General features: G+C 32.2%; 14 protein-coding genes and 1 pseudogene across 14 annotated transcripts; 7 read left to right on the forward strand and 8 right to left on the reverse strand.

The window, feature by feature from the left end:
- Positions 1–6,678: 6,678 nt before the first annotated feature.
- LOC126672884 (zinc finger BED domain-containing protein RICESLEEPER 2-like) lies at positions 6,679–8,871 on the reverse strand. The gene is made up of 2 exons (XM_056105088.1): positions 8,609–8,871; positions 6,679–8,511 (listed from the first exon to the last, which is right to left on the reverse strand). Exons 1-2 carry the CDS (start codon positions 8,672–8,674, stop codon positions 6,679–6,681), a joined length of 1,899 nt encoding a protein of 632 aa, XP_055961063.1. The 5' UTR covers positions 8,675–8,871.
- A 6,546-nt stretch (positions 8,872–15,417) lies between these two features.
- Positions 15,418–16,323, forward strand: LOC130015291 (RNA polymerase II C-terminal domain phosphatase-like 4). The gene has a single exon (XM_056105089.1). It carries the CDS (start codon positions 15,418–15,420, stop codon positions 16,321–16,323), a length of 906 nt encoding a protein of 301 aa, XP_055961064.1.
- Positions 16,324–24,153: 7,830 nt separating this feature from the next.
- On the forward strand, positions 24,154–25,053 carry LOC126672885 (RNA polymerase II C-terminal domain phosphatase-like 4). Its single transcript, XM_050366833.2, has one exon. The coding sequence runs from the start codon at positions 24,154–24,156 to the stop codon at positions 25,051–25,053; it is 900 nt and encodes a 299-aa protein (XP_050222790.2).
- Positions 25,054–26,868: 1,815 nt separating this feature from the next.
- Positions 26,869–27,904, forward strand: LOC126675095 (uncharacterized). Its single transcript, XM_050369674.2, has 3 exons — positions 26,869–26,951; positions 27,029–27,128; positions 27,203–27,904. The coding sequence occupies exon 3, from the start codon at positions 27,344–27,346 to the stop codon at positions 27,887–27,889; it is 546 nt and encodes a 181-aa protein (XP_050225631.1). The 5' UTR covers positions 26,869–26,951; positions 27,029–27,128; positions 27,203–27,343; the 3' UTR covers positions 27,890–27,904.
- Positions 27,905–28,116: 212 nt separating this feature from the next.
- Positions 28,117–29,923, forward strand: LOC126672886 (uncharacterized). The gene is made up of 5 exons (XM_050366834.2): positions 28,117–28,340; positions 28,416–28,548; positions 28,633–28,932; positions 29,019–29,123; positions 29,400–29,923. The coding sequence occupies exons 1-5, from the start codon at positions 28,117–28,119 to the stop codon at positions 29,811–29,813; spliced, it is 1,176 nt and encodes a 391-aa protein (XP_050222791.1). The 3' UTR covers positions 29,814–29,923.
- A 2,241-nt stretch (positions 29,924–32,164) lies between these two features.
- On the forward strand, positions 32,165–32,998 carry LOC126672887 (RNA polymerase II C-terminal domain phosphatase-like 4). Its single transcript, XM_050366835.1, has one exon. The coding sequence runs from the start codon at positions 32,165–32,167 to the stop codon at positions 32,996–32,998; it is 834 nt and encodes a 277-aa protein (XP_050222792.1).
- A 7,567-nt stretch (positions 32,999–40,565) lies between these two features.
- LOC126675092 (RNA polymerase II C-terminal domain phosphatase-like 4) lies at positions 40,566–41,761 on the reverse strand. Its single transcript, XM_050369671.2, has one exon. The coding sequence runs from the start codon at positions 41,730–41,732 to the stop codon at positions 40,605–40,607; it is 1,128 nt and encodes a 375-aa protein (XP_050225628.1). The 5' UTR covers positions 41,733–41,761; the 3' UTR covers positions 40,566–40,604.
- A 1,045-nt stretch (positions 41,762–42,806) lies between these two features.
- Positions 42,807–44,819, forward strand: LOC126672888 (RNA polymerase II C-terminal domain phosphatase-like 4). Its single transcript, XM_050366836.1, has one exon. It carries the CDS (start codon positions 42,807–42,809, stop codon positions 44,817–44,819), a length of 2,013 nt encoding a protein of 670 aa, XP_050222793.1.
- Positions 44,820–46,915: 2,096 nt separating this feature from the next.
- Positions 46,916–48,727, forward strand: LOC126672889 (RNA polymerase II C-terminal domain phosphatase-like 4). The gene has a single exon (XM_050366837.2). It carries the CDS (start codon positions 46,935–46,937, stop codon positions 48,480–48,482), a length of 1,548 nt encoding a protein of 515 aa, XP_050222794.1. The 5' UTR covers positions 46,916–46,934; the 3' UTR covers positions 48,483–48,727.
- Positions 48,728–48,959: 232 nt separating this feature from the next.
- LOC126675094 ((-)-isopiperitenol/(-)-carveol dehydrogenase, mitochondrial-like) lies at positions 48,960–49,950 on the reverse strand. The gene has a single exon (XM_050369673.2). The coding sequence runs from the start codon at positions 49,915–49,917 to the stop codon at positions 49,123–49,125; it is 795 nt and encodes a 264-aa protein (XP_050225630.1). The 5' UTR covers positions 49,918–49,950; the 3' UTR covers positions 48,960–49,122.
- A 1,778-nt stretch (positions 49,951–51,728) lies between these two features.
- LOC126675093 ((-)-isopiperitenol/(-)-carveol dehydrogenase, mitochondrial-like) lies at positions 51,729–52,662 on the reverse strand. Its single transcript, XM_050369672.2, has one exon. It carries the CDS (start codon positions 52,628–52,630, stop codon positions 51,836–51,838), a length of 795 nt encoding a protein of 264 aa, XP_050225629.1. The 5' UTR covers positions 52,631–52,662; the 3' UTR covers positions 51,729–51,835.
- A 1,142-nt stretch (positions 52,663–53,804) lies between these two features.
- LOC126671692 ((-)-isopiperitenol/(-)-carveol dehydrogenase, mitochondrial-like) lies at positions 53,805–54,866 on the reverse strand. Its single transcript, XM_050365486.2, has one exon. It carries the CDS (start codon positions 54,726–54,728, stop codon positions 53,934–53,936), a length of 795 nt encoding a protein of 264 aa, XP_050221443.1. The 5' UTR covers positions 54,729–54,866; the 3' UTR covers positions 53,805–53,933.
- Positions 54,867–58,112: 3,246 nt separating this feature from the next.
- Positions 58,113–59,659, reverse strand: LOC126674295 ((-)-isopiperitenol/(-)-carveol dehydrogenase, mitochondrial-like). The gene has a single exon (XM_050368726.2). The coding sequence runs from the start codon at positions 59,142–59,144 to the stop codon at positions 58,347–58,349; it is 798 nt and encodes a 265-aa protein (XP_050224683.1). The 5' UTR covers positions 59,145–59,659; the 3' UTR covers positions 58,113–58,346.
- Positions 59,660–59,748: 89 nt separating this feature from the next.
- On the reverse strand, positions 59,749–63,487 carry LOC126674293 (LRR receptor-like serine/threonine-protein kinase FEI 1). The gene is made up of 13 exons (XM_050368725.2): positions 63,134–63,487; positions 62,865–62,994; positions 62,707–62,778; positions 62,547–62,618; positions 62,401–62,472; positions 62,223–62,294; positions 62,069–62,140; positions 61,665–61,771; positions 61,425–61,598; positions 61,016–61,348; positions 60,415–60,666; positions 60,179–60,312; positions 59,749–60,071 (listed from the first exon to the last, which is right to left on the reverse strand). The coding sequence occupies exons 1-13, from the start codon at positions 63,213–63,215 to the stop codon at positions 59,847–59,849; spliced, it is 1,797 nt and encodes a 598-aa protein (XP_050224682.1). The 5' UTR covers positions 63,216–63,487; the 3' UTR covers positions 59,749–59,846.
- A 4,879-nt stretch (positions 63,488–68,366) lies between these two features.
- Positions 68,367–70,778, reverse strand: part of LOC126674574 (phospholipase D alpha 1-like) — a 4,195-nt pseudogene continuing 1,783 nt past the window's right edge.

Raw genomic sequence — 70,778 nt, forward strand, 5'->3', positions numbered from 1 at the left:
TTGCGATAGTACCGCGGCTATTGCAAAAATTGAGAACCGTTATTATAATGGTAAGAAACGACAGATACGTCGTAAGCACAGCACTGTTAGAGAATTTATCTCAACAGGGGCTGTTAGAGTGGATCATGTACGCACTGATGATAACTTAGCAGATCCTTTGACGAAAGGATTAGCTAGAGAGAAAGTCCATAAAACTTCAAAAGAAATGGGACTATTGCTTATTGAATGAATCATCCATAATGGTAACCCGACCTAACTGACTGGAGATCCCAAGAAATAGGTTCAATGGGTAATAACAAGTTATGAATGATATGAGTCAGAACATGCAAAATTAATGCATGATTCCTAAAGCGAGAAGAGGATGAGTTAATAGAATCTCTTAATGAAGTCTATACTCCATATGGAGTGGAGTACCTAGCTATAGGAGTACTCTTGATAGCTTCACCTTTGTGAATGTGGAAGTGGGGCCGCTTCCTATGAAATTTGAGGCAAAATTTCTAGAGCGTTCACTAAACTGGGATAGACGTGCAGGGCCATAAATGCACGGGCTTTAGAAAAACACTTATAAAAAGAACGTGCGTGGTTTGATGTCCGAGATAGAGTTCAAGACTACGAGTCACTCTTGTTGAATCAGAATCTTACTCACTACGCAAAGGTTCAAATCGAAAGATACCTTTGTTTATGCACAATCTTAACAGAAATTGCTCGAGAAACTATTTTTAAAATTCAAAGTGGGGGATTGTTGGAAAGATATTGAATTTAAAAATTAAAAAAAAAAAAGAAAAAGTGCCTTGTAACTTGAAATGAGAAGATAGAGAGTTTTGTGGTTTTCCCACATTGCTTAGGAGAACTCAATACATTGGGTTTATAAACTTGGTTTTTCTCATATGGGTTTGGGCCCCAAGGGGTACCCAATTTTGTGAACGGGCTAGGAGTTACATCCTACCCGATTTACCACACACGCGCGCGCGCCGTCCGTCCGGCCGGCCTGGTCTGGGTGGTTCGGTTCGGCTAATAATTTTTATTCAATTCTTTTGTAACTGTTATGACTCTCTGATTACCTCTCCACGTTTTTTTTTGACTGTTGCTGTTTTCCTTCATTAATCAGAAATCATTTTCTGTATTAATTATTTACACAGCAGCTATATTTTCTTAGCCTATAAATACTGGCTTCACTTTTCATTTGAGAAGACACAGAAACACAGAGCAATACAAAGAAAGTGTTTTAGAGCTGATTTCACAGTGCAGTGTGATCAGTATTTCCGGCTGTTTTATCCTAGGGACGCCGCGGCTGATAGTCACCTTTGCACCACCGAGCTGTGCCGCGCAACGTCTAAAAGAGAGCGATCTAGTCCGCGACTCAGCCTCATCATATTCAGTTTTACAGCAATTGTTTCAACAGATTATTATGTATAATTTTCAAACAAAAAATATGACACTGTAATTATAATATATGTGGGGAGTCTCAGAATAATTAGCTCGATCAAATGTTATTATGAATTAAAGTTTTAAATTTATAGTGGGATATATGATTGTTGATTACTGTAAATTTCATTAAATTAGTAAGACATCACAAAATACAATTTGTTACATTAAGTTTCGTGTAAGTGCGAGTGATGTATTGGTAAAAGCCAGCAACATCCTTGCAAGAGGTTTTTTGTTTGAACTTCACTTTTTCTTTTCTAATTATATTTTCGTAAGTATTTCTAAGAAAGAAAGAACCTGCAATTTGTATCAAAGTACAACAATTTCTTCTTTTTAATTATGAATAGTAATCTGTAAAAAGTCGTTTAAATTGTCTGTTATTAAACTTTTTAAATTTAAGAGCTGAATAAAACAAGTTAAAATTCTTTGAAAATAATATGTGATAGAATAAAGAGTTATTGGTAAAATAAATTTCAACGTTTCATTTTTATTTAATCCTAACATTTAAAACATTACAAAATAAATCTCAACCTCTTTTATTTTTGCACTTTATAGCCCCAATCACTATTCTGATAGTTTTATCTCTTTTTTTTAAACTACAAAGTGCAAAATTACGAAAAGTTAGAATTTTATTTGACTTTTTTTTGAAACGTTATAATTTAATATGTCAATACATATATCTAATATGACTACCACGTATTATAACCATTATTCTTAAGATTGAGAATGCCGAGTGATTTTAGGCTTAGTTTTTGCTGTAATGTGCTTTATAAATGCGTTACCAAGAATATTTCTGCTAGATTGAAGAAGTGCCTGGGCTACTTGGTTGATAAGGCTCAATCTGCCTTTATTCCAGGAAGGAAGATTGGGGATACTATTCTCCTTGCTCATGAGTTAGTCTACAACTATCATAAGAGAAAAGGGAAGAAAGACTATGCTATGAAGATTGACTTGAGGAAAGCTTATGGCTCAATTCATTAGGACTGCATTGAAGAGATTTTGATAGGGCTCAATTTTCATGAAAAATTCATTAAGGAGATTATGATATGTGTGAGAACTCCAGTCTACTCTGTGATGATTAATGGGAGTCCTAAAGATTTCTTCAAGGGAGCTTGTGGTATTAGATAAGGAGACCCTATGTCTCCTCTATTATTTGTATTGGTTATGGAGTACCTCTTTAGGACTTTGTATAATATTCAGGATAATGAGTATGAGTATCATTCTGGCTGCAAAGCTTTTAAAGATTGCATATGAATTTTGCAGATGATCTGTTCATTTTCTAAAGTGAGTTGAGAGGTATCGAGCAGATTGCTAGTGTTAAACAATTTCCATGAGGCCTCTGGGCTGCAAGTTAACAATCAAAAGAGATGTATTTATTCTAGCAATGTGGATATGGGTATTAGAAGAGACATTCTTAGAGAGATTAAGTTTCAAAAGGGGACCCTGCCTATCGGATACTTAAGTGTGCCTTTAATTAGCAAAAAGTTAACTGCAATGCTCTTGTTGAGAAGATTACTAAAAGAATCTCACACTAGACTGTGAGACATATGTCCTATGCTGGCAGGGTGCAGCTAATCAATGCTGTTTTATTCAGGTTTTCTGGAATACTATGTTTGTTCTTCTTGTGGCAGTGATTAGAGGGGGTTGAGAGAATTTGCAAGAACTTCTTGTGAAAAGGTTCAACTGAGTATAAATATGGAAACCTTGTGGCTTGGAATGATGTTTGTAATCTCAAAAAAAAGAGAGGATTGGGAGTCAAAGATCTCAGGATATGGAATAAAATGGTTGTTATAAGGCAGATATGGGACTTGGTGATTGTAAAGGACTCTTTTTGGGTTATGTGGATCATAAAGAATAAGCTTAAGTTGATTAGCTTTTGGGGTATCACTAAACCCCTGTGTGCAAGCTGGAGCTGAAAGAACTTGATTAAGCTCAGAGCTAAGAGATGCTTTACTTACAAGCTTGGAGAAGGTGACATATATTTCTAGTTTGACCCTTGGTTTGATGGTAGATCCTTAGTTGAAGTTTATCCAGAGATTTCAATTGAGGATTAAGATATTCCTATAAGTGCTTGTGTTAAAGACATGTTTATCAGAGGTAATTGACATCTTCCTAATCCTATAGATGTTCACACTACTAATGCTTGGAGTGAGGTTAAGGAGAAGTTTGTTGTAACCAGTTCTATTAAAGACAATATTTTTTGGAATGCTAACAAGGCAGGTAACTTCTCTATTAACTCTATTTGGTTTCAGTTCAGAGATGAAAAGCCTATAATTTCCTGGTGGATCATTCAGTGGGGGAAAAGGTATGTGCCTAGACATAGAATTGTTGCTTGGCTGGTGATTAAAAAGAAAATCAGGACTAAAGATAGACTTAAAGCTTGGGGTCATATTCACGATGATGTCCGTGTTTTTATAAGGAAAGTGTGGAGTATGTGGAGCATTTGTTCTTCAACTGTGCTATTACAACTAATATATATGAATGTGTGTTAAAGGCTTGTTTGATCAATAGGCAGCCTGGTATTTGGAGTAGGGAATGGACTTGGTCTGGCAGGAAAGCAGTGGAGAAGAATGTGCTGGCTAGTATTAAAAAAATGGCTTTCGTGTGCGCAATTTATCACATATGGAGAGGTAGGAATAGAATTGTGCTTGAGAAGGAAGAGATTGATGCCAAAGTGATTAAGCATTGGATTAGGCAAGATGTGCTTATGAAGATGTATGGTAAAAGAAGTTCGAATCATAGTTCTGCTAATTTGTACAGAAACTGGATTAATTTTGTTCAGCCCTTTGGTCCATAGCGTTTTATAAGCTATTGAATTTATAATTTTGCTTAGTTTTGAGCTTTAATGCAATAATATTGTTATAAAAAAAATGGCTGCCACGTATATAAAATTGTCGAAAAACGGTTTGAGTTATAAATTGCAAAATACAATTAAAAAGCTTGAGATTTGTTTCGTAATATTTTTAATCGATATAAAAGTGAAACGTTAAGATTTATTTTGCTAATACACATACAATAAACTCTTAGAATTTGTCTTAGGGAAGAAATAATAATATTATCAATTTTTAATATTCTTAATAAATGCATTAGTTGATAAAAAAAAGTGACGATATATTATTTATTTGAGTATAAAATAATTACACTAAAACACAAAACTTTGACAATTTTTAAGCTAATGATTATTAGAGGCTAATCATTAAATAATACTAGTAAATTATTTATACTATTAGCAAAATCAACCCTTCAACAGAGGTGAGAGTCTAGCCTAATGGCTAGGCCTCTCCATATGTATGGGTTTAATTGTAGGTGTCTACGGTTCACTTGATTTAGATATGTATTGGGGACGGTGAATAGAAAATCAGATCGAAGTCGACCCATTAAATTGGAAACTGGCCAGTTTAATTTACTCTAAAAATTTAGTCCCAAATTAAACTATTTTAAACCAGTAAACCGGACGGAATTGGTCATTAAACCGGCGAACCTGTTGAATTCGCATAAATAGGTCAAACCAACAAACCAGTTAAAAAGATAATTGGACCATAGATTATATTTAATATTGAACCAGTCAAACCGCTTAAACTAGAGACCAAATAATCTTACCAGTTTGACCACCAATTGGATTAGGGGTGTGCTCGGTTCGGTTCGGTTCGGTTCGGTTTGCACACCCCTAAAACCAAATTAAACCACTCTTAAAACCCCTAAACCAAATTTCCCTATTTTGGAGTATGGTTATTTCGGTTCGGTGAACCGAAATTTCGGTTTTTATCGGTCTGGTTCGGTCTGTGAACCGAATTAAAAACTTAGTGAAATTAACCATTTTTTCATTAACCAAGTAAAACTTTAAAAAATATTACCCTTTCAATATTTTGAAACAGTTTCATAAAATTACAAACTGTTTACCTAAAAATAGCCTAACTTGCAAATTTACATATCAAATTAGTAATAATTACAATTACTAAACTTTACAAATCATATAGGCAATAGGCTATACAAAAAAACTGATTCAGGCATTCAAAAAAACTGCAGTGAATCAAAATAGCAAAAAAATAGTTCAAAAACTGCAAAATAGTGCAGTATGCATTTCAAATGCAATGAATACTGCAATCAATCTTGATTGCTTCCAAAATATGCCTCCACCAATCAGTTTGCAAAAGAACACATTTTCTGCAAGTACAAACAAAAAACCAGAACAAGTAAAGGGCAATAACAACATACAGCAATTGAACATACAAAGAAAAAACAGAAAATAAGGCTCAGACTTCAATTTTTAAGCCATATATAACTCAACTCTTTTAAAAGGCAACATTTTATGTCGCACAGTTAATGGTTAAGTATATTTACAACTTTTAATGGTGGAAGCTTCATCATAGCCTTAAAAGACATAGTACTGACTAATGATAGACTAACATAAGAAAGTTTCAGAATCATAACATAATAATGATCCAAAACAAAAAGACAAAGATAGATCTCATCAATGTTAATTGCTTAAGAGGGCTCAGATTGAAAAGTATATCAAACAAAACACTAAAGGTCATAAAAGGTGGCAATAACAAAAAATAAGTGCCTCAACAGTTACAACCTATAGTATTCAAAGTCATTGACAGTGGAAGCATCATCATAGCCCATAAACAAAATACAGAGAAATCTAACAAGGTCAGCCTAATCACATGCCAATCTATCATTTCAAGCAGCACTATTCTAACATGGAAACACATAAACTTAGCAAGAAAGTTCATCACAGAAGCAGCAAAAGCTTCCACCAAAAGAATAGATCAGAGAATAAACAGAGAATAAACAGAAGGACAAACAGAGAGTAAACAGAAGGACTTCAAGACAAACTATTGATCATTGAGAGCATTAGCTGGATCTTGAAGACCTGAGAAAAAAAATGGAACCAGTTAGTGAAAATTACAACTACAAAAACTTAAAAAACTCATGAGAAAATTAATTAAATTTTACCTTCTTCATGTTTCTCCAACTCTTCTAGTGTCTCCTCTACAGAGACTGGTTTTGATGGATCTCTTAACCAATCCTGAGTACAGACCAATGCCTCCACTATTTTTGGAGTCAAGCAACTCCTGAAGTCATCAAGGACTCTTCCTCCAGTGCTGAAGGCTGACTCTGAAGCAACTGTTGAGACTGGTACTGCAAGAATATCTCGGGCCATTCTAAAGAGGACTGGGAACCTCTCAGCATTCAGCTTCCACCATCGCAGTATATCAAATTGGGCATCATTAGCAACAACAGCCTCACTTAGGTAAATATCCAAATCAGTTTTTTGCTACCACTCACACCACCAGTCTCTAACATTTGCTGCAGATATCTTTCCTTCAGAACAGAATTAGCTTGGGAGGATTGGCCAACAAGTTCTGCTGATTGGCCATTTCCCCTAGTAGTGGCTAATTCTTTCTTGTAAACCTCCTCATAATCATTGAAGAGTTCAACCAGATCCTCCATCAAACAAGTAAACAAAAACTTGCCCTCACTACAACCATACATTTGAGTCAAAGTGTACTCCATGTATACAATTCTATCTCGAGGGTCTAAAACATTTGCAAAAAAGATCAACTTGTTCATTACTAAAGGATCCCCCCAATACTTATCAAATTTTGCTTTCATTTTAATGGCCATTGAACTTAAACTGGAATCAGGAGACAGAATCCAGTCTTGCAAAATAGTTGACAAGTCAGAAATTTCATTCAAGTGGTTATTAGAGGTCACATAAAGAGAACCAGAAATTCTCAATGTCATTTTGTAAAAACACTCTAAAAACACACATAACTGCCTGACATTATCCCAATCAACCTTGTTAGGCACATCATCACCTAAATCTTTTCTAAATGAAGCTTCCACATCATCATATTCCTCAAATACATGCTGATACATACAAGCAGTGTGCAACATGAAGTATGTTGAATTCCATCTAGTTGGGACATCTAGACATAAAGAACGCTTACATTGAAAATCAAGTGATTTTTTGCATTCTTTAAATTTGCTAAGTCTAAGGGGTGAGTTTTTAATATACCTAACTGCCCCTCTAACCCTTTCAAAAGATGTACCAGACTCTTTTAACCCATCAGACACAACAAGATTGAGAATATGAGCAATGCATCTCATGTGAGCATACTTACATCTAACAGTTGTAGTGCCCCAACTCAACATTTTTCTCATAAAAAAACCCATAGCAGTACTATTATTCTCAGCATTGTCTAAGGTAACAGTAAAAATGTTTTTTAACCCCCACTCAAGCAAACAAGTCTCCATGGTCTTAGACAGATATTCACCCTTATGCCTAGAGCATGTAACAAAGGATATAATCTTCTTATGCAACTTCCAATCATTATCAATAAAATGTGCAGTTATACACATGTAATTTAATCTTTGGTTAGATGTCCAAGAATCACTGGTAAGACTAACTCTTTGACTCTGAGTTTTAAAAAATTGTTTCAGTTTTAACTTTTCCTCAAGAAACATGGCATAACAATCCCTATTGACAGTCCACCTAGAGGGCATTTTAAACATAGGACAAGCAAGACTCATGACTCTCCTAAACCCCTGCTTTTCAACAAATTTGAAAGGTAATTCATCAACTATAATCATGTATGCAATAGCCTGCCTAACTACTTCTTGGTCAAATTTCCAAGTAGCCACAGAAAACAAATTATCAGTAGGAGCTTCCACATTAACAACAGGTTGAAAAGAGAGTAATGCCTGCCTAGTTTCTACACTATGTGGGTGCTTAGTGCATCTGATCAAGTGGCTTCTCAAAGTAGAAGTACCATTTTTTTTGGCATGACAATTATACAAACGAGCACAATAACGACACTTAGCTTGCATAATGGTACCTTTAGCATCTTTGATAGTGTCAAAATGCTCCCAAACAACTGATCTCTGATGACTCTCCTTCCTTTTTTTAGGATTTGCTTCCACAGCATTTGGTACAGGATCACCAGCAGGGTCAATATTGGCTTCCACATTGCCAGATTCAGATAGTCCAGGTGAAGCAGCAGCTTCTTGACCAACAGAGGATTGGCCATCAACCGCTGCTTCTGCTAGGACTTCTAAATCACTCAGTTCAGGATCCATCTACACAAATCAAGGTAGACATGAATCAATAATATTTATAACACAATGCAAGTAAATCATAGCTTTCACCAAAGAAAATAGCATAGAAACAAATTACCTTAGTTATAACTGTAACAGCTTCCACCAAAGCCTTTTTTCCTAATATAATCCAGCATATGTTCATGCAAAACAGAACATAAACCACAATTTAGCACACAATTCCAGAACAAATACACAACCAGCTAACAAATTGCAAGTAAATCACAGAAAATCAAAGGTACAAGTGATAGAAAAAACAAATACCTCTCAATCGATATGAACTAGCTTCCACCAAGAGAATCCAGCAATTGGTTCATGAAAAAAAGAACAAAAAACACAATAAAGAAGACAAGTAAATAACATTTCCAGAAAGCTATCAAATTGCATAAGAGAACAGACACAAAATATCAAAGGTCTATAGAAACAAAATACCTTAAAACTCACTCGAAGGTAAGAGCTTCCACCAAAGCCTTGTATTTTTATCAATAATCCACCATTGGTTCATAAAAAACAGAGAACAACAATCAATAAGCAAAACCCAGAAAAGTAAACATACAATAAAATATAAACCGCCACTATTTTACCTTAAATCAAGACTTTACCATACAAATATCCAGATCCCTCTGAGAAAAAAACAAGAAATGGAAGAGAAGTGTTAGAAAATAAACTTTAAAATATTTTTTATAATCAAAACTAAAAAACTGGAAAAAAACCTTGATTATACCTTAAACTACTGTCGATTAAACCTCTGAGCACCAAAATCCTCATATGCAACCATGGCTTCCACAGATTCAAATATTTTCACAACCAAAGCACTGCAAACCAGAGGTTCACAGAGAGTCGACACAAACCAGAACCAGAACCTTCGAGAGGAAGATGAGAACTTCGAGAATCAAAAGAGCAGATGAGAGGTTGAATCGACAGAGAATCGAGAGGAAGATGACAGGTTTAATCGACAGAGAATCGAGAGGAACATGATGATTAATAGATGATGAGAGGTTTAATCGATAGAGAGGAAAAGAATTACAGGTTTAATCGCCATTGAGAGGAAAAGGAAGGAGAGATTATCAGAGTTTCAGAGAGATTAGGGTTAGAAAATTAGGTTTTTTGAGAGGGAATTAATTATCAGAGAGAAGAGAGAGGCGGCTGAGGAGAGAAATGAGGGTTAGGGTTAGAAAATTAGGCTTTTATATCAGGGGGTAGATGTTAGGGTTACAAATGCTGGGGGGTTTTTGGAGACTTTTACCCATACTCAAAACGACGTCGTTTTGAGTATCGGTTTTCGGTTCGGTTCGGTTAACCGAGACCTGAAACCAAATCACCTCCACAAACCGTTATTTTTCAAACCCTTGCACCAAATCACTCCAATTTAACCACTTTAACCACTCCACAATTTTTTTCGGTCCAATTCGGTTCGGTTTTTCGATTTGGTTCGGTTTTTGCTCACCCCTAAATTGGATGGTTGCCTCCCCTTATAGTACAACTATTTTCGTCATGTTACCTAATTATTTAGACAATATGATTCATCTATTTAATTTATGTAAACAAAATTTTAATGATAAATATTCAAAAAAAGTTTAATAATAAAAAAATCATTTGCATTTAGAAACAATCAGTATTTAGTCAGAACATAATACTACAGTACGCAGTGACTCAGATTTTTTGTTTGGATGTGCAACTGGAGTTTTTTTTATATGAATATGTGCAACTGGAGTTGAGAAAACATTTTTAAAACTATTCCATATAAGAATACAAATGCTGTTTTTTTTTATTGTTGGATAGCTAAAAATTTAGCATTTTTGAAAAAAATAGAACTAACTGTTTTAGTTTAATCCTTTCCAGCATATGTATTAAATAGCTCATTGATTAAATGTTGGTTTAATTCGAATACTTAGCATTCCATTTCACTGAAATCTTATAGCACTTGCATAGAGTAGTAACAAATTAGAAAAATTCTTATTTAAATTTTATTTATCATATCATTTCCCATATAGAATAAATAAAATAAAATTTATCATTCAATAATTGAAAAAATAATTATTATATTAAATTATTAAATAATGTTATAATTTCATTAGTTATATATACGTGAATATCTCAATAAAATGAGGTAGTGTTGAACTCAATATTTTGTTAATAAAATTGCAACTTGAGGCAGAAAAATATTGTTGAACCCAAATAATATGATGTGCAACCATTTGCAAACTAATATATCACATTTTCATTTTTGCAATACCCTTTCAGTTCAGCTTAGAGTTTTATCTAATATTTGTTAACTATAATGGCTTTAGCCTTTAGTTGCTACTTGAAATATATATCAAAGGTGTTTGGAAATGCCAAGAAAAAAAAAGTTTTTTCAATAAAGTTTATTTTATTTTATTTTTAAATGATAATGTAGTTTCTTATGAGATGTCTATGTGATTGTAATTTAAGTATAGTATTAAAATAATAAAACTAAGGATTGTTAGCTATACATTTCATTATACAATATATAATAATCTAACAGTAGAATAAAAATACGAATAAGTAACATGTTTTGTAAAGAAAGTATAAATTGTTTTAAGAATATGCTCTGCATATCCTGCCGATCCAACCCCTTCATGGAATCCATGTCAACTGAAGTTTATGCCTTGACTTTTGCGTTTTTTTTTTTTTATAATTGGAGGGGGAGGAGGGGTTTGAACCCACGACCTTGACATTTGCTGTCCAGCGCTTATATCATTTGAGTTACAGCTCGTTTGGTAGACTTTCGCGTTTTTCTCAGTAATTTATAAAAAAAATGTTCGGATCGGTCAGTTCAACCGGTTGAACTTATTGAAATCCATCAGTTATCTAGATCAACTAATTTTAAGCATTAAAAATTTAATCCAATTGAATTGGATCAACGGAGTCAGGTTATTTTTAAAACTGCCAGTATTAATTATACACAACAAATTATTTTGGGCTTTTTATATAGAAATAATAAATGGGCTCTTAATTACTTTTATACGGTCCAAATAAAATATTTACATTTTATACGATTATTAATTAGAAATCTAACCTAATTATTTGAATTTTTCACTTTTTTACCATTTTCTCTTTCTTTTCAAGAATTTGGTAATTTTTTCTCCATTTTCACCATTTCAACATCTCTTATTCATGATCTTCTTCCTTCGCCTTCATTACTGCACTATTTTTTTTTCTTCTCCATTGCTGCATCTTTTCGTTCTCTCATCGTTTTATACCAACAATTTTTGTGTATTTTTCTTAATTTTTTTTGTTCTCTGCTTATAGTCGGAACATGCATTTGTTTTTAATCAATTAAATAATACTACTTGATACAAAATTAATCGAATATTAGTTAGGATCATAAACGAGTAAAATATGCCTAATTTGTATAAACACAATTTTCTATTATATATATTACTTAAAAAATTGATTTAAATGTATCATGTTAACAGACTGCCTCAATAATAGATTTAACTAAACGTGTTTATACGTTACGTGTCGTGAAACATGTGTTATAAATGGATCATGTTTGGATTTTATGTATCAAATATGATTATTAATCGTATCGTGTTCATGTTTATTGCAATGGTATTTCATATATTAACTTACATAATCCATATATGATCACAATATAAATTGACAAGTGTAGTTACGTACGTGAAAATAAGTAATCAATAATGTTTTATAAAAATATTATGTATTAATTGATTATAATAACAATGCTATCTCAACTTAAATAAAAAAATAACTAAACTCTTTAAAGATAAAATCAAGCCATTTTAAAAAAAAATATATTAGTAATTAGTTATTTTATTTAATCAAAATCTCAGTATTGAAACTATCAATTATTTAATATATATCTATACTATATATAAAAGCACGGATTGTAGAGTTTTAAAATATATTATTCTATTTAAGACTAATTTTCAAGTATAAAGAGAGCATTGTTATTATTATTTTTAAGGAATTTTTTTGAACATATGCAACTAAACTTTTATCATTATTTATGATATATATAATATTCATAAAGGTTTTTTAAAAATACTATTTATCTATAGTATAAAAATTTAAATAGTCAATAATTTATATTTTATTTTTAAAATAATTAATGCTCAAAATTTAATATATAACTTTAATATATAAATTTAATAATTTTCAGTAGTTACAGTTATCAAACATATTTATTAATACAACACTTTCTTTAATCAGCATTTAAATTTTTAGTTTTATTAAAAGCCATTTAAATAAATAATTTTTTATTGAATTAAACACATTGGAATCTCACAATAATATAACTTACACACGATTTGGTCATAAGTCGATCGTTTCGATATTAGACAATTTTCAGTAAAATTTGTTTCCTTAAGAAAATAGTTAATTTTATTTACTTATCAGTGTGTTGAACTGAAAAGACAATAATTTTCATTAAAATAAACAATTTATGAACTTTTTTTTTGATAACAAGGACTCATTCTACTGAGCTGAAATTCAATATCATTGTCAAATTCAGGGGCGTGGACCGCCCGCAAGCCCACATATTTGGTAATCCCGGGATATAATAGCCTGCAATCCAACTTCAACCACTCCATATTAAGAAAGGGCGTAGCCAGAGTTTGAACTCGCGACCTTTGGCGCCCAGATGACTGAGACTTATACCACTAGATCAAAGCCGTGCGGACACAATTTATAAACTTGACTTAATAAAAAGTTAAAAATTAAAGGTTTAGTAATTGCTTTCTGAATTAAGTTTTTTTAAAATTTATTAAAAATTAAGTCAAACTAAAAGTAAAACATATAGTAACTGCCAAAATATCAGAATTATTAATGCTTAATTTGTACTTCTGAGCTTTTATAATTGTCTACTTTTTAAGTTTTTTTTTTAAATATTTGTCAGTTACAAATTTTATTGATAAATTATAAAAATATTTACATTGTTTCTATTTAATTTAATTAGTGGAGTAGAGAGAGCATTATTAATATGTGGATTTTTAATAAATCAATGCATTAATTATTTTGTCATTTATATAAAATGGCTTAAATGCACCAAAAATTAACAACTTTCACGTGTTTTTGGTATTTAACATAATCTTTTAATTTTGGCATATTAAACATATACTTTTCAATTTTTGGCAATTAAGATCAAGTGTGTTTTCTTTTGAAAAATAATGTTGTTTTCTATCCAAAATGGTGTCGTTTTAATATAAAACGGTGCCGTTTTACATTCAAAACGGTATTAGTGTCTTTAATTGCAAAATTTTGAAAGTTCATGTACTTTTTTGCCAAAATTAAAAGATTATGTTAAATACTAAAAAACACGAAATTTGGTAATTTTTGGTGCATTTAAGCCTATAAAATTTTAATAACTTTCTTAATATGCGTGTTATGTAAAAAAAATAGACAATTAAAAGAAAACAGAGGAAGTAATAAATAAAACAAACAAAAATTAAGTTAGAATTTTAAATAATTTATATAGAGTTTATATTTATTAATTGATATTAAATAAAATAAAATTGTAATAAGACTATTGATCAATTAATAAATATCATGTGTTAACGGAATACTAATAAAACATTATTTAATTGAAGATTAATTGAAATAAATAATGAAAATTATATATTTAATTGACTAATAAGCTCGTTTATTTAATTGAATTATAACCAATAAACGTTTGAATATTTAGTGATACTACTATAAATTTAAGGTGTAAGTTTAGCTTTTTGCTTTGTTCTAGGCTGATTTTGAAATATTCATAAAGGATCTATCTTGTAGGTCCAATTTGCGGATATTAGATTTCTGTATTACTGAGTTACTCTAAAATTATATAAAGAGTAATAAAATTTAAATCGTTGAAAAATACTCACTAATTTATGAAACTATTTCTCAGAGAAGTCACCATCTTAAAAGAAAGTCAATAATTTTATTGCAAATTACAAAATGGTTACTAAATTATACCCATTTATTAAAGAAGAATATCAAAATTATACATGATTTTTTAATTATGGCATTGCACACAGGATAAAACGCAAAAAGTTTAGTGCGTTTTGTCTCGAGTGACACCCCATGAAATATTAAATCGATAAGTTTATGACTGTTTTTAACGATATAAATCTTAATACCCTTTTTGTAATGTTCGAATAACTAAGTGATTCAATGAGTTTAATATCCTTCAATTTGCCGGATGGGAGTATAAAAAGTTGGATGTTTTTTTTGGATAGTTGTTTTCAGTTTAAATTATTGCTCTTTTATTAAAAAGTGGATGTTTTTTTGGGTAGTTTTTCCATGTTATTCTAAAGATTTATTAATTATTTTTGGCTGGTGATTTCGAGTCTAAGTATAAAATCGGATGATTGATTCTAGGAGTATCTAAACTTTTGAATTATTTTAATTTAATGAATAATTTTTTTTACCAATGAGTTATAACTAAAATATTATAAGCGTTAACAACAAACTGTCAAGTCGTGTATTGAAGCGCTTCCCCTCTTCAATTATAAAAAAAAGAATGACTAAATTTTAATTTGTTTCTTTTTTATGAATAAATTTTTGATGATAAAGAGTTTAGATACCAAACTTTAATTTTGTTTTTTTCATTTTAGTAACTAAAAATTATTTTTGGTGAAATAAAATTTATGATAATTAAAAAAACAACTTTAAATTTGTAACTAAAATGAAATAAAATAAAATTAAAGTTTGGGTATAGCAGAATCAAGAAATAAAATCTTTTTTAAAGTTTCAAAAAAATAAAATCCTTTTCCTAAGTCGAAATAGATTTTCCCATAACTTTAGGAAAACCTAATTCCTTCCTTCCTTAATTCCTCATTCAAACATAGATATAGGTTTTGCCTATATAACATCTGTAGCGGTACTACTAGCATAGACATTAGATAAATGGAGAGATTAACGATGGAAACAAATTCCTCAGATAAGCCTTTTTTTGCTACATGTTCACATCCAGCGGTCTTGAGATCAATCTGCATCAACTGCCGACAAAAAATTTCCGATCATCACGGCCTGCGATTTGATTACATAAATCGTGGTTTAAGGTTAACCAAAACTGAAGTTAATCGGATGCGTAATTTCGAGACAAATATTCTTTTGAAGAAGAAGAAGCTAATCTTGGTTCTTGATTTAGATGAGACATTGATTCATACTACTCTAGAATCAGTTTCCAAAGAAATAGAATCTCTGCAAGATGTTTTTAAGGTAAAATTGACAGGTTTTTCTTGCACTGTCAAGTTAAGGCCGTTTGTTCTTGAATTCCTCGAACAAGCTAGTACCATGTTCGAGTTGTACGTCTACACTAACTCTTATCAAGCTTACGCCAAGGAGATTGTGAAGCTGCTCGACCCTGATAATAAATACTTCAATTCAAGATTAATTTCGCGAGATGACAGTACCTTATGTGGTCGAAAGGATCTTGACATAGTGATGGGGCAAGAAAGGACGGTTGTTATTCTTGACGACAGAACCGACGTGTGGCCAAATCACAATGGTAATGTGATTCAAGTTCAGAAATACGAGTACTTCTCTCCGACAGTCGCCAAGTCGAAGAGTAAATCTTTTGGAGAGAGAAAAACGGATGAAGATATCAAAATAATGAAAACATATTGGAAAATTTTGAAAAAGGTACACAGTCAATTTTTTGATGATAAACATGATCATGATCTTGGTAGCAGAGATGTAAGGGGTATTTTGAGGGAAGTTCAAGGTGAAACTGTAGTAGGAAATAAGTCGACCGCCAAGAATAAAGTTGCCCATGTTTGGATGATGGCTAAAAAAATGGGTGCATGTATTTCTCTTCAACTCTAAACGAACTATAAATATATTTAGCAAATATTAAAAATAATGATTGATTAAATGGAATAACTGTTGATGGAATGGATCCTTGCAGATTTCAACAAACGGATAAAGAATAATTTCCAATAATGTAGCAGCCATCATTTTTCTTTAATTTTGAACCTTTAATTAATGTTATGGTAATATATAATGAGTTAGTATACTCTTAACTCTTTTGCGGGTTATTAGCCAAAATGGTACCCAACCTTTGCACCTTGTATCAAAATGGTACCCAACCTTTAATTTGTATCAAAATGGTACCCAACCTTCTAACGTTTGTATCAAAATAGTTTTTTAAACAATTTGCGGTCACTTTTGATGACATGGCAACCGGAAAACTAAATTTTTATATTTTTGCCACATCCCATGACAAATAAGATTTTATATAATTTAAAAAATTAAAACGAACTCTTATTTTACATCAATAAAAAAATTATTTTTCCGGTTGCCACGTCATCAAAAGTGGCTGGAAAATGCTAAAAAAAACCATTTTGAAACAAATGTTAGAAGGTTGGGTACCATTTTGATACAAATTAAAGGTTGGGTACCATTTTGATACAAGGTACGAAGGTTGGGTACCATTTTGGCTAATGACCCCTCTTTTGCACATGAGATGTTCGATAAAATGACATTTAGAAGAAATTTATAAACGACTCTTCTGATTTCAACCTTTTTGGCAGTAATTTATGGTAGCTATGAGACAGAGATGACAATTATGATTAGTAATGTATTTGGTTCCGCAAAATTCTCATATTATGATGATTCTTTGTTGGCCGATAGTTTTTGCAATTCACGATTAAATGTTTAATTCATTAAGGCACCGTTTGGATTGATGGATTTTAAACGATGGATTTTAAACAATCAATGGATTTGGACAAAATCCATCGTTTGCCTCAAAAAAATTTAATAGAATCCATGGATTTATAGATTCCCTCATTTTCTACAATCCATCATTTTTTAGGGTTTTGATTTCCCACCTACTAGGTGGGAAAGTCCAAATCCACCATTTTTTATGAATGATGGATTGTTATACTATTTATTTTTTTCATAAATAATGTTAAAAACCATTGATTTTATTTTCAATCCAAACGATGGAATTTTAAAATCTATGGATTTAAATTCCATTGATTTAAAATCCATCGATTTTGTTAAAATCCATGGATTTTAAAAACCCTCAATCCAAACGGTAAGGGTTTTTTTACACAAATCCCCTAAAAATGCTATGGTGTTTCACTTTTCTCTCACCATTTTGATTTTGGCAAAAATCTCTCAAAAAAAATAAAAAGTTTACAAAAATCCCTCATAACCCAAAATAAAAGAAAATGAGACAATATTGTCCTTGGTATTTGTCAACATTTCATTGGCCTATGTTTGAGTTAATCAAATGATGACACGTGGCAAATCTAGATTCGGTTAGACAATCTAACCAACCGCCACCTACCACCGGCCAAATTCTGGTCCGACCGGCCGGACCACCGTGGTCAACGCTGGTCAACGGTCGGACCACCGCGGTCAACGGCCGAACCACCGCGGTCAACAGCGGTCAACCCGCGGTCAACAGAAGTCAACCCGCGGTCAACGGCAGTCAACTATAGTGGTGAGATTTTAAAAGAATTAAATAAAATACAAATTTGCTATTAGTAGGAATAGAACCCTTGACTTCTCACACTTTGTCCATGTGTCTAACCATCAAGGCAAGACATGTTTGTTGTCTTTAATTACTCTTTATTATATATACATATACTCTTTAATAATGTATAAGAAAGCATTTAAACTAAATATAAACATATTAAAATGGTTGATTATAAATAATATATTATTATAAAATACTAATAAAATATTACGCTTGTTAAAATTTAAATTAATTTATTCTAATTAAATTAATACTAGTGTAAATTAAATATTAACTTAAAGTAAATTAAGTTAAAATAAATTTATAAATTAATATATTAGAAACACAATTAATTTAATGTCAACTCGATATAAACTCAAAATAAATTATATAAGTTAATTTAGTTGATATAAAGTTAGTTTTTAAAATTATTATAAATTACTAAAAAAATTGCTTTAAATTGACATGTAACCTCCATCAAGTTTACATTGAGTTGACATTAGGTTTATATCGAGTTGACATTAGGTTTACGTTGAGTTGATATTAAGTTACATTTCAAAATTAAAATAATTTACTATTTCGGATTGACATTAAAATTATATTGAGTTGACATTAGGTTTGCATGCATTGACATGAGATTTACACTAAGTTGACATTAGGATTACATTGAATTGGCATTAGGTTTACATTGAGTTGACATTGAGCTGTCATTAAATTGATATTAAGTCGACGTTGAGTTGATATTAAGTTAATTTTTAAAATTATAATAATTTACTAAAACATTTACTTTGAATTGACATGTAGTTTACATCAATTTTACATTGAGTTTATATTAGATTTACATTCACTTGACATTGAGTCGACGTAGAGTTGATATTAAATTTAATTTATATTATGTTTACATTGAGTTGATATTAGGTTTATATTGAGTCGATATTAGCTTTACATTGAGTTGACATTGAGTCGACATTAGTTTGACATTGAGTCGACGTTCAGTTATTAAGTTTGCATTTAGTTGATATTAATTTACATTTGAAAATTAAAATAATTTACTAAAAGATTACTTTGGATTGAAATTAGGTTTACATTGAGTTGACATAGAGTCGCCATTAGGCTTACATTGAGTTGACGTTGAGTTATTAAGTTTACATTGAGTTGATATTAATTTACATTTGAAAATTAAAATAATTTACTAAAACATTACTGCAGATTGACATTAGGTTTACATTGAGTTGATATTGAGTTGACATTGAGTCGATATTAGGTTTACATTGAGTTGACATTGAGTCGACGTTGAGTTATTAAGTTTACATTGAGTTGATATTAATTTACATTTTTAAATTAAAATAATTTACTAAAAAATTACTTCGGATTTACATTAGGTTTACATTGAGTTGATATTAGGATTACATTGAGTTGATATTGAGTCGACATTGAGTTGATATTAAATTTACATTGAGCTAATATTAAGTTAATTTTTAAAATTATACTTACTAAAATACATTAAATTTACATTGAGTTGACATTAGGTTTACATTGAGTTGATATTGGGTAGTCATTGAGTTGACATTAAGTCCATATTGAGTTGACATTAAATTTACACAAATTACTGTAATAAAAACTTAAATAATTTACTTTCAATCTACAATAGTTTATTTTTGAAAGTATAAATTATAGAAAAATAATTTTATATAATAATATAAAATAATTTCATTTTAAATTTATAATTATTTATCAAAACATTTACTTTGAATTAACATTCAGTGAACATTAAATTTATATTGAATTTATATTGAGTTCACATTAAATTTACTTTGAGTTTATATTGAGTTGACATTGAGTTAATATTAAGTTTATATTCAGTTCACTTATATTAAAATTACTTTCGGTTTATTTTATTTTAATAAAACCTTAAATAATTTACTTTCAAATTACTATTAGTTTATTTGTTATATTATAAATTACTTTTAATAGTATACATAATGAATTTGACATTAAGTTATCATTGAATTGACATTAAGTCGTCATTAAGTTTATATTGAGTTCTTATTGAGTTTTCGCACACCACGGGGGTCCCACTACCACATATCCGACCACGACCATTAAACCATTATATTTTTCAATTTTAAAAAGTGAAATATTTTTACTAGTTTTATTTATATATTAATAAATTGTATTAAATATAAATATATGTATATTTTATTTTTTTATTGTATAAATATTTAATAAATAAATAAATTTAATTAGACTAATTTAATATTAAATTTATAATAAATTTAATTTAAGTTGATATTTAGTTGATATTTAATTTACATTATAAATTAATTTCATTCTAATAAGTTAATTTAAATTTATAATCAGTTATACATATATATTATAGAGTAAATGTTGACAACAATTAGCCTTTGCCTTAATGGCAAAGCACAACCTCTCTCTTATAAGAGGTCAAGGGTTCAAATCCCCTCAATCACAAAATGATGTTTTATTTAATTTTTAATTATCTAACTAAAATTGGTCCAACCATTAAAAATGGTTAGACCACAAACCAGTAATGGTGGTGGTCTGGGCGTTGATCGCGGTGGTCCGGCCGTTGACCGGCGTTGACCGCGGTGGTCCGGTCGTTGACCGGCGTTGACCACGGTGGTCCGGCCGTTGACCGGCCAATAATGGTCTGACCGGTGGTGGTTCGGTTAAAATTGGCCCGGTTTATATAAAATGAGGAGAAATTATTAGGTGTAATGGAAACACAATAGGTAAAATACACCATAGGGATAAAATAGTAATCACAACTATTAAAAGGTAGAGATGAAAAGAATCTTTCAAAATTGAGAGATTTTTGCAAAAAAAAAAAAAGTTAGGTGATTTATACAAACTTTTGAGTTTTTGGGTGATTTGGTGTAATTTTTTCTTCATTAAACTTAAGTTATAGGTGTGTTTATTGGGCTCTATTTGATTTTGTTAAACTAATATAAAGAGATGAATAACTTAATCTAAACTATATATAAAAGCACGGATAGGGGGGGACAGGCAAAATTACTAATTAACCCTTTTTAATTTATTGGCAATTGATTATTTAATTATAGTTTTTTTGGTCATTAACTAATTAATTATATATTCAATTATTAGTTTTAAAATATAGTTAGAATTTGATTTGAATAAAGACTAATGAATTTGCCTTGAATAAGGAAAGGAATTAGAAAAGCAATAAATAGAATTCTAATCATGATAAAATTAGTATTATATGTATTAAACAGAGATACATGGTAGATTATATAGAAAATTTACAATTGTTAAGATTTTCGATTTGGTATGATATCATCGCAAATTGTTTAACTATTATGGACTATAAATATAGTTTTGCATACATCTCTCTTAAATAAAGCACCATACATTTAATGGGAACAAGAGAATGCATATTAATTTTAAAACATCAATTAGAAGAGTCCATCTACAAGATGGAGAGTCATATGATGACATGATCCTAAATATGAAGTTATTAATTCTATCTATTCTGTAACAAAAGAATACAATTTTACCGAAATTTAAAGTGCCAATTGAAGAATAGATGATAACTATTGAGGTTGGAAGTCTTTATGTCTATTATTTAAAACAATTACTATTATTTAATTTATTATTTTTAAAAAAATATATGTAATATATTAGTAAAGTATAAGTATTTAATGTAACTAACATATAAGTTACTTTAAAAGTTTTGAGTTTGAACTAATTAATAAATTAAAATTTTAGTGTTTTTAGATGATTGTAGTTTGAGTATATAAAAAAGTATATTATAATTTTATTTGAATATTAAAGTTAAAGTACAACTAATTCATTACAATAATTTAGAAAAAAGAATAATAACTCTATTAACAAACTACTACTACTATTTAATATTTTTAAAATATAATTGTCAAGTAAAAATAACATTATAGACTGCTACTTTAATTGTTTAATAATTGAATTTTTTATTATTATTTTAATATAACATTTTTTTTAGAATTATTTTGTCTAATTAAAGTTTATTTTATTTAATGTTATTTTTAATTTAAATGCTAATTTAAAATCATTTTATTACTATTATATCACATTACGAGATACATGCTAAACAAGTAAAATAATACTATCTTACTATTAAAATAAACTATTATATTGATTATAATATAATAAATTTAATCAAACTCATAATATATTTTATAATCCAACAAAAAATCTAATTAATTTAATTTCGATTATGATTTTAAAAATATATAAGTATAATTATAACAAATTTAATAAATATAATAATAAATTAACTACTACTTTATATGCAATCAATATAATTAAATGTTTTAAATAGCTTTTAAAATTGATTATATAAATTAACGAGTTATATTACGAGTCACATTACGAGCCACGTGCGTAGCACGTAATGCGAAACTAGTATATGTAAATGGTGAGAATTATGAATATGGACTATCGATACAATCATTATCAATTAGTATTTTAGATACAAAATGTAGTACAGTTCAAAGAAAAAAAGATAATCAGAAGCTAAAGACTCTCTCTCTAAAAATTTGTTCTCTCCATTCTCTCTAGAAAAAACTTCTCTTTTCTTCATTGTTCTAAAGGGTGGGAGAAGATGATTTCTCCGGTTAACCGAAAAATCATCTTCTCTCCGCCCACTTTAATAACTATTGTAGATCTACTATTATATTCAATAAATTCTTGTTAAAATTTTAGTTTTGATTTGGATCTTTGTCTTGTTGCTATTGATTAAATAATGTGGTCTTTTATGTTCCTCCTTTTGTTTATATTTCTTAAATCTTCAAGAACATAGTGTTTGTTGGAGCTTTAGATCAAAAAATTTGTAGATCTAAGAAATAGTGAGGATGTGGAGCTATCTTTTTAGGATCTAAATGAAGATGGAGATCGGAATAGTAGGCTTCAACGGATTCAAGTGTTTCGTCGAGCAAATCGAAAAAGAAACTATCTAAACACCCGCTCAACATAATCGTTGTGTTTAAGTTTCGGGATCATAAGTCTAGATTGTTCTCTATTTTTCGATTTTTTATAGCTTGTATTTGAATTGTTGCTTATTATTTAATATCTCATATTTTGAAAAGATCATATAGATAACTTTTGTTATATGACTTTCACTTGATGTAATTTTTAATCTTCATAATTGATTCTAGCTTGGAAAAAAAAAATACAAAACACAGTAAGGATTATAATCACTCGAAAGTATAAATGTAGTTAAATTGACCATTTAAAAAGGGTTTTATTATTCGCTGCCCAAAATTACTACCCACCGCCCAATTTTTTACCAAGATACCCCTAAGCCATTTTCAGTTTAAAAAAAAACTCAATTCTCTCAACTCAACTAAAAACCCAACGAATATCCGAGCGGATTTATAATAAAAATATTAAAATCGACTAAAAATAGAGAACGAAAACTTTTAATAATTAATCGGTTTTTTATTTTTTAATTTTTAATTTTTTTAAATTTTTCAATGGGCCATCGTCCTAAAATAGCGATGGTCCAATGGACCATCGCCATCTTAGAGCGATGGTCCATTGGGGCTATTGCCATCTCATGGCAATGGTGGCCGTTGCCATGAGATGGCAATGGCCTTTTGGGCTATCGCCATTTTTTGGCGATAGCCCAAAGGGCAATTGTCCCTCAGGGACAATTGTCCTTATGGACCATCGCCATTTTAGGGCGATGGCCCATTAAAAAAATACAAAAAAATTGAAAAATTAAAAACCGATTAGTTTTTAAATTTTTTTATTCTCCATCTTTAGTCGATTTTAACATTTTTATTATAAATCTGATCGGATATTTGTTGGGTTTTTAATTGAGTTGAGAGAATTGAGTTTTTTTTTAACTGAAAATAGCTTAGAGGTATCTTGGTAAAAAGTTGGGCGGTGGATAGTAATTTTGGGTGGCGAATAGTAGTCCACTTTAAAAAGGGCTTAATTACTTAAAAAAAACCCACCTTTAATCTTTATTTTGTTTACACCCTGAGCTAGAAAATCTGTCACATATACCCTTGACGTTGTCATTATGTTTCGCCTCTACCTTCGATGTATTAAATTTCCTTGTGAATTAGGGACAACCTTTATTCCTTATTCAAACCTAAATTAGGTGTTGTCTATATGACATCTGTATCAGTACTACTAGCATATACGTTAGACAAATGATGAGATTAATGATGGAAACAAATTCCTCAAATAAGCCTTTTTTTGCTAGATGTTCACATCCAGCGGTCTTGAGATCAATCTGCGACAACTGCCCTCAAGAAACTTTCGATCATCTGCGATTTGATTACGTAAAACGTGGTTTAAGGTTAACCAAAACTGAAGTTGATCGGATGCGTAATTTCCAGACAAATATTCTTTTGAAGAAGAAGAAGTTAATCTTGGTTCTTGATTTAGATGAGACATTGCTTCATACCGCTCGAGATTCAGTAACCGAAGACATAGAATCTTTGCAAGATGTTTTTAAGGTAAAATTGACAGATTTTTCTTGCACTGTCAAGTTAAGACCGTATGTTCTTGAATTCCTCGAACAAGCTAGTACCATGTTCGAGTTGTACGTCTACACTAACTCTTATCAAGCTTACGCCAAGGAGATTGTGAAGCTGCTCGACCCTGATAATAAATACTTCAATTCAAGATTAATTTCGCGAGATGACAGTACCTTATGTGGTCGAAAGGATCTTGACATAGTGATGGGGCAAGAAAGGACGGTTGTTATTCTTGACGACAGAACCGACGTGTGGCCAAACCACAATGGTAATGTGATTCAAGTTCAGAAATACGAGTACTTCTCTCCGACAGTCGGCAAGTCGAAGAGTAAATCTTTTGCAGAGAGAAAAACGGATGAAGATATAAAAATAATGAAAAAATATTGGAAAATTTTGAAAAGGATACACCATCAATTTTTTGATGATGAACATGATCATGATCTTGGTAGCAGAGATGTTAGGGATATACTGAGGGAAGTTAAAGGTGAAACTGTGTTAAGAAATAATTCGATCGCCAAGAATAAAGTTGCCCGTGTTTGGATGATGGCTAAAAAAATGGGTGCATGTATTTCTCTTCGACTCTAAACGAATTATAAATATATTTAGCAGATATTACAAAATTATGATTAATTAGACTGATTTTAATTTTTAAAATTATAATGTATTTGACAAAAGAAGATATTGAGAATAGCTAATTATTTTTTAACCAATTTTTTAATTGTGCAGATAGCTATAATTATTTTTATATTTATTGACTGAATTGTGTTTGTATTGGTATTTGTTAAATTTGATATATAAAAGACATTGTGACGGTAATCAGAGAAGATATTAATTTTTGGTGTATGTGGTTCACTGTGATAGTAAAAAATATTTATGAGTTAGTCGTAAGTCCGTAAACTTACGATGAATTTAATTAAAGTAGTGGTTTTTAAACACAATTTATAGAAAAAATGTTGTACACAAATCAGAATTTGCAAACTAATAAAATAAAATTAAAAAAATCTATTACAAAATAGGCAAAAGGCTCACTTTAGCCCCTAAGGTCAGAGCGAAAGAATTAATAAGACCCTGAGGTCGAAGTTGGCTCAATTATTCCCCTGACGTTGTCGAAACTGGCTCAGATCGTACCACCGTTAGTTTCTTCCGTCTAACTGATAACATGGCTATTAGGAAAAAATTTCAAAAACATCCTTAATGTTTAAAATATTTACCAATTTTATATTTATGATTTTTTTTAACTATTTTCACCCTCTTTTTTATTTATTGAAATAATTGAACTCAATTAAACACTTCGAAACATAATTAAACGCTTCAAAATTCAATAAAACCAATCAAAATTCAAATAAAAATATTCCGATCAAAAATCAAATAAAAAATCTAATAAAAAAAAGAAACAATATTTTATATTTTATGATTTTCTAATTCACCCGCCCACCACTACACACCCGCCGGATAACACCTCTATAACTTTCGATAAAAAAATTCCAAACAAAAATTAAAAAAAAAATTAATCGAAAAAAAAACGGTATTATTTTTTGACCATTCTCTTTTACCGGCCGCCGGAATTTATTTCCGGCGGTCATCTCCGCTCCACTGTTCTTCCCATGGGAAGAACAAGATTTCTTCTTGTTCTTCCCATGGGAAGAACAATACTATGCTTCCCAACATGGGAAGAACAGATCTGTTCTTCCCAGGTTGGGAAGAACAGCCGCTGTACTTCCCAGGTTGGGAAGAACAGTGGTGTTCTTCCCATCCTGGAAAGAACAACAGCGATGTTCTTTCCAGGTTGGGAAGAACAGCTTTGTTCTTCCCAACCTGGGAAGAACAGCAGACACTACTAGAAAACATCAAATTAGCGATGGATATTAGCGACGGAACTAAAATCCGTCGCTAATTTGACTTTTTTGCGACGGAATTAACGACCGAATACATATCGGTCGTTAACCCATCAAAATTCATGGCGGGAGTGTTCCCGCCATGATAGCGACGGATATTTGGTCTCCAGTCCGTCGCTAAGTGGCTGTAATTTGGAGGGAAAAGGAAGCGCCAAAATTTGGCTAAACATTTGCGACGGATGGCTATTTTCCGTCGTTAATATTTAGTCCAGACTAAAACGCTGCGTTCAGGGTAGCTATTTAGCGACGGAATAGAAATTCCGTCGCTAAATACGTTGCCCTGAACGCAGCGTTTCATTTAACACTGATTTAGCGACGGAAATAATATCCGTCGCTAAATCAGTGTTAAATTGAAACGCTGCTGCTTCTTCTTCCCCTTTCTTCTTTCTTTCCCCTTTTTTCCTAAACTGCCGCCGTTCACCGTTTTTTCCTTCCCCTTACTGCCCACGACCGCCGTTCTCTCCCGTTGCTGCCACCACCGCCGTTCTCTCCCGTTGCTTGCCGCAAGAGATATCTTGAAGATGCTGAGATTGTTGCTGCCCGGACATATGTTCTGTTGAATTGTTCAGAAATTGAAAATTACAGAGAGTAAGCTTTAATACAGCTGTCAATGTAATTAACAATGATTATTTAGCTTCTAATTATTGTTTTCTTCGTAACTAAAGGGTTTTCGAAGGCGAGTTGCGTAGAGGAAACCCTGAAATCAGCACCTCGCAAATTGAAGCAAAGTTCGAGAGTGACTTTGCCTGCTGGTTTCAACAATATGTAAGTATTTAACAGAATATATTTCGAATCTTTTAGTTAAAAGTTCCGATTTATAATACACTTTTACGCTTCAGGTGCAAGATCCAACTGTCTGTACCAATCCCTTCATTCTTAGTCTCGCTAAAGGACCTCTTAGATCAGTCAGAACATTTAAGGGGTACCGTGTAAACGGGTTCAAGTTTCAGACTCAAGCTTATGGGGAGGAACAACTTACAATGAATAGTGGAGTCTGCGTAAGGGGAACTCAATATGTCGATAGCGAAAATGACTTTTATGGATTTCTGACAGACATAATTGAGTTAGAGTATCCAGCGCTTCCAATGAAAACGACTGTCTTATTTAAATGCGAATGGTTCAACCCAGCGCAAAATTCAGGCACAATTAGTAACAAAAAATACAACATGGTGGATATTAATAACAGAAGGAGATACAACAAGTATGAACCGTTCATCTTAGCTGAACAGGCCGACCAAGTTCATTACCTGCCATATCCGAGTAAAAGAAGGGATAAAATAAATTGGTGGGCAGTTTGCAGGATAAAGGCGCGATCAGAGCTTGACATGCCCGAGGGGATTATCCCGGCCTTTCAAGATGACATAGAAGAAAATCCTCTCATTGTTGCAACAGAAGACAATCCGACATATTTGGCTGATCAAACTGGAGAAGCTGAGGAAGATGCGTTGTTCATGCCTCCTGAACAAGAAACAGAAGATGAGTTCATCGCATCCTCATCAGACGAAGATGAAAGCAAAGAACTTTAGTAGTTTAGTATATTTTATGCACTAGATTTTTGAAACCTTAATTAATTGTTAAAGATGATGTATTAACGCTTCTCGAATTTATGTTTTTTTACTTATATTATTCATGTGTACACTTGTTGAATTTGAATTAATATTTCATAGTTTTATGTTTCACGAAGGAATGTATAATTTTATTAATAAATGTGTTGGTTGTTTGTCGAACATTTAAAATTGATGTATGTGCAGGTATGAGGGGTCGCGGTCGAGGATCAGGCACAGGCCGAGGATCAGCCTCAGGCCGAGGACGCGGACGGGGATCAGACCTTGTTCCTGACGATGACAACGTTGCTGAGGAGCAGCAGCAGTTAGAGGCTGGAGCACCTGTTCAGCCTCGGCAGCAGCGTGAGCCTGGCGAGCCCCCGGCTGTTCTGGACGACCGGGGTAGGGCGAGGGTTCACCCGGACCCTAGCAGGTATGTTTACAATTTAGTTTTCCACGTTTAAATTGTAATATGTATATATACTAAACTATGCCTAAAAAATCACAGGACGATGTTGATCGACTCTGGGCCTGTTTCACGGGCTATGCGGGAGATTTTTAGGAAGTGCTGGTTCGATAATGGAACAGCATGGCGCTTTCTAACAGCCGAGCAGAGGGAGTTCTACTTCCAGGAGTTTCAGGTAATTTAATTTAAAGCTTCGTAACGTTTAAATTATGTTTTTTTTAAAAAACTAACTAATGCAACATGTTTGTACTGTTTGCAGAAAGAGTTCTGGTGGGATAGTGCGGCGTACAGCGAGGAGGTCATTAGACAGGTCTTCATGGTCCATGCAGCCAACCGCTACAAAGACAACATCCACAGAATGAGGAGGACGCAACAGAAGCATATTTCTGTGACCCAGGACATCTGGGATGCTTGGAACGCGTTCTGGAACTCAGAGAAAGAGAAAAAAAGGTCAGAAACCGCCCGAGCAAATCGGATGAGCGAGCCAGCGGGCGCCGGTTCTGGACCTGTCCGCCATACTGGTGGATCTCGCTCTGCTCTGAAGCATATGGATGTCATGGTTTGTTTTAAAATTCAGTAATTAAAATACTTAAATAACGTATTTATTTTATTTTGATACTAATTGAATTGTATTTTTTATTTTAGGAAAGGGAGCTTGGCCGGAAACCGAGTGCGACGGAGTTGTACACTCGCCTTCACTCCACGAAGGCTGACAAGAAGCCGGTCGACAAACAGGCTCAGGATATGACTGTAAGTTTTTATTAAACTTGTAATTCTCTAAGTTGAATTTAATAATTCGGAAATGATCTATTAGATTGAAAATGCTTGTTGGTTAGCTGTTAAACATGTTTATTATTGGATTATATACTGGAATTTGCTTGCAGGACTTCCCTGAAAAATGGGTGATGCTCATATTACAGAGGAAATGCTGTCGAAATTTCGTTAGAAATTAGGTTTACTTTGTAATATGTTATGCATTTTTGGTTGCTTGAAAACTAAACTGATATCTTTTTTATTGTTTTGTAGGACGCCATCACTGAGAGGCTTGCTGCTGCGACACAGCCTCAGACCGGAGAGGGTAGCTCCTCGACCCCAGCTGCAGTGGACGAGACCCAGGTGTTTCTAGACATCGAGGGCGTCAACAAGAAGAAACGCGTGTACGGGTTGGGTTCTGCGAGCAGCAGGTACGCCGGGCCAAGCAGCAGCAGGGTGCAGCGAGGCAGCTCTTCTAGGACGTCGCAGCAGGCAGACGAGGAGGTCGAGCGCCGTGTGCAGGCCGGCATTCAGGAGGGTCTGCGACTGGCTCGGGAACAGCAGGCTGCGAACATGGCCCAGATGATACGCGAGGAGATTGCCAGGATGATTCCTAACCTTCCGGCAGAGTATCGGCCACAACGCCCACCTACCCCACCAGACGATGACGACACTCCAGCTTTGTAGTGTCGTGTTAGCTTATTTTATTACACACATATATACGGTTTTTATTTTTATTTTTTGACCTTTACATTTATACTCTGATATTTATATATATATATATATATATATATATATATATATATATATATATATTTATCAGTTTCAATTGATTGTAATTTATAAATGAATTGTTATTACTGTATTTAAAACGACAGGAGAAAACGGCAAAAAATAGCGTAAAACGGCAAAAAAATGCCAAAAAAAATGAAATTTGCGACGGATTGTGGCATTTGCGACGGACTTGTCCGTCGCCAATTCATCAGCGTTTGGAGACAAAAGCTGATGAATTGGCGACGGATTTTGTCCGTCGCTGATTTGCGACGGATATATCCGTCGCAGACCCTCAGCCTTCGTCTCCAAGGCTGAGGCATTTGCGACGGACTTTTCCGTCGCAAATGCACAAGTTCCGTCGCCAATTTGTCTCCAAACGAAATGAATTGGAGACACAATTGCGACGGACGTTGTGGCTTTTGCGACGGACGTTTCCGTCGCAAAATTAGCCACGGACACGTTTTTGGTCGCAAATTTTGTTTGCGACCAAAAATGTTGCGACGGATACAATCCGTCGCAAAAGATGTTTTGCGACGGAAATGAGGGCTTTAGCGACGGAATTTTCCGTCGCTAAAGCCCTGTTTTCTTGTAGTGAGATGTTCTCCAATGGGAGAACAGCCTGCTGTTCTGCCATGGGAGAACCACCGGAGAAGACCGCCGGAAAAATTTTCCAGCGGTCGTTAAAAAGAATTGATAGCTTAATAGATTCGGAGAAAAAATCGGGGTGCTTAACCAAATTTTTGTTTTAATTTTAGTTAGTTTAATTAAATTTAATTAGGTTTAAATTTTTTGATTGGTTTAATTGAAGAAAAGGGTGAAAATGATTAAAAAACTTTATAAATATAACATTAGTAAATAATTTAAACATTAAGGATGTTTTTGAATATTTTTTTTGAGGACCTAGACGGAAAAAGCTAACAGAGTTAAAGTTTGGTGCGATTTGAACCACTTTGGACAACCTCGGGTGATAATTGAGCCAACTTCGACCTCAGGGTCTTATTAATTCTTTCGCTCTGACCTTAAGGGCTAAAGTGAGCCTTTTGCCTACAATATACTAGTAACGAATTGTTTAAAAGTATCGGTATTTAGGATATATTTTTTGGATTTTTTTTTATTTTTTTTTGAAATTTAGAGCATTTTTCTTATGTTTTCACATAAATTTGGACGAAATTACTTATACAAATAAAGTGTGAACCGATTTTCAAAACATTTATATAGAAACTATTCTTTTTTCTATTAATTTAAAAGAGAATTAGGCATAAATACTAAGGTTTTACACCTAATTTTACAGTAAACACAACCTCTAAAACTTATCATATAAAATACAACCTTTTATTTGTTTTCAAATCTATCACCAAATTGTCAATCTTACATAATCTAGATAAAAGAGAATAATTTTGACATCAATATATAGTTTGGATCTTTCATTAATGGTTTAGTGAAGAATTTAATCAGCAAAAATACACTGAATTTTATTTTAATAAAAATTTGAAAAAAATATATAAAAGATCGTGATTTTATATGATAACTTTTAAAAATCATGTTTAAAAATGAAAATAGGTTTAATGGTCATAATTATTTTAATGGAATTAAATGTTAAATAAAAAATTTAGACTTGTAGTAAATATGTATATATATAAATTTGTAAATAAAATACCTACATATATTAAAGGGTTATAATGTCAAAAAAAAATCACGAACTTTACATGTTTTTTCATTTTAATCACGCAGTTTAAAATTTGTCATTTTCATGCACGAACTATCATTTTTTTTAAATTCATACACGGTGCCGAAGTAGCACTCATTTATTGGTGTAAAATAACTTCCACATTAGCGAATTACACAAATGAGAATAATTTACTAAAAATTAAAAATAAATTCATAAATTTATTTCTAGTTGACATGCAAAATCCGCAATAATATATTACAATGACTAGTTTGATGTAAAACAAATAAAAAAAAACAGTTAAAATGAACAAAATAAAAGTATACTATAGACAATTATAGAGAAAATTTTAAACGTTCATACATCATTTGTATAATAATTTTTATTTATTTAAAATGAACAAAAAATAACATCTTTGCGATTTTTTATATTATGAATTAACTAAATTAATTATTTTTGGCTGGCAGCAATTTCGAGTATTAAAGTTATCGTATAAAATCCTTTTTTATCCTAATTTATTCCTAATCAAAACTTAAATTAGGTTTCGCCTCCTTCGATATAAACCTGTGGCAGTATAGTTGCACAAGTGAAGAGAATAATGATGCAAACAAGTATCTCAAATAAGCCTGTTCTTGCTACGAAAGCCAAAACAATGTTAGCAAATACATGTTCACATCCAGTGGTCTTGAGATCAATCTGCATCAACTGCCGTCGAGAAGTTGCCGATCAGCATGGCCAGCGATTTAATTACATAAACCATGGTTTAAGGTTAACCAAAACTGAAGTTGTTCGGATGCGTAATATCCAGACAAATATTCTTTTGAAGAAGAAGAAGTTAATCTTGGTTCTTGATTTAGATGAGACATTGCTTCATCATACCGCTCGAGGTTCAGTAACCAAAGAAATAGAATCTTTTCAAGATGTTTTTAGGGTAAAATTGACAAATTCATGTTCTTGCACCGTCAAGTTGAGGCCGTTTGTTCTTGATTTCCTCGAACAAGCTAGTACCATGTTTGAGTTGTATGTCTACACTAACTCTTCTCCTCATTACGCGAAGGAGATGGTGAAGCTGCTCGATCCTGATAATAAATACTTTAATACACGATTGATTTCGCGAGTTGACAGCACCGTACCAGGTCGAAAGAATCTTGACATAGTGATGGGGCAAGAAAGGGCGGTTGTTATTCTTGACGACAGAACCGACGTGTGGCCGGTGAACAAAGGTAATGTGATTCAAGTTCAGAGTTATAAGTACTTTTTTCCGAGAGACGGGGCATCGAAGAGTAAATCTTTTGCGGTGAGGAAGGTAGATGAAGATATAAAAATAATGAAATCATATTTAGAAATTCTGAAAAAGATACACTGTCAATATTTTGATCTTGGTGGTGGAGATGTTAGGGATGTAATGAAGAAGTTCAAGGTGAAATTCTGAAGGGGTTTAGATTAATTAATATTAAGAAATAATTCGGAATATTTGTAAATTAATTCGGATTATTTTCAGATTTCTTCTAGTTTCTTTCTTTGTAATTTGGAATATTTGTAAATTAATTTGATTAAGAAAATTTGATTTTTGTGAAGTTCAGTAATTGATGACGAGTGCAGCTTCTAGTCTATTTTTTTTAAGAATGTATTTAGCTGTCATTTTACAACTACAAGGTTAGCGGAGACCTAAACTTCAAATGTAAAACGGTATGAGTCCTGGCTTAAAACGAAGCTTTAGTGTAGCTAAAATGTCAAATGTTTTTAATATTTTATAAATTGGCCAAATGTCGTAAAAAGGTCAAATCTTTCACAAAAGTTTCACAAAAGTCCTGACCTTTCAATTTTGTCGATTTTAGCCAAAAACTGATTATTTGGTTTCATAAAAGTCCTGACCTTTCAATTTTGTCGATTTTGGCCAAAAATGAATTATTTGGTTTCACAAAATTCCTGACCTTTCAATATAAATGCGGTCACGTAGGCGCCACATAGATAAATTAACATCAAATTGAGAGTTGGCCACAATTGAAATCAAATAATCTGTTTTTTGCCAAAATCGATAAAATTGAAAGGTCAGGACTTTTGTGAAACTTTTATAAAAGATTTGGCTTTTTTAGAATATTTGGCCTTATAAATTTATCAACAAAACTTGATATGTGCAAATGTAACTAAATAATTTGTGTATCTAAATTTGAGAACTTCTTTGTAATACTATCTAAATATTTTTCTGATCAATTTAAATAGAATGATGACATGGTCTATGGCAAAAAATGTTGATTTTTCTTTAGCAATAGATAAAATATCAATTTAACACCATTTTGATCATAGTGATACTTTTTGCATCATCTTCAACCTCTAGTCTTTTCCTTTCCTTTTTATTTCTAGAATAAATTTATAAATTTCGTTACAAGCTTTCCACAGAAACTTCCTTGTCTTCATAGGTATCTGTAACTCCCAAATACCCTTCAAAAATACCTGATCAAAAATACCTTCCTTTATCTTGGAACCAATTCCACTGGACTGGAGTATCAATTATACACATAGGGACCTAAGAATTTGATCTACATCATCAGAGGAAACCAGTACTAGAATTAGGAGCAATTGATTACTAAATTTGTATATTTTGTACAATTAGCCCCTCAATTTCTTTTTGTATAATTCAGCCCCATACAGATATTACTAATTCCGTCTCTAAACCAGTCTTTTCAAAACTGAATTGGTGAAGCCACCGGTTCACGGTTTAACCGGTTCAATGAAAAAATTTAAAATTTAAAATAGCTATATAAAATTAAAGATGGATTTTATCTTTTTAGCGGCAAAATGCTCCATCGCTAATTCTCTTTATCCGGTTTGTCCGGTTCAATCATCAGTTTAACTACTAGATTTATTCGGCTCGATCCAGTCCAATCCGGTTCGACCAAAGTTCCGGTTTTTTTTACAGTTTTAGAACCTAACCACTGACTCGATCCCGGTTTGACTGGCTGGTCCAGTTTTTAAAATACCGCTCTAAATAACAAGTACCTAGACCTATTCATGGATCGGACTCGGACCGTGCCTTTCAATTTTTTCTGATTTTATGTAAATTTAAACCCGATATGAGTCCGGTCCAAACTTCATATTTCCTACTTAAAAACGACTTTTATGTATTCGGAGTCAGGCCAAATTTTTTCGAAATAACATGAAAAACTTCATACAAATGAAAGCCCAAACCCATCCATAAAATAGTGGGTTTTTTGGACTCGAGTCGGACTTGAAAAATAAAAGAGAAAAATTGATAACTACCCACTATTAGCATAAATAATCTCAAAGATACGGGACTAAGTTTCCAAATTGATAATTACGATTCTCTTTTTATTTATTGCAAAAATATACTTTCTATATTGTAAGGATATGTTAATCATAAAAATAAGGAAAAGAATCAGATGATCCACACACTCCTAAAATTGCTCTCAATTTTTAAAATTCAAAATAATAAATGGAATTGTATCAGACAACAAAGAAAAAATCGAATTGATCAGAAGATTCAGCGCGGAGTTGGAGGTCGCGATGGTGGAGGCCGCGGTGGTGAGTTTGAGTTCCGTGATGAAGGTCGTCCTTCTTTTCAACAATGTCCTCTTCTCCATCTCGTCTTTGTATCATCAACGCCGGCTGCGATGTCATTTTATCAGCTCGTCGTCGCTCCTCGGAAGTGAAAACGTCGTCGTTCTTCCCACCATTAGCAATGACACCATCAGTGGAGGCAACAGTTGTTCTTTTTTAATGTTCCTCTTGTTTTCTTATTTATTTTCTTTGTAATTTGAAGAAGTTGTCTAATTTGCTGGTTGTGGATGATGGTGGTTGTCGGGATGATCTGATTTTGATGTTGCACAGTAAGTGTTTGAATAAATGCTCATGAGAGATGCATTGTTTCGGGTGTTGGTTAACTAATGGTTAATCTTTGGTAAACAGTTGGTTAACTTGTAATAAATTTTATTTTAAATATATCATTGATAAATTATAAGTAAGTTGTTGGTAAACTATAATCGTGTAAAAAGAATTATTAATTTTACTTTTAGTATTCTATTAGTGAATTGTGAGTAAAACGCTGATAAATTTATAGTCAATTAATTAGTTATCCAATGGTCAACCAAACGATAACCAACTATATATTGAATTAGACCAGTTCATTTGGTTTTAAAAATTAACCAAAAGCTGACCAATAAAATTGATCACCACTTCATTAAACTAAACAATAACCAATTGTGTGCTAAAAATATTGTGAATTAATTAACACAATTTAACTAATTGAAGTTCTCATTCTATGCCAAAGACATATAGCTAACAAAATCAAAATATGTTGCAATATGAAGTCACACAATATATTGCAATTTATGGTATAATGGTTAACTAGCAACAAAAGAAAATTCAGCAACAGTTTACTAACAATTTTATTAATGATATATACAAAATAAAATTTATTACAAGTTAACTAACAGTTTACCTAATATTAACCAATGGTTAACCAATATCCAATATATTACAGACATCAATAGATATTCTCATAAACATGTCTTCAAACACCAAAAATACAGGCTGTGCAACACCAAAAAATCGAACCACCACCACATCACCACCGTCGTTCACAAAAAAAAAAGACTGCAACACCAAAAAAAATTATTACAAGTTAACCAATAGTTTACCCAATGTTAACCATTGGTTCACCAACACCTAAAATATTACACACATTAACGTTCTATTCTCATAAGCATTTCTTCATCTTGCTTCAGTAATGACTTTGCTAGTAATACACAAAGCACCTGCCCAAAAAATAATTATCTACATTCAAGGTGGATGCTTCAGTGGTTGCTGCTTGAGTGCTTTAGTGATGGCGGAGGGCTTGCGTCGGAGGCGAGCTTACGATGATTTCTGTTGTGAGCGATGTATAGCGGCACATCATCTATCCAAAATTAAAACTCTACCAACATCCATCTATCCAAAATTAATATCCAATATATTACAGACATCAATAGATATTCTCATAAGCATGTCTTCAAACACCAAAAATACAGGTTGTGCAACACCAAAAAATCAAACCACCACCACATCACCATTGTCGTTCACAAAAAAAAAGACTGCAACACCAAAATTTTTTATTACAAGTTAACCAATGGTTTACCCAATGTTAACCACTGGTTAACCAACACCTAAAATATTACACACATTAACGTTCTATTCTCATAAGCATTTCTTCATCTTGCTTCAGTAATGACTTTGCTGGTAATACACAAAGCACCTGCCCAAAAAATAATTATTTACATTCAAGGTGGATGCTTGAGTGGTTGCTGCTTGAGTGCTTTAGTGATGGCGGAGGGCTTGCGTCGGAGGCGAGCTTACGATGATTTCTGATGTGAGCGATGTATAGCGGCACATCATCTATCCAAAATTAAAACTCTACCAACATCCATCTATCCAAAATTAAAGCTTTAACAATTTAAAACAAACTGATTTAGAAGCAAAATTCACGATTAACTATGCTTGAACTCAAAAAAACATCAAATAAAACATACCAGAAAATAAAATTCAAATGTGAAATGAGTTTAGTAAATTTATCTGAGAAAGAAGAAAGCAAAGGAAGCCAATTCCACCTTGAGCGAACTTTAATTGGTGTCGTTTGTCAGTTCAAATTCAATCCCATCTATTGCTCTAATTCTCTCATTCGAACCCCTTTCAGTTTCAATCCTTAAGATTCCAACCACAACCCTAACAAGAAACCGATTTACCCAATGGATGATGATAGATGGTTTTGACGAGTCGCAGATTGTTTTGACGAGCGGCGGCTAGAAAAATATAAAGATGACTCGCGGCGGAAAAAAACAACCCGGCGGAAGCATACGATCGAAGTTGGAGAAGAAAGACTCAGCGATTAGGATCGTATTTTTCTCATTTTGAAAGTGTAAAAATTGAAATTAGAAAGGTTAAAAATCAAAGAATATGAGATAGAATGACAAATATCAATTTCCAAAATTAGTGCCGTAATTATCTAATTATTTTGGGCTAAGCCCGTGTTTTGTCTAATTAACTCAAAATAAAAAGGGTAAAATTCACAAATCCCCTAAAAGTGCTAGGGTGTTATGTTTTTACCTCACAATTTTTATTTTAGCAACAATCTCTCAGAAAAATAAAAAACTTTACATAAATCTCCCATAATTCAAAGTAAACTAAACAATAAAAAAATTAAGACATATTTACCCCTTTCATCACAAAATTACACAGATCTGGATAAGGGATCTCCGATGACAATTTTAACAACTGTGTTGTTATCAGTTTTGAAAGAACTCTAGGTGACGGTGATGCGCCGCCGAGACTTAACGTTTTAATTTTAGTATCGAAATGGTTGTGGTTGGTGGCGGTGGGGGATGAGGAGAGAAAGCAGAGGAGAATGGGAGACTTGAGTCGGCCGAGTGAGTCATAAAAGGAAAAAGAAGAGTTAGGTAAAAGAAGGAAGTGACGGCGGCGATTAATTATTGTTGATTGGAGTGATCATGGATGGATGAGGAAGAGTCGTCGGAAAGCGTTGCGGAGTTATCTATGTGATGTGGATGTAGTTTACTGTGTGGCGTAGCGGAATAAGAGGCCGTCGTACGTCAGCTGATGAAGAAGAGATATAGGTTATTTAATTGGAAGTTGATCGTATCAATCAACCTCTATCCCGTAGGAACTCGTCTGAATTATCTTCATAAAGAACAGAATGTATAAATTAAAAGTTGATTGAATTGGACCTTGGTGAGGCAAAAACTTTAACACCACTACTATCCAAATCAATAACCTCTGCAATTAAAATTTCCTTTTCAATTTATGTATCTTTTGACATTTGTCATTTTTTATATCAAAGTTAGACATTTGTCATCGATTTGAGGTTTTTGAGAAAGTTATATAAGCTTCCAATACAATGGTTAAGAATTAAAATTATTGCATCTTTACTAAGAACATTTTATAATTTGCTAAAGATTTTTGTTATTGTATAATAATTTCCATCAGAAACCTCACATCTTGAGTTGGAGATAATATTAAAAATTGAATTAATGTAGTTTAATTGATATAAATTGACATCAGGTTCACATAAGGTTCACATCATGTTGATTTTCGATTTTATAGACTGTCAAATATATTTTATTTAAAAAAGATATTCAATTTGTATATTACATTAAATTTCAAATTTCTTGTATATAATATCAGTTAAAATTGTAAAGAGTAGTAAGACTAATCGTATTACAATTTAAATTGAGATAATTTAGTTGGTATAGGTTCACATCAAATTCACATCAGGTTGATTTTCGGTTTTATAAACTGACAAATATATTTTACTTAAAAGAGATATTCAATTTGTACATTACATTTAATCTTAAAATTCTCTTAGTATAAAATATCAGTTAAGAGTAGTAAGATAAATTTTATTAAAAATTGAATTAAGGTATTTCAGTTGATATAGGTTCACATCAGGTTGATTTTTGGTTTTATATACTGTCAAATACATTTCACTTAAAAGAGATATTCAATTTGTATATTACACTAAATCTCAAAAATCTCGCTATATAAAATATCAGTTAAGATTGTAAAGAGCAGTAAGACTAATCGTATTAAAAATTGAATTAAGATAATTTAATTGATATAGGTTCACATTAGGTTCACATCAAGTTGATATTTGGTTTTATAAACTGTCAAATACATTTTACTTAAAAAAGATATTCAATTTAATTAGACTAATTTAATTTAATTTTTATAATTAGTTTATTAAAATATAATTTTAATTAGTTTACTTTCAGTTAATAATTAATATATACGAAATTTTATTAAAAGTTGAATTAGGATAGTTCAGTTGATATAGGTTCATATCAAGTTCACATCAGGTTAATTTCAGTTGTAATTAAATGTTAAAATTTGTCAACCTCATATAAACCTTAATTTTGGGTTATTCCACTATCTTAACAAGAACAAAATTTCTCAACAACGATTTTACTAATTTTAAACAAATCAATAATCATATGTATTGCGTTCTCCTAATATTACAGATCATTGGCTTTACCAACTCCTAAAATTCGTGCCTTCTGTTAAGCCATTGACAGAAACATAAACTATATCAATCTCAAAAACATTTTCCATAGCAGTACTGATAAAAGGTTTCGTCCTTCTACAGTGGTTTACCAAACCATCAATTATCTCAATATTAGGCACTTCAGTACAATTGCCATGTGGAGCCACCAACATACCCAACTCCAATGCAGCAAATTTTTACAATTTGCTTTTAATCGATTTACAATCTGGACCAAAGAAAACACATGGATATAGTAACTAAATAAAAAGAAATAAATTGATCAAAATTAAATATATAATTTATACGAGTTAATAAATTGCCCACCATGGGAATGATTTCCCCTCTCACAAGTAAAGTATCACCTCGAAAAAGCTTGAGCTGCTTCAATGGAGGGATAATGTTATTCTCTGATTTCAAATTTGGAGATGAGACCACGTGTGCAACATAATAGCCTGGGTTTGATTGTGTGTAATACACACACAGTAGTAAAACACAGCCTCAGGATAAAATAGGAAATAAAAATTGAAAGAGGTACACATGCAAAGAGAATTTTATAATTGAGGGATTGTTGCAAGAAAAAAAAATCTGAGTCGCTAATGTAAAGTTTTCATTTTTTGGGTTATATGGTGTAATTTTCTCAAATAAAAATGTATTGTCCAAACTCGGCCCTAAAAAGAGTACGGGCCTGGTCGAACCAGTCTTATATCTGTATGTCCATGAGCAGATATCCACAAACCTTAAATCATAAACCCTTAGAAGATGAGCGCTAAAAGCATTTATAGAAAATCAATAACACAAAACAAAAATCATTGCTGGTGCCAAATAGACTAATAAAATTCATCAGTCATCATCAATCACTAAACTTCAGTAAATAAGAACTCATCCAAATTAATTTACAAGTATCCAAATTACAAACTCTTTGTTACATGGAAAAAAAGAAGCAGAAATTTTTAAAAGTAGTGCTAATTCATGATCATATGCTCATTAGCTATGCCATGTAATCCTCAAAAGGCAATTTATGCCATAATTTATAGCAATCAAATATCCACCGTGAAAGAACTGAATGATACGCCCTTTTCTTCTTCTTCTTCTTGTTTGCCAATAATTCAAGCCCGTCATCTTCTGGTCTAGCCTCCATGAACACAACATGAGTTACAGACGGATCCATTTTTAAAACACAAATTGCACCCATTTTTTCAGCCATCCTCTGAACCTCAAGAATTTGATTCTTGTCGGTCGAATTATTTCTTAATATTAATCTACACCCATTCAGAATTTCACCTTGAACTCCCCTCATTATAGCCCTAACATCTCTACTACCAGGATCATCATGCTCATCATAAAAAAACTGACTGTGTACACTTTTCAAAATTTCCCAATATGTTTCCATTATTTTTATATCTTCATCCGTTTTTCTCCTTGCAAAAGATTTACTCTTCAACTTACCGACTCTCGGAGAGAAGTACTCGTAATTCTGAACTTGAATCACGTTAGCATTGTGATTTGGCCACACGTCGGTTCTGTCGTCAAGAATAACAACCGCCCTTTCTTGCCCCATCACTATGTCGAGATTCTTTGTACCCGATTCGGTACTGTCATCTCGCGAAATTAGTCTTGAATTAAAATATTTATTATCAGGATCGAGCAACTTCACCATCTCCGTCGCGTAAGCTTGACGAGAGTTAGTGTAGACGTACAACTCGAACATGGTACTAGCTTGTTCGAGGAAATCAAGAACAAACGGCCTCAACTTGACGGTGCAAGAATAGGAATTTGGCAATTTTACCTTAATAACATCTTGCAAAGATTCTATGTATTCGGTTACCGAATCTCGAGTGGTCTGAAGCAATGTCTCATCTAAATCTAGAACCAAGATTAACTTCTTCTTGCTCAAAAGAATATCTGTCTCCATATTACGCATCCAATCAACTTCGGTTTTGGTTAACTTTAAACCATGAATTATGTAATCAAATCGCAGGCAGTGCTGATCGGAAACTTCGTGACGGCAGTTGATGCAGATTGATCCCAAGACCATCGGATGTGAACATGTATTTGCTAACATTGTTTCGGCATTCGCAGCAAGAAAAAGATTATTTGAGAAATTTGTTTGCATCATTGTTCTATTTCACTTGTGTAACATCTATACTAGGAGTACTGCTACAGATGTTATATATAAAGGAGGCGAAACCTAATTTAGGTTTAAATAAGGAATTAATCATGAATCCAGAAGGAAAATAGGTTTACTTAACGATAATTGGAAAATTTGTTTCTACTTAGAAAAAGATTTTAATCGTAACTCTTACAGGTTACACCCGAGACTGCCGGACAAAAGTAATTAATAAAAGTTAGGCCAAACGCAACTTTAGATCCCTATACTTTTAGAATTTTATTTATCTAATTTTTTTTAAAAAATTATCTTTATTTAATTCTTATATTTAATTTTTTGTCAAAGTTCTTATACTTAATTTATATTATATTTTTTGGTCATTTTTTTTACAGTAACATGCATGTCGTAAAATGTGGGTGAGATCGAATTTAAATATCCATCTAATTCAATACCTTGACAAAATAGGCTACATCATCAAATTTGGCGAAAGATCATAATTGATTTAAGAGCAAATTACTTTAATATCTCATATATAACATAATTTCTAATTATGTCCTCCATATTTTAAAATTAAATGATTTGGTATTTTATTTTTATTTCCATTAATTGTTTAGTCATTGTTTCTATTTTTATATCGGTCTACTAAATTAATTAAAAATAAAATATATTTATTTGTTAAGAATCAATTAAAATTCTTATGGGAATAATTTACTCATAAAAAATAATTAATTTTAACGATTTTGTTTTTGATTAAATTTTTGAAAAAAAAATCATTGTAATTAATTATTATAAATGTTTTATTTTATTTAAAATTAATTAATACTAAAAGCAAGTTGATGGTTAAATTCTATTCAAAATTGAAATTGAAATAGATTTGATCGAATCATTAATCCTTCTGGATTTCGGAAAACCTTTTTGCTTCTGGATTCCGGAAATCTTTTATTCCCTTTTCAATTAGGTTAGGTGTTTGCATATAAAAAGAAAATATTTTCTTAATAAACCTAATTTGTATTAGAAATATTCTTCTATTTCAGCTCCTCATTATATCAAAACAATATTTTCTTGCTAATTCTGAAAATTATCATGGCTAATACCTCAAATTCAACTTCTGTTATTACAATTCCCACCGCCGAATCCCTTCCGTTACCTATGCCGTCGTTAGCTCAGGCCCTAGCTGCTTCTATATCTCAGAACAGACTACCGGTTGACAATTTCTGTTCGCATCCGACGATCTTGAAGCGAACGTGCACTGTTTGCGGCCAAGAATTGCCCGAAGGTCATGGCCTTTTCTTCGGATACATAATGAACGATCTCAGACTGAATACAACAGAAGCCGACCGATGGCGTCAAATCGAAACCGACAATATTTTGAGCAAGAAGAAGCTACTCCTAGTTCTTGATTTGGATGAGACATTGCTTCACAGTAAGTTTTATTCCAAGGCTTCATTACCCCAAGATGATGAACTGAAGTGTTTGGAGAATGAAAAAAATGTTTTTATAGTGCAACTTGAAAGTTATTTAGTGGTCACCAAGTTAAGATCCTATGCTCGCGAGTTTCTCATTGATGCTAATACCATGTTCGAGATTTATGTGTATACGAATGCTTCTCGAGATTATGCCCGAAAGATGATGGAACTGCTTGATCCCGAAAATCGATTTTTTCATTCAAGATTAATAGCCAAACATGATGGTACTGTAATTGGACAAAAGAATCTTGATGTGGTGTTAGGGGAAGAAAGGGCAATTGTGATTCTTGACAACGGGGAAAGTGATTGGTCGAAGCATAATGCCAACCTAATTAAGGTCTCAAACTACAAGTACTTCGATCAAAACCTGGTTAACAGATGGATCAGTGAATACACAGGTTGGGGGATAAAATACTTGAAAATTCTCAAGAAAATTCATAGTAAATTTTTTGATTCCGCCACTGTTCGTAGTAGTAGTAGTAGTAGTAGAGATGTTAGAAAAGTGATAAGAAGAATAACGAGGAAGCAAAATTTATCAAATAAGACTTCTTCTGGAGAAAATACATGTTCACATCCAGCAGTTTTGAAATCAATCTGCATTAACTGTCGTCGGGAAGTTGCCGATATGCACGGCCTGCGATTTGATTACATAAAGCATGGTTTAAGGTTAACCGAAACTGAAGCTGATCGGATGCGTTCTATCGAGACGAAAATTCTTCTGAGCAAAAGAAAGTTAATCTTGGTTCTTGATTTAGATAATACATTGCTTCATACCACTCCAGTATTTCAAGAAGAAGAATATTTAGACAATCAATTAGAATCACCACACGATGTTTTTAAGGTAAAATTGACAAATTCAAGTTCTTACTATGTCAAATTAAGGCCGTTTGTTCGTGATTTCCTGAAACAAGCTAGTACCATATTCGAGTTGTACGTCTACACTAACTCTTGTCAAGATTACGCGACGAAAATGGTGAAGTTGCTTGATCCTGATGATAAATACTTCGATTCAAGAATAATTTCGCGAGAAGACAGTACCAAATCGGGTCAAAAAAATCTCGACGTAGTGATGGGGAAAGAAAGGGTGGTTGTTATCCTCGACAACAAAATCGACGTGTGGCCAAATCACAATGGTAATGTGGTTCAAGTTCAGGAATACAAGTACTTCGCTTCGAGAAACAGGGCATTGAAGGGTAAATCTTTTGCAGAGAGGAACACAGATGAAGATATAAAAATAATGAAAACATATTTGGAAATTTTGGAAAGGATACGCACTCAATTTTTTTGCCTTCGTAGTAGAGATGTTAGGGATGTAATGAGGAAAATTCAGGGTGGAATTCTGAAGGGGCGTAGATTAGTATTAAGAAATAATTCGACCGACGATAATAAAGTTGCTCATGTTCGGATGATGGCTGAAAAAATGGGTGCAATTTGTGTATCAAAAATTGATCCGTCTGTAACATATGTTGTATTCATGGAGGCTAAGCCAGAAGATGATGGGGTTGAATTGTTGGCAAACGAGAAGAAAAAGAAGAAGAAGAAGACGAGATATCATTCGGTTCTTTCGACATGGATAATAGATTGCTATAACTTTTGGCATAAATTTTCTTTGGATGATTACATGGCCTAGCTAATGCAGATTTAGATTTTGCGCAATTTTCAGACTTCTGCTTCTTTCTGAATAAATGTTTGTAGTTTGGAATAGTTGTTAATTAATTAGATTAATAGAGTTTGATTTTTGTGATGTTCAGTGATTGATTATGAGTTCTTCAAGTCTATATTTTGTTGTTGATTTCCGATTAATGCATTTAGCAGTCATTTTACAAGGTTGGCGGATACCTAAACTTCAATGATAAATTTGTAGATAGAGCGAGTCTGCCAAACTACCACGTTATTTGTAAACTCAACCAATCATATTATAACACCTTATTAAAATAATGACAAAATTATAATATATAATATTTTTCATATTACAACACCAGATTAATAGTTTGGTAAACGTTTTATATTTTTTTATAATTTGATAACTACTATTTAAAGGTAATAATTTGATAACCGCAAATACTCAACTCTAACAATGTTCTTATGATGAAGAACTCATCGCCTATATTAGATTTAAGAATAAATGATTTTGAGGTCCCCCGATCATATTATAATTAACAGTTTGCATACTATTTGTTTTAAAATCATATTTAATGATCTTTCGCTCTCAATTTTTTTGTCTAGGATGATAATCGACTATTTAGAGTCTCAATTGTTAGTTTGTTAATTACCGAGCCGTGGTTCGAACTCACAATCTCTTGATGCACTTAGAGATGCCTTAGCCATCCAAACTAGGCCCATATTGGATTTCGCTTTCAATTTCATTAATTATTAGACTTCTCCATTGATTTTGACACTTACTTTCAAACAATTTAGTACCTCATTTTTAATTTTATTAACGATTTAGTCTTCTATCTTTAATTTTGTTAATGATTTAGTATCTCACTTGTAAACGATTTGCAACCTCACTTTTAATTCTATTAACAATTTGGGTAATTCAAATTAACAGAAGGATCTAATAGTTAACAAAATTGAAAATGAGAGACCATTAAGTATAATTTTCAAATGAAAAATATAAAACAGTTATTTATGATATATGTGGAGGATCTCATAATAATTTGTTATTGACTGAATTGTGTTAAGTTTTCTGTATTTGAATTGTATGTTTTCTGTATTGAAATATTCTTTATGTTGGTACAGTAGTTGGATGACATGTGGAATTATGAAAAGGTTGAGTCAAGGACTAAGCCGCTTTTTTTTAGATGTTTTGTAGTTCAGCTTGAAGGTGCAAATCTAACGATCAACCATGTCATCTCTAGGATAAAACGGCCAGAAAATACTGCCACCAATATACTGTACTAATAGCTCGATAACACCCAATCATATTACCCAAGAATAATTTATAATACAAAGAAATTTTGTGTTTCTTAAATTCAGAGAAGAAGAGCTCAGGTTTCGAAGTAGTTGCAAATGAGTGGTAAACCACTATTTATAGGAGAAAAAGAACCGCTCCAAAGAAATAGAAATAAATGCGAAAATGTTTTTGGTATTAAAATCGCAATAGTAAATGTGTTGACAAAACACAAAATGGATTTTTAAGGATATGTTTATTAAAATAACGCTTGAACCGAATCAACTCATGTTAGGTCAGGCCGGCCGACTGAACAGTTAACGCACGCGATAAATCGAGAAGAATTTAACTATTAACACACTCACAAATCCAAAATTCAAATGAGTAAATCCCTCCTTATATATAAACTCATAATAAGTCACAAATGCACTTTCCTTATTTTTGATTTTTTTCACACTTCAACTTAACTGTGTTCACACTTAAGTCAACATCTTCTATAAGAAGTTTTCCTTTTCCACACAAAGCATTTTGTGCATCTCTTCTATATAAGCTCTACTATTCAGCTCCTTAATTTCAGTACAATATTTTCTTACCTAAGTTCCCCAAGTAGAAAATTACCTTGACCTCCAAGTCTTCAAAACAGACTTAATTATATAAGGAATTATGCTAAGTAATTTCCTAAACTAAATTGTATGTTTCCTAATTCATATATTAATAAATATTCTTAATTAGGAGTTTCCTTTTCTGCACCAAGCTTGTCTTGTATATAAACTGAGCTCGTTAGTACCAATACAATAATTTTTTCTCCATCAAATACCTAAGTTTTTATCATTCTTAATTCTGAAAATTACCATGACTTCCTCAGATTTAACTTCTGTTGCTACAATTCCTACCACCGAATCCCTTTCTTTACCTATAACATCATTATCTCATATTGAATTACAAAACAAACAACTGCGCTTGCATATTGAATTACATGAATTGAAACGCAATGACATGACTATTACTCAGTACCTCCTCGAAGCGAAAAGTTTGGCGGATCAATTGGCGGCTGCTGGTCGAACAATCTCTCCTGCCGAATTTAATGCCATCATGTATCGAAATATATGCTCTGAATTTCATCCTATATTTTCGGCCCTGAATGGAAGACATACACCACTTACTTTTCATGAACTTCAAGGCCAACTTACGGATCCCCTTGCTAATGTTGATGTCCGATCTCAATCGTCTCCGCCAATTGACTATTTCTGTTCGCATCCTGCGATCTTGAAGGGAATGTGCACTATTTGCGGCCAAGGATTACTCGATGGCCACGGATTGTTCTTTGGATACATAATGAACGATCTCAGGCTGAGTAAAACAGAAGCTGACAGGTTGCGTCCAATTGAAACGAATAATATTTTGAGCAAGAAGAAGCTACTCCTAGTTCTTGATTTGGACGAGACATTGCTTCACAGTAGATTGTATCCCAAGGCTTCACCACCCCAAGAAGAAGAAATATACAATTTGGAGAATCAAAAAGATGTTGTTAAGGTGGAACTCGAAAATCGGTTAGTATTTACCAAGTTAAGACCCTATGTTCTCGAGTTTCTCGAAGAAGCGAATACCATGTTCGAGATGTATGTGTATACAAATGCTTCTCGAGAGTATGCACGAAAGATGATGGAATTGCTTGATCCCGAAAATCGATATTTTAACTCAAGAATGATATCCAGAGAGGATAGTACTGAAAGTGGACTAAAGAATCTTGATGTGGTGTTAGGGCAAGAAAGGGCAATAGTGATTCTTGACGACTTGGAATATGTTTGGCCAAAGCACAATGCCAACCTAATTGAGGTAAAAAAATATAAATACTTTGGTCAAAACCAGGTTAATAGAGAGATCGACGAAAATCCCGATTGGATGAGAAAATACTTGAAAATTCTCAAGAAAATCCACAGTAAATTTTTTGATTCGGCCAGTGTTGATAGTAGTAGTAGAGATGTTAGACAAGTGATGAGAATGATGAGGAGAACAATTCTGAAAGGGTGTAAAATAGTACTACATGCCAGTCTGCCGAATAAGCTTTTTCTTGCTCAGAAAGCGAAAAAAATGGGAGCAAAATGTGTGTGGAAACTAGATTCCTCAGTTACACATGTGGTAACAAATAAAGTCGGACAAAAAGAGATTCGATGGGCTAAACAGAAGGTTGAAAATAATTTGGTTAGTCCTCAATGGATCATAGCTTGTTATGCGGTTTGGGGTAAGTTCCCTGCTTATAGCAGGGGCGGATCCAGAGGCAAGGGTGCGCGGCCGTCTCCCTCCACCGGAAAAAGTACACCTAAAGTGCTTCCTAGGGTCTCCAACAGTGTGAAGATGGAGATAAAGAAAGAGCCATCATTTGAGGTTTTTGAAATATGAATCTATAGCAATTCATGTTGCTGCAGCTGCAGCTGCTATTTGGTGGTGAAGAATTGATGATGGAATAACTAGAAAATTGACGGCCGATGATGATGATATTACATTCAGATATATTTTACAGTTTACAAAAAGAGAAGGCTCATCCCCTTGAAAAAAAACAAGAAATATAGTATTGAAGTGTCACGATCTGTTTTATTTTGTTAGTTTTACTCTCATGTTCTGTCTTTGTTTGGTCAAATAAACCATTTAATGCTTCTATGTACTCTACAAAATATGAACATATTTCAGTAATTGTGTTATCTAATATATCCATGCTTAGTTTTTAGTTGACATGGCACGATATAGTATATATATATATACCAGATAGGGTAAATTATGTATACATGTACGTATAATACTATGTTCTATGAGCTTGTGAGTATATTTAGCGAAAGTCAAAAAAATGAAAAAACAAGCTGACAATTTTAAAATTGTAACTTGACAACAATGTATGGTTATGAATATATAAGTCCATTTTGCTTTAATTTTATTTTATACATTAGAGGATATGCAAGTATTCATTTATATAACAAATCACATGAATTTGTGAATTAAACTCTAAAATGAAAAAACATTTTAAATTTGTCATGACTTCGACATTTCAAATTTTGAAAGCACCATCTACAGCTAAATTATGACCAGTGATGAATTCAGAATCTTGGCAAGCAAGAAATAATACAGCGTCGGCCACATGCTTCACTTTTAAAACACCTTTTAACGGATAATGTGATTCATAAGCCTTCTCTACTTCCTCCTGATTGCTCACTCCTAGCGCCTTGATCAACATCGGAGTCCCAATCGGGCCTGGAGAGACGCAGTTTACGCGTATCCCATACTCGCCCAGCTGCCTACTGGCACATCTCATCAACCCCAAAACTGCACATTTTGACATCACATAATCTGTATACATGTCCGCCACGGAACTAGCTGCAATGCTTGCCGTACAAATGATACTACCGCTTATGCCTCCCTCCACCATCGCTCGTGCTGCATGCTTTACACTCGCAGTTACTCCGCTGACGTTGATGGAAAAGAGCTTCTCGTAGGCAGCCATGTCCAAGTTGAGAATATTATGCATGCTGGAACTGAAAATGCCTGCGTTGCAGAACATGACATCGAGTCGGCCGTATAAATTTACAGCTGATTCAACCAGAGACTTGATTTGATTCTCGTCGGTTACATCGCAGTGGATGTAGGTTGACCGATCGGTGCCAATGGATTCAGCAAGTTGTTGACCCTTTTCATCGTGGACATCGGCAATTACTACTGCGCGTGCGCCGTGCTCTGCGAAGAGTATGGCGGTAGCCTCACCGATGCCGCCAGCACCACCGGTGATGATGGTTACCTTGTCTTGTAGCTTATTATTGACTCTTGTAAATGGTGCGGTGGTGGCCATATTAGCAGAAAAAGTAGCAGAGAGCTGAGGTGAGGCAGATTACTTAAAGGGAACTGATCCATTATATATGGCTGCATTTACGTGGGTAATTTTTGACTTGATCTATCCACACTTGACAAAATGTCTTCGTGTGGCAATTTCGGCACATACAAATTTAAACGGGTCTAAATTAAATTTATATAAATTTGGATCATAAAATAATCAAACAGTTTAAAACACAAAAAAAAAAATATTTTAACCAATCTAATCCTTGAAATATATATTTAAAACGTTTTATTTAGGATATAAATTCATCTAGAAGCTCTTGTACTATACGGTTTTTAATTATTTGGTCCTTATACATTAATTTTGCTTGTTCAAATTTATTATTTTTTCTCATTTGGGTCCTTTTTTTTATATTCTGTTAGGAGCGTGAAATCACACTCGGCTAACTAACAGAAAGAGGTAAAATATATTTACACGTAGGAAATAATTGATGACATGGTTAAAATGATAAACTTGTTATATAAATGGATAAATTTGTTTTATATGACCTCAATGTATAGCCATATAATTATTTAAAAATTTATTTTTGTATTTTAATAGTATTAGATATTAAATTTAATTAATATATATATATATAATTATCTTTTAATTTATTATTTAATAAATTTAATACATTATAACAATATGATCCATAGAAATTGTGATTCTTAAATGGGATTATATAAACCCAGGAATTCTAGTAGATATTTTTTTTAGTAGAAGTATTCTACTATATCTATACTATATATAAAAGCACGGATGGGGGGGACAGGCAAATTTACCGAATAACCCTTTTTAATCTATATTAAATAACGGTTTTATAGTCATTAACAAATTAGTTATTTAATTGATTACTAAAAAATTATTATAATTAGAGTTTTAGTTAAAATAAAATTGTATCATGATAGAGGAATATTAATTGAGTATAGAAAAAATAGCTAATTTTTTCCAAATTAATAGGAATATCAATCTTTTAGTTTGACTACACTAGCAACGCAATTAATATTATCCAAATCTTTGTTAATTATGTGTAAATTTACAAAAAAAAATTAATTTGATTTTTTTAATTTTATTTTAAAATAATAATATATGAATTGGCGAGTCACGTTACGAGCCACGTGTGTAGCACGCAAAGCGAGACTAGTATATTTAAAGTGTATAATTCACTTATATAAGACTTGTACAAATGTGAACTGTTATAAACCGGATTTTGATAAAGGATGACGCTATCGTCAGAGCACCAATGGACAATAACATAAGAATAATTATTATTTTGAGAAAATTATCTTCTTTTGATTCATATTTATTTCTTTCTTACAATAATAAGGGGTGATTTTCTAAAAATAAATTGAAAGTTTAATAAAATTTTTTAAAGTAAATTAAAATTCGCTATTTTTATTGAAATAAATTAAAAATTCAACAACTTTTTTAAAATAAATTGATAGTTTGATAATCTGTAAAGTATTTAACCGTCATTTGTTCATCAAGAATCTATTTAGATTATATATCAAATGAACATATTTACACCTTTCTGAGTGGGATATTTTTAAACATTAAGTTTTTTAATAAAGGAATAATTTTATTTTATTTTTTTGATAATTGAGAAGAGAGGAACGCTTGTATTAGGAATTGAACCCACAACTTTGACTATTTGTTATCAGGTACTTATAAGTAATATAACATTTGAGGTACAACTCATTGGTGGAAGACTTTTATTTTATTTTTACACTACTAGTTCTGTTAACAATAAAGGCAATTTGCATTAACAGAAACAATACTTAACATTAAAACTGGAACTATATTTATTTTATTTTGTTTTACATAATAAAGAATATACGATTATTTCATTTACATATATCTTGCCTACGGTGAATTGAACTTTAAAATGTGAATTTCAAATTTTATATGCACCATCTACAACTAAATTTTGACCAGTAACAAACTCAGAATCCTTACAAGCAAGAAACAATACAGCATCTGCCACATGTTTCACTTTCAACACACCTTTTAACAGATATTTCGACTCAAACACCTTCTCTGCCTCCTCCTGATTGCTCACCCCGAGCGACTTGATCGACATCGTAGTCCCAATGGGCCCCGGAGACACGCAGTTTACTCGTATACCATGCTCGGCCAGCTGCCTACTTGCACGCCTCATCAGTCCCAACACGGCACACTTTGACATCGTGTAATCTGTAAACCTGTCTCCGTCTAAACTAGCTGCGATGCTTGCTGTACAAATGATGCTACCACTTACTCCTCCCTCCACCATTGCTCGTGCTGCATGCTTTACACTTGCAGCTACTCCGCTGACGTTGACGGAGAACAGTTTTTCGTAGGCAGCCATGTCAAAGTCGAGGATATTCTGGATGCTAGAGCTGAAAATGCCTGCGTTGCAGAACATGACATCGAGTCGGCCGTATAGTTTTACGGCGGATTCGACCAGAGACTTCACTTGGTTTTCGTCGGATACGTCACAATGGATGTAGGTTGACCGATCAGTGCCGATGGATTCAGCAAGTTGATGGCCCTTTTCATCGTGGACATCGGCAATCACAACTCCACGTGCACCGTGCTCTACAAAGAGTTTGGCGGTAGCCTCACCGATGCCGCCAGCACCACCGGTGATGATGGCTACCTTGTCTTGTAGCTTATTATCGACCGTTACAAATGGTGCGGTGGTGGCCATATTAGCAGAAAATGTAGCAGATAGATCAGGTGAGGCAGATTACTTAAAGGGAATTGATCCATTATATATGGCTACATTTACGTGAGTAGTTTTTGACTAGTTCTGATTGTCCACGCTTTACAAAATCTCTAATGCCCATGAGAAGTTTTTGCCCAGGTGGGACTCCTTATTGGGGTGGCAATTTCAACACCATATAAAATTAAGCGAGACTACTTTTTTACAGTATTTAAAAGGTTTAATCATAAAAAAAAAAATCCGACTTTTTAGCCCTTTTTCACTTGCACATGGATGTTGCAATTTTGTCTATATCACCCTAATTCGCACTTTTCGTTTCCAATTACACCCTGAAAACTGATTATATATTTTTCACTAAAAAAAAGCCAATTTGATCCTTCACTTTTTATATAGAATGTCAATTTGATCCTTCACTTTTAGTATATTAAATACTTTTCAGAAAATAAATTTAAAATGAAGGATCAAATTGACATTTTTTTGATTAATTTAGTTTTTTAGGGTGTAATTGGAAACGAAAGGTGCGAATTATGGTGATATAGATAAAATTGCAATGTCAGGGTGCAAGTGAAAAGGGGTTAAAAGGTCGGGGTTTTTTTTATGATTAAGCCTAGTTAAAAATATTCAAGTTTCAAGTGGTGAAAAACTAAAAAAGCTAATGTTTTATTTCCGAATAATTTTAAAGGATCTTTTTTTTCGCCCAATATTTTATGCCAGTCAGAAATATGTTATAAGCTGACAAATTTTTGACTTTCTTAAAATCTCATAATAAAAAAAATTAGTCCTTCAGAAGACAATATGTATTTCCAGAGCCAGAGGGATGGATTATGGATAAAAAAATTAAATTGAAAGAAGGAAAAGAGATTATAAATTTCATTAGACTAGCTGGTGGGCTATTTATTTTTTTTTTTGATCTGATCATGAGGTGTCCTGAACGGGTTCCAACTATGAAACGGCACCTTTAAGCCTTCCACATTCAGACTAATCCCCACTCGAGCCGGGTAGGTCCCTTGCGGGAGGCAAAGCTCTGGCCCCAAGTTTTAAACGGCTGCATACATGAGTACGGTTCGAACCCGCGACCTCACTTAAGCTAGAAGAGCGCCTTACCAACTCATCTACGCCTTGGGGTTAGCTGGTGGGCTATTTATTGACAATAAGCAAATTAACAAGAAACAAACTTAACATATTTAAAAAAAACAGGAAAAAATATTATACGAACTAATTTTATTTTACACAATACATGATAGGTGATTATTTATTTTATATATTTTGAATTTGTGATTATGCTAGTTCAAAATTTAAATCCACCATCCACAATTAAATTTTGGCCGGTGATAAATTCAGAATCTTGACAAGCAAGAAACAGTGCAGCATCTGCTATATGCTTCACTTTCAGTGAACCTTTTAACCCAAAATTTGTTTCAAAAGCCTTCTCTGCTTCCTCCTGATTACTCACCCCGAGCATCTTGATGGCCATCGGAGTTCCAACCGGCCCTGGGGAGACGCAGTTTACGCGTATCCCATGCTCGCCCAGCTGCCTACTTGCACATCTCATCAACCCCAAAATTGCACACTTTGACATCACGTAATCTGTAGACCTGTCCGCCGAGGAACTAGCTGCAATGCTTGCCGTACAAGTGATACTACCGCTTACTCCTCCGTCCACCATCGCTCGTGCGGCATGTTTTACACTTGCAGCTACTCCGTCAACATTCACGGCGAAGAGTTTCTGGTGGGCAGCCATGTCAAAGTTGAGGATATTCTGGATGCTGGAGTTGAAAATCCCCGCGTTGCAGAACATGACATCAACCCGGCCGTATAAATTTACGGTGGATTCAACCAGAGACTTGACTTGATTCTCATCGGTTACGTCACAGCGGATGTAGGTTGATCGGTCGGAGCCGATGGATTCAGCAAGTTGTTGACCTTTTTCATCTTGGACGTCGGCAATCACAACTGCACGTGCGCCGTGCTCTGCAAAGAGAATGGCGGTGGCTTCACCGATGCCGCTAGCACCACCGGTGATGATCGCTACCTTGCCTTGTAGCTTATTGTTGACACTTGCCGATGATGCGGTGGTGGCCATATTAGAAGAGAGCTCAGATCAGGCAGATTCTTGGTCAAAAATGAGATTACTAGAAGGTATGTGGACGTTGAACTGATCCCTCATGACTATATTTATGTGTAGTTTTTGACTGGTTTTAATATGCACAATTGACAAAATGCCTTATGCTCATGAAAATTTTATACCCAAGTGGGACCCTTTATCGAACCAAGAATTCCCCTATCTTTAAATTGTACCAGAAAGTTATGAAAGATCGGTGAGTATTCTGTTAAACAGAAAAGATTTAAATCTTATTATAATAGACCAGTTATGTAATTTTATTTTTATTTTATAAGGCGATGTGCAAACTAAAATTTTACCTCTTGTTTCATGTCAGATCATTAGAAACGGTTATACCCTTTTTAAATTCTTACACTTATAATTGCTTGATTTTAATGAAAGATTATTTGATTGTGAAAAAAAGCATTGTTTTAAAATCGAATCGGTGATCGAACTTATTACATAATAATTTTTGGTTAAATTCGTTGAGTAAAATTGTTGAAGTAAAAATTTGAATATAACTTGTATATATCGTTTATGGTCTAATTTGGTTCAGCCGCTCATGCGGTCTGATTTTATTAATTTGGTCCAGTTAATTCTTTCGAATTGAATTTAAAGTTTTTAGATTTAATTGGCCGGTGTCCGATTCTTCAGTAACCGTGTTTAAATTAAAATTTTCATTATATTCCTATTTCAGCACGTTAAAAATTTGCATACTAAATCTTAATATTATGTATTGGTAACAATTTAAGTAAAACGTTCAAAATTTGACATAATTATTAATTTTTTATTTTTTGACATTTTACAGCGTAAAATCATTATCCAATATTGTTTCGGTTATTAGAAACTGCCAACACGACATCGTTTGGCGAAGAAAAACAATTTAACGTTAGAAAATGTAAAAAAAAAATAGACTTGTTTTGCTAAATTTTAAAAATCGTATTTATAAATTGCTACAAACGCAAAAAATATAAAATTTTATATGACAATAAACCAACTAACAATGGATTCAATTTTTTATTATAAAATAGTATAATAATTTACTTAGTTCAATTTATATATTTTAATTTTTGGAAATTTAAAGTCCAACTTTCTAATTAAATAGATAGTAAAATACAATAATATCTTTAAATATAATTAATATCACTATTGAATAAATTTTTATTGTCTTTAATATCTAATAATAAAAATAAGAATAAATTATCTGGAAATTTTTAAAACAAATAAAGTAAAATTATTGCTACTTCATGAATTAAAAAATTCTTCATCTGAAGTAAATTTTCTAAAAAAATATTTAATTATAAATTAAGGCCAAAAATGAAATATTTAAAAATCTTAACTAATAAATTTAAGATTCTATTCAAGAACTTTAACTTAATAAAATGATTTTACTTGTCTACCACTATATTTGCATGTCTACGACTAACTTCAAACATGTCTATCACTACATCTACATTTAACAAGATGAATGATTGATAATATCATTTTCTTGAATTTTAAATATGCATATGATCATAAAGCCTTTTCCGAAAAATTAAAATTGAAGCACATGTCCAAATCGCAGTTGAATTTGAAAGGTGTTTTCTCGTTTAAATGAGATCGCGAGTTCAAATAATATTTATATATACAACCGTTTAAAATTTGAAGTTAAAATTGTATTTCTCACAAGAAACTTATTCTATTTAAGTGAGAATTAATCTCAATATTAAAAATTTAAAGATGTTGTTTCATATTTAAAATTTATCTAGATCTTATAAAAAATTTAAAAAATTGTACATATATTTTTTTTTTATCAAAAATAAACCTACTATAAATCAGTTGGTAATAGGGGTTAGCAAGGGTCAATATGCATTTTTTAAATTAGGAAAATCACGGCTTGAGTAGAATTAGAAATTGAACCCCCGATCTCATACGTATTGAATGACTTGGCCATTAGGCCAAGCCTTCCAATGCATTAAAAATTGAGAAAATTACACCATTTATGAAGAAAAAAAAATAATTACAAAAATAGGCGATTTTTTCATTTACAAAATACAAAATTAACTTAAAAATATTTATAAATATATCAAAAATTAAAAAATAATTACAAAAATATAATATATATTGTTGGTATATTTGTAATATAGACTAAAATTATACCAATATCATACCAAGAGACATAAAAACATACTAAAATTTTATTAATATGGAACAAAAATTATACCAACAATATGACATATGACTAGCCAGTAGAAATACTCCAACACGTCATATCTATCTGTTCCGAGTATAAATGAATAAAAGTTTTAACTTATAAATATGCAAGCTGTTTAAGTTGACTCGGGCTCAATAATGTCTTGAGGATAATTTATTCATTCATCATAGGCGATTAATGTTCACAAAATTGAAGAAAAACAAAGGAAGTTGAACAAATTACAAAACAAAATGAAAATCCAACATTAATAATTTTTTTTTTATCGAAGGTGAGAATCGACTCTATCGAGTCTCATTTGTTAGTTGTTAGTTACCGAGGCGTGGTTCGAACCCACAACCTCTTGATGCACTTAGAGGTGCTTTAGCCATTTAAACTAAACCCACATTGGCAAGATTAATAAATAGGGAAGCAAACATATTCGATTTTCAGAATATAGCAAATGAGTGTTTATCCCATACAACAGATGTGAACATCAAATTTAATGTATTACTCTATCTCATTCTATTTGTCAGTTTTCAGTTTCACACATTAAAAATACGTTAATTATTAAAACATTTTTTTTATAATTTTTTTATTATATTTCACCTTAAATTTTCAGCTCGAACTTGAATTTGGACAATATTCGAACTACTCAAGCTCAATTTCAACTAGAATTTTTTCAAATCGATTTCGAATAACTCACGAGTAATCCTATTAGTGCATGCATTTCTGAAATTTCAATTTCGAATTTCAATAGGGCCGGTGATTTAAGACCGATTCAAAAAAAATCTAACACTAACTAACTTCTACATAATTCAATCCTGCCTCCAAAAATAAATGATAACTTTAAACACGTCTACCTCTATATATATTTACAGTTAGCTTGATCAATAATTGACAAGTTATTACATTTATTAAATTATTAATATTTAACTTGTAGTGTTGATTTTTTTTTCTTTAAATGTGAATATGATCTTTAAAAATATAACTAGATCAATTATTACGTTATGTGAAACCTGTAGTGTCCACTCGACTTCGATCAACCTATAGGCTAAACCTTTATAATATGTAAGGCATATTCTGAATAATTCAAAAAAGCAATTGAATATCCGACCGCCAATATGTAATTAGGGATGGACAATTGGGCATGTTTGAGAAATAAATAAGAAAAGAAGTAAAATAGATCAGAAAACGACCGCTAAACAACTCAAATTTTATTTTAGTAAAGGAATAATTTTTTACACCACTGGCTCTGTTAACAATTAATATTGACAGAAACAATCTTTAGCATTACATACCAGAATTCTATTTATTTTATTTTACATGATAAAGGGTATGGAATTATTTCATTTATTTATTTATTTATATCTTGCGATACGGTGAACTAAACACTAAAATGTGAATTTATAATTATGAATTATGATACTTCAATTTCTGTACGCACCATCTACAACTAAATTATGACCAGTGACAAACTCAGAATCTTGACAGGCAAGAAACAACACAGCATCCGCCACATGTTTCACTTTCAGCACGCCTTTCAATCGATAACTCGATTCAAACGCCTTCTCTGCTTCCTCCTGATTGCTCACTCCGAGCGCCTTGATCGCCATCGGAGTCCCAATGGGACTTGGAGACACACAGTTTACTCGTATCCCATGCTTGGCCAGCTGCCTACTTGCCCGCCTCATCAATCCCAACACGGCACACTTTGACATCGCATAATCTGTAAACCTGTCTCCTTCTGCAGTAGCTGCAATGCTTGCTGTACAAATGATACTACCGCTTACTCCTCCCTCCACCATCGCTCGTGCTGCATGTTTTAGACTCGCAACTACTCCGCTGACGTTGACAGAAAACAGTTTTTCATAGGCAGCCATGTCAAAGTCGAGGATATTCTGGATGCTAGAGCTGAAAATGCCTGCGTTGCAAAACATGACATCGAGCCGGCCGTATAAATTTACAGTGGATTCGACTAGAGACTTGACTTGAGTCTCGTCGGTTACGTCACAGTGGATGTAGGTTGATCGATTCTTGCCGATGGATTCAGCAAGTTGTTGACCCTTTTCATCCTGAATATCTGCAATCACAACGGCACGTGCGCCGTGCTCTGCAAAGAGTAAGGCAGTAGCCTCACCGATGCCGCTAGCACCACCAGTGATGATGGCTACCTTATCTTGTAGCTTACTACTGTCAACCCTTGCCGATGGTGCCGCGGTGGCCATATTAGCAGATTCTTGGCTAAAAATGAGATTACTAAAAGGTATGTGGGAACTGATCCCTTATGGCTACTTTATGTGGGTAGTTTTTGACTGGTTCTACTTTATGATCGTCTGTCTATATTTAAGTATGATTAATTATTTCCGATACATAGTCTACCGCTATATTTACACCTAACTAGATCCATAATTGATAAGCTATTATATTTAACCTGTAGTGTTGAATTTATTTCCTTTGTTGAATTTAAAATGTGTACATGAAATGATCCTCCATGTAGTCTTATAAATATTTAACTAGATCAATTATTACAGCATATTAAAATTGTAGGGTGGAATTGTGTATTCTAAACCTATGTGATATACAAGGCATCTTCTAGATATCAAATCAATTGGATATCCAACTCGGGCCTATTATGACATAATCGATCAGTAGAAATACTCCACCTTTGTCGTATTTTCGGTGCATAAATTTATAGTTTATCTCATATTTATGCAAGTTGTTGAAGTTGAACAAACAAAGGAAGTTCAACAAATTGCAAGACAAAATGAAAATCCAACTTTAACATGCAAGAGATTTACAGGCCCGAAACAAAGGGAAGCATAGCAAGAATATTGGAAAACTTTTTAAGGATGTAATAAATTAAAAACATCAAGTTGAATGTATTACATACATAGCAATGGCTGTGGTTGCAAGTGATTCATACCATTTTAGGAATAATCAGATTGCGACTCGTAATAATCACTTGGGCAAGGAGACATTACTTCTTGCTCTAACAACTGCGATACATTGTTCATTGTTGGCCGATCATCAGAGATTGCATCCGTGCATCTTGCTGCTATTTCAAGAATTGCTTCGACACTTTCCATATCTACATCACTGCATTTTTTATCCACCACGTCTTCTAACCGGTTTTCTTTTAATAAGGTGTTCATCTGCGTTAACGATAAAACAGTACAATTTTTATATACCATACATCTACATTGAGTAAATAAACCAAATATCGAAGAAGGAAAGAAAAACATTCGGAGTGCTTACGTACCCAACCCACAACATTTAAGCCTCTTTTTACGAATTCTGGATCGGTAGGCCTTTTTCCAGTGACTAGCTCTAGCAAGAGAACCCCAAAGCTATAAACATCCGACTTCTCAGTGGCTCTCCCACTTTGCAAGTACTCTGGTAGAAGAAGAAATGATTTCAACCAATTAGCATTCATCAAGATAAACATACAGCAGACAAACTTTAGATACGAGTGGTAGAACAGAAAACAATGCGTACCTGGTGCCAAATATCCAAAAGTGCCAGCAACTACAGTTGTGACATGGGCATCCTCATCGACCAAAAGTTTGGCAAGACCAAAATCAGAGACATGAGGATCCAAATTTTCATTAAGGAGAATGTTACTTGATTTTATATCGCGATGAACTATCTTTGGGTTGCAGTCATGGTGCAAGTATGCTAGCCCCCGGGCAGAACCTAGAGCTATCTTTAAACGAGCACTCCAATTTAGATGTTGTTCCCCTTTATGTTCTGGAAGAAAGTACAGCCATAAAGAAACTAAAAAATGAGAAGCCGCCCATGAGATTTTAAGAAAATCAACTATAATAAGCAATTACATAAAATGCTACTATCAAGCAATATGCACTTAAAGTGACTGGCTTTAAAAATATTGCATTTTACTATCCTTGATGCTAAACGTTATAGATTCCTCATTTTTCTATGTAAATGTGTTTCTAAATAGCTGTAAAAGGCACACAAAAATGTAAGATATTACTAAGTATTCTATTCATGCTCACACAACTCTGTATATACAGGCTGTGAGTTAAAGGATCCAAAACATCAGAAGCCAATAAGCTGAACACTCGAGAATGAAGCATACCGTGCAAAATATCATCCAAACTTCCCAAGGCCAGATAATCATATATCAGAAGCTTTGACATTGGAAGTCTGCAATAGCCTCTCAGGTTTACCAAATTGATATGCTTGATGCTACCCAAAACCTCCAACTCTCTCTCAAATGCTTGATCAGATCCTTCACGACTCCTGTCTATCCTTTTGACAGCAAATGTTCCACAATCATTCATGACCATACGGTATACAGTACCAAACCCTCCAGCTCCTACAACATCCTCCTCATCCAGGGACTCTAGCTTTTCTATGATTTCACAGGAAGGGTATGGCAAGTCGCCGTGGAAAGTAATAAGCTTTGTACCTGGTGAAAATTATGTTAATGGTAATAGTAGAGTGGTGAAAAAAAAGTGAGAATTTGGAGGGAGATTAAAGCTCACTTGATTCTTGATGAACTTGCTTTTTGACTTCTGTGTATTTCTTAGCTGCTCGTTCCTTCTTTGATAGCAAGCAAATCCAGAGAAATGCAAGAAGCACTGCTAATGTAAGTGCCATTAAGGCCATTCCACTTATCAGCACCCCTTTGATGTAATGGGAGGATCGTTTTGGAGGAACTGCAAAAACCCAAATGTTAGTTTATGCATAGTTGACAGTGATAGAAAATGTTATGACGAACTTGCCTGCTGCTTCATCACTTGCAGCATGTGGTAGTACTGCAGGAAATCCCATTGAAGTTCGACATGGCTTGTGCACTTGTCTACCGCAAAGATCTGCATTGCCGATAAACCTAACCACAACCAGGCAAAACTCAGAAAACACTAAAAGAGGTGGACTTAGAAGTTAGAACAAATACGAAAGGTGGCTAAGGACTACTAGAGATGCCTCATGAAACTATAGAAAGATACTGATGCCAAATGACATGTCATCAAATTAAAATGTTTCCGATTAGAATACAACTGAATATATCTCAGTATGTTCCAATAGTGTCATTGCAGTTCAAACTGGCATGGTTCGTATAACAGGCATCATGTATCATCATGTTACAAATACATGCCAGCAAATCGTTTATTTTTTTAACACTTACGAGTTGTTCCCAAAAGTGCTTAGAGCTCCAAAATCGGGGATTTCACCAGAGAAAAAGTTGGTAGAGAAATTCCTGAGACGAGCGCCAAAGTAGACTATTAATACACCAACCTTCAAATTTTCAAACTCAATAGCAACAAACTCATAGAACTTACAGATGGCGCAAACGTGTAAGACGACCAACAGATGAAGGTATAGCACCTTTTAGCAAATTGCTTGACAAATCCCTAAATTCAACCGTTGATAATCAAGCAATAGTAGTGACAAACATATTAATAACAACAGATTTAGAGAGAATTCAAGCAGAAATATAAAAGCAATTGGAATTCTTACAGAATTGTGAGATGAGAAAGGTTTCCAATATCTGATGGAATGCCTCCCTGAAGATAATTAGCTCTCAAGTACCTACACACATAGTCAATTTTAGATAGGGAGAAACACACACATATGCATAGAGATGGAGAGTAAATTTCACTTACACTGCTCTAAGCTCAGTACAATTGGTGATCTCATTAGGAATAATTCCATGTAAACCATTTTGGTGAAGTGCACTGCTCAACACAAAAAAAAAACAAAAACTCAAAAATGCTTACTGAATCACATTTGCTAGTAAATTATGAGGTGAAGAATTGAACTTACAGCCTCTGTAGTCTACTAAGTTTCCCAATGCTAGCAGATATAATCCCTCCCAATTGCATGTAAGGCAGGTTTCTAAAGCACCCAACAGCAAAAATCAGCTAGTGATCAAGAAAATAACTTCAAATTTACCAACAAAGGGTTAAAGTTTATGATATTACATTGAGCTAACTCTTTGGTCATTGCAAGAAATACCAGTCCATTTGCAAGGAGATTCATCAGTAGCTAGCCAGTTAGCTAGCACATTTCTAGTATCATTCAATGTGCTCTTCATTTCCAACAATGTAAGACCTAAAAATTTCAAAAAAAACAAGAAAATACAAATCAGACAGGGAAAAAAGATCTAAACTTTAACTTAACCTTAATAGAGTTTTCAAACATCAAAAGCTCATATCTTTTGTATTTTCTCGGCAGCCAAACAGATTCTTACCATCTTCAGTGAGAGCAAGAGAGGAACCACTGAAAGAAGTTGCTAAAGAAAGTAGAAAAGAAACCAAAACAAGAACCCTCATTTTCAAATTTCCACTTTCAAAATAGGCTTTTATGAGCAAAGTTGGGTTCTTTTAAGTGCAGCAAGCTACTGCACAGTGAACCAAAGCTAGTAAAAAATCAAGAAAATGCAATGATTTTTAGTGGGTAGAGTTGGTATTACTGGTTAGATATGATGATGGTGAATTAGCATTACAGAACTCATAATAATGGGATTTTGAAGCATTTTTAGAGAGAGAAAAGTTTGAGTGTTGGTTTGTTAAATTATTTTAATAAGCAGACTGTCTTTTTGAAAGTGGGTATGGAAAGTTGTGCAGAAATGAAGTAGCCGTTTGTCCAATAAAATTCAAACATTGAGTGTGCAAAAAAATGTTTACTCTCGGTAATGTATAGGTGAGTTACAAACTCCATTAGAGACAAGAATTTTTTTGAAACAATATTACAGAGTTGGCACATGTCAATGGTAAGAGAGTGAGTTTTTTCTGTGTATTAGCACAAAGTCTGAGGTTGCATTGATACTTCTCTGACAGCTTCTTGTATCTATGTTGAGGGTAAGACATTTTATATGTAACTTTGAGTATCATGCAAAGCGCGTGTTGTCACTCTCATATCTAGTTTTATATACTTGAAAAAAACAAGTACATGTAGTATGAGTAATTACTATTGAGATTTAAAGAGTTGATTACCATTTTTAATAAAAAAAAATAAAAAAAAATGAAATTTAGTGTTTTTTTTTAAAGATACAAGGAAATTTAAATTACACAAGCTAACTAAAATCTAATGCTGGTACATAATTCGATTTGAAAGTTAAACAAATAAACTCTTGAAAAGGGAAAAAGTTTAGTTTAACCCTTGATATCTATATCAAAGTACGGACAAGCCTCTCATAAAAAATTTAGTCAAAATATAGCCTTAAAGTTTAAAAACGACGCATTTAATACCCCTCTTCCGAAGGCGCTCTCTGTTTCACAATAAGCGCATAATTAAGTCATTTTAAAAACTTTGAGGGTATAATTTACAAAATTAGGATGTAAGTAAAAAAAATTAAAAATCGATAATTTTTGAGACATTTTGCCCTTATTTAGTTCATCACATCTTAAATATATAGACCCTAAGAATGTATATATGGGTACATATGGTTAAAAATAAATGATTAGATAGCATGATATTATGCCAAGTAATTGAAGGTTGTAATCTTAAATTGTGTTAACAGAAAAAATAGAGTTATGCAATGTAATAATTACATGACATAGTTCAAAGATGAACATGATGGCTGATGCCATTCCACTCTTTGAAATTTACATTGTAAGCAAACTTGTGCTCATCACATCTATTACTTGTTTATTTTTTTCGGCTAAATTTATTTTTGGATCCCTTATTTATGTTGTTTTAGTTTATTAGATTCCTCAACTTCTATTTAATTTTTTCAGATTCTTAAAAATTTATTTTTTTAATTCATTAAATCCTTAAACGGAGATCTATTTAAGGATCAAATGAACCAAAAAATAAAAATTTATAGACCCAATAAAACAAAAAACAACCAAAAAATAAAAACTTAAAAATGTGAGGAAACCAAATAGAAATTGAAGGATCTAATAAACCAAAATCATATAATTTACCCTTAGCCTATTTTTTTTCTTGTCCTTCAAATATTGGATTTCATGGTTCAATATTATTTATTAGGAATTAGACAAAGAAAAAGGAGGAAAATTGTTTAAATTTCCGACAATACTATATGTTTCAATAATCACATCCCAAATTTTTTTGTATAACATATTCCTTTTGTCACTCACAGGTTAACATGCACTTTAGAATAAATAAATATTGAAAAAATTAATTATTTAAATAAAATTAGTTAATTTACAAAAATAAATCACATCCACTCTTATTTAATATAGATGTATATTTTTTATCTGTTAATATATATTTATTTTTTTAATAACTTTTATTATAATTAATAACAATATCTATGATAATCCAAAACCACTTTAAGACATGAGTGTTCTGTACCAAAAAAATTATAAATAATAATGTATGTATATTTTAAAATAAAATATTCCATATATTATAATTATCAAATATTATTTGGTATTCTTCAAAACAAAACAAAAAAAGGACATTCCCCTTAGATATAGAAGCAAAAGCAGCAATGTAACTTAACCGGTGAGTGTTGAATCCCAAGTCAATTTAAATTCTCTTCTCTCTTTAAATTTTTTTCCTCTCCTTTTTTAAAAAAAAAAAAAAATTCTTCTTTATTTTCATAGTTGGAGAAAGTGGTATTCCGATTTTAATCAAAAACCACCTCCTTCCCGCTCATAAATACTAAATAATTTATAGTTTTTAATCTTCTTTTCAATAAAATTTTGGCCTAATCACCAAAAAATACAAAATTTTTATGTTTTGTGTCAGTTATAGTCAAAACTTTCAAAATCACCAGATTTAGCCAATTTTGTTATATTCTATTTTTTTCCAGCCATTTCTGGTAATTTTAAGATGTTGCCATGTCAGCTAATTTGCTGAGTTGGAAGTGAAATGAATGACATACAGGCAATAAATCCGGTTCGATTCAAAATTAGCTGAAAAAGAAACAGAATATAGCAAAATTGGCTAAATTTGGTAATTTTAAAATATATGGCTATAACTGACATATAACGTAAAGTTTTGACATTTTTTGGTGATTAAGCTTATAATTTTTAGTGTGTATTTTTTTATATTATATTTATGTTTTTAATTAAATTGTGTCCTATTTAAAATAACTGGCTGATTTTGTCACTGTGTGACTTTGAAGTTTTTATTAATATACTGAGTGATTATTAATAAAATAAAAACCTAGCTATTTATAAAGAACAAATTCTACTAAGAATATTTAATATAATGAGATACAATTTTTTATTTAGACTAGTTTTGCATTACGTGCTACGCACGTGGCGCGTGATATGACTCGTCAATTTATGTTATTAATTAAATTCATTAATTATCACAATGTATTTTATTTATAATTAATATTAAATTAATTATAAATTATTTTATAAAGAAATATAATATTAATTTTTATAAGTGATTTACATCAACAATATTTGCTTAAAATTTATTATAATTATACTAATATATTTTATAAATAATAACAAATTAGTTAGAGTTTTTATTAGATTAGAAAATCTCTTGTGAGTTCGATTAAATTTATTATACTAATTAAATATTAACAGCAATGTGTTTTATATATGATCAATTCTGAATTAGTTGAAATTTTGATTGACTTATAAAAAATTTATTTAATTAGTTAATGTATATAAAATAATAAACATTCAATTTAATTATGAAATAAGTTTTAATATTTAATATTTAACAATTTTAGAATACTCAAATTTAATTAATTAAATATTAAAATATTTACACTATATAACATAATAAGGTAAAATATTTACAAACATGCTATCTTATACTTTCTCTTTACAAGAGTGTTTTTTATATTTCCAAATATAGCACCTTATCTTTTTTATTAACAAAAATATTATTTCTCCTTTTTTCTTCATCTTCTCCACTCAAACCCTAATTTTATTTTTTCTCTTCCTCCATTAACATCCACCACCACTAACATCAATTTTCATCTTATAAAATCACCACAACAATCTACTTTCCTTCTCCTCCACTCGCCGCCGGACCCTCTCTACGCCGCCCCTACTGCTCCGCTCGCCGCCGCCGCTGCTCCGCTCGCGCCGCCGCCGTGCCCTCCCTCACGATCTCGCCGTTGTTCCTCTGCACTCCTCACGCCGCCGTTCATATTTATTTTATAAAATCATATTTCAAACGTTATGAAATCATATTTGTATGTTTAGATCTAGGATTTGTATGTCTAGATCTAGGATTTTGTTCTTGTTGTATGTATATATCTAGGCTTTATTGTATATGATTCATGATTTGAATTTTCAGTTCGTCTTCATCTTCATCTGCTTCGTTTTTCAGATCTGGAATTTTAATTTTTAGATCTGATTTTAAAAAAATCGTATATATTTCGTATTATATACGGATTATATACATATAGTATACAGATTGAATTTTCAAATCTGATAGATCTGAATTTTCTTTCAAAAAAGAAGTATACAATTTGTATATAATTCGTATTATATACGGATTATATAGATAATATACAGATTATATGTATATACAAAAAAGTTGTATTCTTGTAAATATTTTTTGAAAATTTGTACTTTATAATTATTTTCAATATTTCTGTTAAAAAAATATAAGTAGTATCTTTGTAAATATTTTTATTTTTTCCGGTATTTGTAAAATAATCTCTTAAATATTAGCTTATTTGAGATTCAGACTTTTAACTTTAAAAATAGTTAAATAAATATAATTATTGAATTTTTTCTGTCCGGGAATATATGTAGCAAAACCTTTCTTAATCATATTGTATAGTATTTTACTATAATCAAAATTAATGCTCCATGTCCGTTATCAAAAAAATTATGTTTAATAAAAAGTTAACTCATTCAAAATGCCATGTCAACACTCGTATTCAACAACAAAATTTGGCCCTGTATGTCATTTAAGCATATAATACAACTGTAAATCCATCTTTAATAAACTTTATCTATCAAAAAAGAGTCCAATTTAGCAAAAGTTCATTACTCAATCTCTTCAAAATCCTTATCCTAATTAAATTCTAATTGAACTTCATTTAATAAATTTCATATTTTGTATTAATTAATTATACGAACAACAATACGGATATAGTTTTGATTACATTAATGAATATTTTATTAGTTGGATTAGTTCATTATGCTAATAATAATTAAATTATTATTAAAATTAGAGTTTTTATTGAATTAGGAAATATAATGAGTTAGATTTGGATAATTAATTTACATATTAATATCTTATTAAAGTTGGAGTTTTAATTGCATATTAAAGTTGGAGTTTTAATTGCATAAGGAAATAGTTTCTAAGTTTATTAAGGGTAATAACGTAAAAGTGCATGTCCCCCCTCCATCCGTGCTTTTATATATAGTATAGATATAGATATAGATATAGATATAGATATAGTACTAATGAACTACATAATATACAAAAATAATAAAAATAATTGAAGGTTTTGGACTAATTAAATATTCAAATCAGTCCATTTGAAGTCTTTTTATGGGCTGGTGCAAACTGGCAATGTTGTAGTGTAAACTGAAAAAATGCTATCAAAATTATAATTAATTAAGTAGTAATAATAGAAGGAAGCAATTCAGATTTAGACCCCAAAACCCTAGCATTCGTATCAGGAAACAATTCCTCCCCAGGAATTTCTGAAACCAAACCATTGGCATCAACTACTATGGGATAAGTAAGCAAATGCCCTGGCAAGTCGCATTCTAAATCCTCCGATGCGTAGAGATTCCAATACTTTGAAGCGATTTGATTCACTTTTCGGATGCATTCCAGCGTCCCGGGATGGTAAAATGAGTCGTCAATCAAGCCGAGGTGCTCGTACCATAACGACATTCTTAGTCCATGAACTTGACCTCTTGCTGGGTTATCAGTGCTTAAATGGTTTGGTTGATATGCTCCCATGGCTATCTCTGAATCCCTTGCTCCATCCATTGATCGTTGGTTGATGTTGGCGGATCCAATTATTATATATTCATCATCCACTGTAAGTGTAAGATAAAGTAATGTCAAATGCATAAACTGATGATCACATTCAACCAAGACAATATATATTAAATGAATAATGGCAGATGCACTGTCACAATATAAATGAAATGCTTAAATAGTAATATATAATATCTTTTGGTGGAGCTAGAAAATGAAAAAATGGCAATGATTAAAAAAAGAAAATAACATTGGAAAGGGTAAAAAGAAGATCGTCCAATTATTCTCTTCGATCAACTTATAAACACTAAAAAAATTAAATTAAATATGAGGAAAAATATTTGCGGTCTATAAAGCATAAGAGATTCAATTTAATAAATTGAAGTCAAATAGATTCTTTTTTTTCTTTCTAAATCAAGTTAAATAGATCCAAACCGGAATTGACTATAAGTTTGTAAACCAAAATTACTTTTCTCTCGATTAAGTTTTAATCCTATGTGCTTAAACCAACATAAATCAAACCAAACCAATATATACACATCCATACATATTTTTATTAAAATTATAAATATTATAACTTAAAAATAAAATTTCTATCACTATTTTTTAAAACTGTACTTGACAAAATAATATATTTAATATCATCTAATGAAATAACTATTTGTATATTTATTATCGATCAATAAATATTAAAATTAAAATATCATATTAATAAAATGTAAAAATTTATAATATAAAAAATTTATAAAATATTTTTTTTATTTATTAGTCATTATTATATTTTGTTATATAAATATAATATTTATTTTTATGATGAATAAATATTTTTAAATTTTTAGTTTTTTTTATCTTAGATGATAAATAAATAAATTTTTTTATAATGATTTAAACTGGTTTCTGAAAAAAGATTATCAAATCAAACCAAATTAATTTTACTGGTTTATAATGTGTGGTTTGATTTTGGTTTGAAAATTTATCAAACCAGTATAATCGGTTTAAACTAAAATATCAATGATAAACGAATCAAATCAAACCATGTATACCCCTACTTACCGATCATCATCTTTGCATGAACATAAATCATGAACCGTCGAGCTTCCTGAGCTCTTCTATAATCTGAATTAGCCTCGGGACTTTCAGACGGTTCATAGTCCTCGTTCGTCTTCATCTCTCAATTTCCGAGGCAAAAGAATGACAAATAATCTTTCGGATCCGAATCGAGCCCTTTAGCTCGAATTGCTTCACCTATCTCACTATACATCATCTCCATCGTTTTTTGCTGCCATTTCAAAATAGTTTGAACTGGGCCACTTTCAGGTATACCTTCAGGCCACATTGGAATTACAATGTACACAGAAAATCTTTCTCCAGATTCAATTTTACTAATAATCTTTAATGAAAGTTCCTTTGGAATTAGATGCAAAGCTCCAATTTCTTTAATCTCCATTCCATTTGATTTCCAACTAAATGAGCTTCCAAGAAAGTACTGATTTTCGATGTAGATGAAATTTTTCGCTCGGCGAATGGCGTTGATATAAGAGTCCTGAATGCTTCTGTCAATAATATTATCTTTCCAGCTGATAAGGCCAGATTTTGATGCAGTTTCAGGATCTTCAGGGAAGCCCAAAGCCGCTCCGTCGTCGATAGATCGAAATAACTGAACATTCCAATTTTCAGTGTCTTCATTAAACGTACTCAGAGATGGAGGCACGAAAGTTTCTCCAAGCTCTCTTATTCTGACAAGCAATTCGTCGTTTCCGACTTGCTTTTGCCATCTTTGTTCGAAATTCGACAAAACGTCCCAAGCGACAGGTCCATCTAACCGGCAATGAATGTCATGCCAGGGCTCCCTCGGTCCTCCCTTACTGAGCGATGCACCGGGGAAACAACGCTGATAGAAATCATCAGAATCCAAATTTCTGAAGATAGAATGAGACGGAGTATCATATCTGCCATCACAAAGGTCGATTCCGCCAATAAAACTTACAACTTTTCGCTTCCCG

The sequence above is a fragment of the Mercurialis annua genome, linkage group LG3 (genome assembly GCF_937616625.2).
Source record: "Mercurialis annua linkage group LG3, ddMerAnnu1.2, whole genome shotgun sequence".
Classification (NCBI taxonomy): domain Eukaryota; kingdom Viridiplantae; phylum Streptophyta; class Magnoliopsida; order Malpighiales; family Euphorbiaceae; genus Mercurialis; species Mercurialis annua.

Bases quoted from the DNA above. Each gene is read 5' to 3' on its own strand.
- LOC126672884 (XM_056105088.1), bottom strand. From the start codon at position 8,674: ATGAACATATGCTGGATTATATTAGGAAAAAAGGCTTTGGTGGAAGCT. The intron at 8,512-8,608 runs GTAATTTGTTTC...TGATTTGTGTAG, and splicing joins CTGTTACAGTTATAACTAAG to ATGGATCCTGAACTGAGTGA.
- LOC130015291 (XM_056105089.1), top strand. From the start codon at position 15,418: ATGGAAACAAATTCCTCAGATAAGCCTTTTTTTGCTACATGTTCACAT.
- LOC126672885 (XM_050366833.2), top strand. From the start codon at position 24,154: ATGGAAACAAATTCCTCAAATAAGCCTTTTTTTGCTAGATGTTCACAT.
- LOC126675095 (XM_050369674.2), top strand. From the start codon at position 27,344: ATGAATAGTGGAGTCTGCGTAAGGGGAACTCAATATGTCGATAGCGAA.
- LOC126672886 (XM_050366834.2), top strand. From the start codon at position 28,117: ATGAGGGGTCGCGGTCGAGGATCAGGCACAGGCCGAGGATCAGCCTCA. The intron at 28,933-29,018 runs GTTTGTTTTAAA...TTTTTATTTTAG, and splicing joins TGAAGCATATGGATGTCATG to GAAAGGGAGCTTGGCCGGAA. The intron at 29,124-29,399 runs GTAAGTTTTTAT...ATTGTTTTGTAG, and splicing joins AACAGGCTCAGGATATGACT to GACGCCATCACTGAGAGGCT.
- LOC126672887 (XM_050366835.1), top strand. From the start codon at position 32,165: ATGATGCAAACAAGTATCTCAAATAAGCCTGTTCTTGCTACGAAAGCC.
- LOC126675092 (XM_050369671.2), bottom strand. From the start codon at position 41,732: ATGATGCAAACAAATTTCTCAAATAATCTTTTTCTTGCTGCGAATGCC.
- LOC126672888 (XM_050366836.1), top strand. From the start codon at position 42,807: ATGGCTAATACCTCAAATTCAACTTCTGTTATTACAATTCCCACCGCC.
- LOC126672889 (XM_050366837.2), top strand. From the start codon at position 46,935: ATGACTTCCTCAGATTTAACTTCTGTTGCTACAATTCCTACCACCGAA.
- LOC126675094 (XM_050369673.2), bottom strand. From the start codon at position 49,917: ATGGCCACCACCGCACCATTTACAAGAGTCAATAATAAGCTACAAGAC.
- LOC126675093 (XM_050369672.2), bottom strand. From the start codon at position 52,630: ATGGCCACCACCGCACCATTTGTAACGGTCGATAATAAGCTACAAGAC.
- LOC126671692 (XM_050365486.2), bottom strand. From the start codon at position 54,728: ATGGCCACCACCGCATCATCGGCAAGTGTCAACAATAAGCTACAAGGC.
- LOC126674295 (XM_050368726.2), bottom strand. From the start codon at position 59,144: ATGGCCACCGCGGCACCATCGGCAAGGGTTGACAGTAGTAAGCTACAA.
- LOC126674293 (XM_050368725.2), bottom strand. From the start codon at position 63,215: ATGAGGGTTCTTGTTTTGGTTTCTTTTCTACTTTCTTTAGCAACTTCT. The intron at 60,667-61,015 runs GTATGCTTCATT...ACTTTCTTCCAG, and splicing joins TTTGGATGATATTTTGCACG to AACATAAAGGGGAACAACAT. The intron at 60,313-60,414 runs GTACGCATTGTT...TTCTTCTACCAG, and splicing joins TTTTGGATATTTGGCACCAG to AGTACTTGCAAAGTGGGAGA.